Consider the following 70672-nt stretch of genomic DNA (forward strand, 5'->3'; position numbering starts at 1 on the left):
CACAGACGGCGCCAATTTGATCATGTTCGAGTGCTGAGTCGATGGACGCTGGGGACGTGACGCTCCTGTTGACTGGTCGAAGACTCTAAAGACGTAGATCCTTTGCCACCACGAACCTGCAAACACAATGCCGAGGCGGGGAGGGGTTCCCCGGCGATGGCCCTCCGACGCTTAAGTCAAATCTCCAACAGAAAGAAGTAGAGCGAAGAAGAAATGAGAACTATAGTTACAGTGAATAATAGTGCATACCTCCATCAACGTCTAGGGGTCCTTATATAGGGCTCCCCAGAGGCACGTGCATGCTTCCCGAGGAGTGCACGCTCCTCAAAGCATGCCTGGAATAGATGTGTCAGAAAAGCGTGCAGGACGCCATACTTTAATAGCACGAGCATATCTCTGACGCGACAGTGGAAGTTTCCCCATACGATTCTCTTTTTGACCATGCCGCCGACCATGCCTCTTGCTGGCGGCACTAGTTCGTAGGAAGATATCGCCAACTGCTCCCTTTGTCCTTTACCGGGCCGAGCGTAGGAACCGCTCGGCTAGCACCTTTCCCGGGCCTAGCGGAGGAACCGCTCGGCTAGTACCTTTCCCGGTCCGAGTGGAGGCCCGTCAGCTGACGGCCTCCAGGCGGATGCTCGCTCGGCCGAATGTCGTGTCTACTGTTAGCGTAGCGGGATGGCCGCTCGGCTTCCGTTTCTTCCTGTTTTGCCTTGTGAGCGTCAGAAACTCGGGGTCAGACCGAACTGTCGAAATGTCAGGTCGGTCATTCCTCCTGTTGCTCAGGAAGGTAATCCGCCCGGTCGAACGGTTGCCAGGTGTTGACCACTTTGACCTCCTGCCGAACGGATCCCCCCCCCTTTACCATCGGATCAGGTATGTTAGTTATTTATGGATTGTAGATTGTCTATATAAGCATCTTATTATAGTAATTTCATTCTATTAGAAATTTTGTTATGAACTTTTTTTTTTATAGGATTTTTTCCTTTTTTTTTTTACTATATAAGAATTGAGATCCATATATTATAATTTTTTTTTTTTCTTTTGAGTCTTAGAGTCAAGAGTCTATATGAATACATGTTTAGTTGTTTGAAAATTTATTCTCTATTCTAAATAATTTTTTATGGTAAAACCTAAAGAACTTATTCTAAATAATTTTTTCTTATAAAACCTAAAGAACAATGAGTTTCTCTTTATTTATTTTTTTATTTCTTTTTTTTTTACCTTCTTCTAAATTTGGTATTCTCATTAGCTAACAAGATAATTGCTGTCTTATTAGACATCATGAATGCACTTCATAATTAAAATTTTAGACGGATTGGTAAGATGACGACTTTATCTTTTGATCTAATAATTAATAATTAAAAGTTTAGATACTTGATTAAATAAGTTTGAATGCTTAGTGACTTAATCAAGGGGTTGTTATGGCATTACAATGGAAAGGGAGAGGAAAAACAAGCCCCAAAAACTTCAACTACGTGATACAACACATTCATACAAGTGATCAATCAGTTAATTAATCAATCAGTTAGTGATCATCTACGTGATACAATACATTCCAATACCTTTTCGATAGTTTTCTTTTTTTAGCTCAATATTTGATATGTTTTAAAATATATAGTTGGTTAAAATAGGGTTGCCAACTGATTTTTAAAATATATATTTTAAAACTAATAAATTAACTGAGAAAGGGAATATTTCTCTTTGATAATGCAGACAAATTAATTAAGTATAAGGGTGTAACGAGACGAATCGAACTTTGAATATTTGAGTTTGGCTCGTTTATAATCGAACCGATCTCGAGCTTTATTTAATGAGTATATTCATGACTCACGAACTTATTCAAATTTTTATCGAGTCTAAACGAACTTAATAAATATAAATTATAAATTTTAATATTCATTAAAAATTAAATTATATATTTAGAGAAAAAATTTATTAAAATTTATAATCTTAGTCTAATAAATAATTTTAATATATTTATCTATATATATTTTATTAGTAGAGTGTAAAATCTATAAATTCAATATCAAAATTATTATTATTTTTATTTAAAAGTTGATCGATGAACTTAACGAACATATTCACAAGATAACGAGTAAAATATTATTAAGTTTGAACTTTATTTGTTTATCTTAACGAAGTTTATTAAACAAACTCAAACAAATTCTGATTGAATCGAGATTCGAATAGCACATAAACAGTTTGATTTATTTACACCTCTAATTAAATACACTCCAAAGCATCAATCTGATTGGAATTGTAAAGTATTTTTTGTCCGTGGCACTTTATTCTTCTCCGACACCTGCATTATTCTTCTTCCCCCTTTTCTTCTTCTTCTTCCTCTAGGCGGAAGTAGCAGGAGATTGCGTGACGTTGGCGATCATCTGCAGCGCGACACAAGGCTGGTCAACTGGAACCTGCACAATTTAAGAAGAATTTTTGTTTACTTTTCTGAAGAAACTTCTGTTGCCTCGTTGTTGAGATCCTTACAAAGTGCCCAGCCCTCATGATCCAGTAGAACTGCAGGTTCTGATAGGACTTGAAGAAGCCCTTGGTCACCCCTGCTTCCTCGGAATTGCAATACAGAGGGCTACGCGGGGTGTTGGTGAATTTCTTCAATCCCTTCCATCTGAAGATTCACAGTTGAAAAGAGAAGGAGGTTATTGCATACAAGAAGTAGCATTGAAAGGTGAAGCGATGCTTTTCTTGCTCACTTCAGCTTTTGCACCCATGCATGTGTGCCTTTTGTCGAGCAAATCAGGTCGACCTGGGCACGGAAGGAATGATCTCTGTCACAGGGAGTGAAGGATTGGTTCGAATGTGGCTAAATTTGGTGCTGATTCATACCTGTCCGTTGTAGATGGCCACAGTGATTCCTAGGGAAAGAAGCCTGTCGACCTGTGAAGGAAGTGGTAGGTTTTGTAAAACTTAAGCAGCGTAGATTCTGAGAATCATATAAAATACATTGATCTACATTTCATCAATGAAATATGGTATAATAAAAATAAATATAATAGATAAGGAAAAAAAGTCATGCAGAAAGGAAGGTCTTCTAAGGGATTTAAGGGATGACGACATCGTAAAACTTCTCATCAATAGAAAACAAGAAACTATATCAAGATGATTCCCTAAGTCCTTGGGGACTAACCCTATATATAGTGGGCATCTATTATCAGCCCATAAATAATAATAGATACGGGACTATCAGTCCATATATATGCTGGGCATCTATTATCAGCATATAGATGATAATAGATGCGGGATTAAAGGTTCTACACATTTAAGGTCTACATCCAACAACCGAACTCAAAATATCAAAATCTGACATGTCAAGGGAATTGAGAATTTCATGTGACATTAACCTTTCTAGGCGTTGTTGGATATATATCCTAAACGCCTATGCCACAACATGAAAAAATTCTCGTCGGTTAATTTGTGTTTCGTACCTATACTATGGATTATTACGTTGTCAACCATAGGAGTAAAGATGTTCAATTTATAAAACTTATCAACCAGGGAATCATTGTCAACCAACACTGAATTAAAGAAAATACTGAAAATTCTATTTCTAAATGAACAAGAATAACCTGATTTGTCTAAACAATAAATTGAAATTAAATTCAGTCGAAAAGACGATACAATAAATATATGTTCTAAATCTAGAAAAACATTGGTTCTTAAACAAAGCCTAAAAATACCAATCGACTCGACTTTAACATTCTTTCTATTTCCTGTATAGATGTATCTTTCACCATCAAGCGGAAGTCGGCTCCTAAGACAACTCTGTATAGTGACACTTATGTGAGTAGTAGCACCGGTATCTATCCATCAAGTATCGGTGAGTACAATAGCTAAATTGACTTCCGAACTAATAAAGTTGAGAAGTTTACTTTTCTTTATACGCCAGTTGGCACTTGAGACAATCTTTCTTCATATGATCTTTCTTCTTGCAAAAGAAACAAGTAGATTCCTTATCCTGTTTCTTGTGCTCCTTATGACCATTGCCTCCAGAATCTACGATTTGTTTTCCTTTTCCTTTATTATTGAACCTCTTTCATTTTTTGCTCACACTTTGAGAACCAGATGCTAAGTGAGCACTCTCAGATGTCTCAATCTTTAATCTTCCTTCCTCGTGCACGCATTGAGTAATGAGCACATTCAATGTCTACTTTTCCTTTTGAGTATTATACAATATCTTAAAAGGAGTGAACCGTGCAGGTAGAGATATCAAGACGAAATGCCCTAACCTACCTTCAGACATATCGAGTTTTAGTGCTTTCAGACTTGTTATTATATTGGACATCTCCATAATGTACTCCCTTATGTTTCCTTTGGCATTATACCGCATGGTTACCAACTTTGTAAGAAGTGTGGTAATCTCGATCTTTTCATTTGAAGTGAATCGGTCTGCTAATTGGTCCAGAAAACTCCTAGCATCTCCTCCCTCTATTATTGAGTCATTTATTGGTGTCAGTACGGAAAGCTTCATGATACTCAAACATATGCGATTTGATTTCTCCCACAGTTGAAATTCAAGTCTCTGCCCTATAGTGCTAGCACTTGTGAGAGGTGTGGGGTGATCATTCCTTAATGCATAGTCTAAGTTTATGCAGCCTAAGACTATAATCGCGTATTCTTTTCATTCGGCAAAATTTGACCAGTTAGTGTTAGAATGTTATTAATGCTGGCAGTTACAAATTGTACTGAAATTAAAGAGAGAAATTTATTTAAGCTCACGATTTAACTAAGGCAAGAACATATAAGAAATATAAAATTATGCAAATAAAATAAAATTTTAAATGCATATAAATGGACTCTTTATAAGATACCAAATACAACATAATGTGTCTTTCTTTGGCCGACACATTATCTTTTAGCGATACTCTCTAATATAATTCATATTTTAATTGGTCACACAATGTGTCTTCCTTTGGATCGGCCCATTGTGCGTATAATATGATACTTTATATGAGTTATATTTTGGTTCATAGCTAGCAACAACCTTAATTGGCCATATAATATGTCTTCCTTTGGGCCGACATATTTTGTGCATGATCTGAACAAAATAATATTTTGTTCTATAGTTGTAAGCTACCTTATACATATATCTGGCATAAAAGTAACGTGTCTTTGGGTCGATTACTTTTAGTACGTCTATCAACATAAATTGCACTAAACATACCTAAGGTGTCTTCCTTTAGACCGAGAAAATTATTTAATCAATCTTAATAAAATAAAATTAAAATATTATTTAATGTCTTTATGAGATACCAAATACAACATAATGTGTCTTTCTTTGGCCGACACATTATCTTTTAGCGATACTCTCTAATATAATTCATATTTTAATTGGTCACACAATATGTCTTCCTTTAGATCGGCCTATTGTGCGTATAATATGATACTTTATATGAGTTATATTTTGGTTCATAGCTCGCAACAACCTTAATTGACCACATAATATGTCTTCCTTTAAGCCGACATATTTTGTGCATGATCTGAACAAAATAATATTTTGTTCTATAGTTGTAAGCTACCTTATACATATATCTGGTATAAAAGTAACGTTTCTTTGGGTCGATTACTTTTAGTACGTCTATCAACATAAATTGCACTAAACATACCTAAGGTGTCTTCCTTTAGACCGAGAAAATTATTTAATCAATCTTAATAAAATAAAATTAAAATATTATTTAATGTCTTTTAATTTTATTTTCACTGTTTCAATGATTTTAATCGATTCATTCAATGTATGAATCGATTCACATGCATGCATTGCACTTTATCGATTCATGAAATCCAATAATCGATTATCACATGCAGGCATTACACTGCTTCACGTATGAAACATAATCGATAAAAAAGTGAACTTAACCGATTAAGAAATAAACGCAATCGAAATTGATATATGAATTTTAATCGTTTCTATTTAAAATTGTAAACTCTGATAATCGATTGTTTGATTAAAGTAATTAATTGATCATTACAATTTTTTAAAAAATTAGGTTAAATAATAATAACGATTTTTGTCAATTTTCGTATTCTTAACATAAACATAAAAAATTTGAAAATTAAATCTATCCTAATTTTCTCTTATATATTTTTCGAGGATTACAAATTTATATTAACTAAGAAAAACTTGATCTAACATACAAACAATAAATCGACGAAAAATTTAAATTTTATTATCAATAAAAACGACGAAACAAAGTCATATGGCTTTGATATCAATTAATAGGTCTTGTAAAATCTAAGCAGCATGGATTCTAAGAACCGTATAAAAATTCATATATAAGAATTATAAAAACATATAAGCATAGATCTTCATTTCATTAATTAAACATGTCATAAGAAAACTAAATACATAAACATAATAGATAAATAACCTGAATGAAGAGTTATATCCTTGTCTTTAGCGTCGTCGGCATGATTTCTATGGAAGAAGATGCAGCAAAAAAAGAAAAGATGCAGCAAAAAAGGAAGATCTTCCAAAAAACTTAAGGAATGACACTTCTTGTCAATAGAGAACGAGAAACTATGTCAAGATGATCTCCTAAATTCTTAGGGATCAACCCTATATACAATGGATATGTATTATCGACCCATAGATAATAATAAATACGAGACTATAAATTTATATATATACTGAACATCATCTATTATATTTATAGATGATAATTAATGTAGAACTAAATATTCTACACATACGATATCTACATTCAATAATCGAACTATATATATATATATATATATATATATATATATATAAAGAAACGGTTAGTTGTTGTACCTCTTTGATTCTTGGTTGCAGGAAGCCATTTGAAAAGTAGTCGAAGACGAGATCAGACTGCTCCTGCCACCTGCAAGAGAAGGCATGCAGCAAGAAAGTTTATGTTGAAGAATTTCAGACTAAAGGCATTCAATGGAACATACTTTACATGCTCTGGAATGATCTTCAACTTCTTCCTGATCACACCGTTCATGAACCTTGGGAGGTCGACGGAGGTAGAGGATTGGGAGCTCAGGTATGATGAATATGTCTTCGTCGTCAGCATTTGAGTGATGGGTTCCATCCCGGCATCCAACAAGAAATTGTAGAAACTCTGCAAATGTTCATCGTAACTGCTGCATTTTTCAGTGAGTAGTAGGGTATTGAGTACATTCAGGTTAGAGGGTTGGCTCTCACGACACGGTTGCTTCTAGCAGAAATGAAATACTCGAGCACCCGCCAGGTGTTTGTGGCATTGACAAGCTCACCATTGTCGATCTCTTCTTTGATCTCTCGAGCCATACTGACAGAGATATTTAGCATGCAGATTAGACGAGGAGGCAGCGAGAGTCGAGCATAATCAAAGAAAGACTACTCTACCTGTTTGATTTTTCTGCATCCTTTGCGTCGAGCCTCGACATGTCTCGGAGCAGAGGCCCCCATGAGAGCTGCATCGTTTGCGATTTGAGGTTACTTTCGTTACTCAGTTGAAAGAAAATAGCTCGATCGAGAATTCGAGATACTCACCACGTAGTCCTCAGGTGACATCCAGCTATTCCCCAGTGCAACACCTGCTCGATCGTATGCAGGAAATCTGCTGAATCATTGCGATCTTTTTGTACAATGTGATAGGAAGCAACAGATGAAGAACAATTTTAATTTTACCTCCGAGCTTGAGCTTCAGTTTTCCAGCTCTGATGGCGTGGAGAACTGACAAGGCCGTCGTCACCGCAAACCGGCCGCCGTAAGACTCTGCCACGACGAAAAGGGGGCTGTTCTTCTGCTGCATGGCTGCATTCCCGTTGTAGAGTTTCTTCAGAAGCGCAGTCAAGTCTGCCGCCGCCTCCCAGTCGCTCTTCGCCAGCAGGCTCTCCTCCTCCACGAAGCTGAAACCTGTGCCCACTGGATTCTCCTGAGTAATTCCCATTTCATTAATGGAGGAGGAGCAAGTGGTCGACGACTCGACGGAGGAATGAGACCGGCATGGAAGCTTACCACGAAGAGGAGATCGGCCTTTTGCAGCCATGTCGAGTTGCGAGGCTTGAGGTTGGTGTTGAATTTTGTTTTAAAAATTCAAAGCATTTTTTGGAATATTTTTAGTCTCACATTGCTAAGTGGAAAAGCTTGGAAGGGCTTATATAGGAAGCCCTTCCATCCTTGCTTAGCAATAATAAGAGGACCTACACGCATACGCGGGCCAAGCCCAAATCGAGTGGATTTGGGGGGTTTGAGCCGGAAATCCATAAATCGGGCGTCACGTGCGCGATTAACGCGCGCAGGGGGGGTGCAAATCCCCAGCCCGTGGGCCTTGCGCTCACGGGCGGCCCGGTCTGTAGTCTGAACCAAACCAGTTTGGTTTCCGATTCGGACTTCGGTTTTGGTCCGCGTGAGGAAGCGAAGCAGCGCTTCGGTTCTGGTCGCGTGAGGATGCGAAACAACGCATCCGCGCGGGAGAAGAGGTAGCAGAAGCAAAGTGTGCGTCCCTCCTCTGCACTGCTTCAAGTGTATAAATACACTTCCTCACTTCCTTCTCAGTTCACTCCAGAAAGCATAGCATTCCTTCTCCCTTGCTTTCTACTTCTTCTTCTTCTTCTTTCTTTCTAAGTCCTGAGGCTTGGTTCGCGATCTGAGGTTGGCGGCCCGGTCTGTAGTCTGAACCAAACCAATTTGGTTTCCGATTCGGACTTCGGTTTTGGTCCGCGTGAGGAAGCGAAGCAGCGCTTCGGTTCTGGTCGCGTGAGGATGCGAAACAACGCATCCGCGCGGGAGAAGAGGTAGCAGAAGCAAAGTGTGTGTCCCTCCTCTGCACTGCTTCAAGTGTATAAATACACTTCCTCACTTCCTTCTCAGTTCACTCCAGAAAGCATAGCATTCCTTCTCCCTTGCTTTCTACTTCTTCTTCTTCTTCTTTCTTTCTAAGTTCTGAGGCTTGGTTCGCGATCTGAGGTTGAGTCCGAGTGCGGCGCTCGTTTTGGAGTGCACCTACGAGCGACGCGAGCGGTTGTCGGATCTTGGGAGGATTTTGCCGGAGAGCCTCTGCACCGTGGGCGGCAATCAATTCTCTAAAGACAATTGGCACGTCCGACGCTTCGACCGGAGATACACAATTTCTTAACCCTTACTGTTATTAACGTTTATTGCATGCTCGTCATTTATTGGTGCAATTATAGATTACTGTATTAGCATAATTAGTTCTATTACAGTTATTACAATTTTAGAGAATTGATTGTAGCATCAATAAACATGATGAACGATAGGGTAACGGGGTCCGATGAGGCTAGCGCCCGACCCGAAAGATTTTTCGGGCAAAACTTCAGACGTTGGCAACAACGAATGAAATTTTGGCTTACTACGCTAGGGCTATTCTCCGTTATAGAAACAGACCCCCCTTCACCCAATGAAGAGGAACCTGCCCGTAGTGCTACCTTAGAGAGGTTTAAGCAAAGGGATTATCTCTGTCATGGGAGAATCCTATCTGCCCTCTCAGACGCACTATTTGATGTGTACTGTTCAACCGCTTCAGCTTAAGAGCTGTGGAAATCTTTGGATAAAAAATACAACTCTGAAGATTCTGGTTTAGAAAAGTACACTGTGGCAAAATTCCTAAACTTCAAAATGGTTGAAGGCAAATCTGTGATAGAGCAGACACATGAATTCCAAGTCCAAATTCATGGTCTTGTTGAAGGAGATATGCCATTACCTGAAAAATTTCAGGTCTTGTCAATCATCGAAAAATTGCCTCCGAGTTGGGAAGATTTTGGCATGACTCTTAAACATCGGAGAGGTAAAATCTCTCTCGAAGATTTGATGATTGCCTTAAATATCGAAGAAGAACATCGGAAGCAACATAAAAATGATGATACAAGAATGTCTATGGATTTTATTCCAAAGGCGAATGTAGTAGTCTCATCTGACAAAAAGAAATTCAAAAATCAGAAAATGAAGAACAAGATGAAACCCAACCCAAAGGTTCAAAAGAAAACTGGAACTAAACCTAAGCCTTGTTGGGCATGTGGGCAGGTTGGACATTATGCCAAATTCTGCCCTAAGCGAAAGGACAAGAACCAAAGCAATACGTCCAACACCAAGGCACAAGTAAATGTCGTGACTGCTAGTGACGACACCAGCGATAGGTTTGTTACCTTCAAACCTGAACTAAATTTGATCTATCAACCGAATGAATGGTTAGTTGATACAGGTGCTAATGTACACTGTTGTGCTGATCGCTCTGTCTTCCTTACTTATCAGGTAATTGAAGGCACTTCCGTGACCATGGGGAATCATTCTGCAGCCAGGGTGTTTGGGATAGGACAAGTTGACCTGAGGTTCACCTCTGGAAAAGTCCTGTCACTGCATGAGGTGCATCATGTTCCAGCGGTCCGTCGGAATTTGATTAGCGGATCAAAGTTAGTTCGTGCTGGTTATGAGTTGAACTTCAAATGTAATAAAGTTGTAATATTACATTTAGGAACCTTTATTGGAAAAGGTTACCTTAATGAAAGTTTATTTAAACTCAATGTAGAAAATGCTACTTTAAATAAAACTTCTAATATTGGTTGTTCATATAACATTGAGTTTTATGATATGTGGCATGACAGATTAGGACATGTCAATTTTAATACCGTAAAAAGGATGATGAATCTTGACATGATCCCTAAGCATGCTATAAATGATAAGAAAAAATGTGAAATTTGTGTGCAATATAAACAACCCCGTAAACCCTTCAAATCAGTTGATAGAAATTCTGATATTTTAGAATTGATTCATACTGACTGTTGTGAGTTTAACGGTGTAATAACGAGAGACCATAAAAGGTATTTCATTACCTTCATTGATGACCACTCTCGTTATTGTTATGTTTATTTGCTAAAAACCAAGGATGAAGCTTTAGATATATTTATGATTTTTAAATCTGAAGCTGAGAATCAAACCGATAAAATGATTAAGAGGTTAAGGTCTGATAGGGGTGGAGAATTTACCTCGAACCTGTTTCAAAAATTTTGTCAAGATACAGGTATAATCCATGAGGTAACTGCTCCATATAGTCCTCAATCCAACGGTATAGCAGAACGAAAAAATCGAACCCTTGAAGATATGATTAATTCTATGTTAGGCAGTTCTGGGTTACCCAACTTTATGTGGGGGGAGGCTCTATACACTACATGTCATGTGCTAAATAGAGTCCCAATGAAGTCAAGGGATAAAACCTCATATGAGCTTTGGAAAGGTCGAAGGACAAGTTTGAAATACCTTAAAGTGTGGGGGTGCCTGGCAAAGGTACTAGTACCTGAACACAGAAGGAAAAAACTTGGTCCAAAGATCGTAGATGGTATTTTCTTGGGTTATGCTCAAAATAGTATTGCATATAGGTTCCTGATTATTAAATCAGAAATTCCTGGAATAGATGCAAATACTATTGTAAAACTTCGCGATGCTACATTTTTTGAGGATATATTTCCTATGAAGACGAGAACACCTCAATCTAGTATTTCTACTAGAAATGAGCCTTCTTCCGTAGAGGTCCCATTATCCGTAGTGGGTACACCTTCCTCAAGTCACTCTAGACTAGATGAATCTAGTGAGTATACAGAACCGAGAAGGAGCAAGAGGCAACGTGTGTCTACGGATTTAGGCCAGGACTTTATCACCTATAATATAGAAGGTGACCCTGTGACATATAGAGATGCTATGGCTTCTCCTGAAGCTAAGCACTGGAAAGAGGCCATTAAAAGTGAAATGGACTCTATTATCTCTAATGCCACTTGGGAGTTGGTAGATTTACCTCCTGGGTGTACCACTATAGGATATAAATGGGTGTTTAAGAGAAAACTAAAGTCTGATGGGTCAGTAGATAAATTCAAAGCCCGCCTAGTTGCTAAGGGATTCAAACAAAAAGAAGGGATTGACTATTTTGATACTTATTCTCCTGTTACTAGAATTACTACAATCCGAGTGTTAATCGCATTAGCATCCATATATCATCTTGAGGTCCATCAAATGGATGTCAAAACGGCATTCCTAAATGGAGATCTAGAAGAAGAGATATATATGGATCAGCCTGAGGGATATGTAGTCTCTGGAAATGAGAATAAAGTCTGTAGGTTAGTCAAATCTCTTTATGGTTTGAAGCAAGCCCCAAAGCAGTGGTACGAAAAATTTGATAGAGCTATGCTATCGTTTGGCTTTGAAGTAAATGACTCTGATAAATGTGTATATGCTAAAATGAAAGGTGATAATTGTATTATCCTATGTTTATATGTACATGATATTCTACTATTTGGAACTAATCTTTCAATTATTAATGAGACTAAGGCCCTCTTAAGTGGTAAGTTTGATATGAAGGATATGGGTTGTGCTGATATGATTTTAGGGCTGAAGTTGACTCGTTCAACTGATGGAATAACAATTTCTCAGTCACTCTATGTTGAGAGAGTATTAGAGAAATATGGTTATAGTCAAGTTAAATCTGTTGTCACACCATATGACCCTTCAAAAACTCTCCACAAGAATAATAGTGGTGTGGTAGTGTCTCAATTAAGATACTCACAAATAATAGGTAGTCTAATGTATTTAGCTAATTGTTCTAGACCTGATATTTCTTTTGCTATAACGAAATTGAGCAGGTTTACCAGCTGTCCGGACAGAACGCATTGGGATGCATTAGACAGAGTACTCAGATACCTAAAAGGTACTATATCCTTGGGCTTGTGGTATGGGAGATTCCCTACAGTCCTGGAGGGATATAGTGATGCTAGTTGGATAGCAGACACTGCTGAGTGTAAAGGCGTTACTGGTTATGTCTTTACACTTGGAGGCGGTGCAGTTGCTTGAAGGTCTGTTAAACAGACGATTATATCTCGTTCTACATCTGAGGCAGAATTGTGTGCTTTAGATACCACAGTAACTGAAGCTGATTGGCTTAAGGGTCTTCTTTCAGAAATTCCCTTGATGGTAAAGTCAATACCTTCTATTTCAGTATACTGTGATAATCAAACAACAATAACTCAGATTAGAAGCTCCAAGTATAACCAGAAACAGAAGAGACATGTACGAATAAGATTGAAGTCTATTCGTGAGCTAGTGTCTCTTGGAGTGGTGTCATTGGACTTCGTAAGTTCAAAAGACAATATTGCTGATCCACTCACAAAAGGACTTGATTCTGAGAAAATCAAGAGATCCAGTAAGGGAATGGGACTGAGGCATGTCCTGGTTTCATCTATAGCGGCAACCCAACCTATCTGATTGGAGATCCCAAAAAGTAGGTTCAATGTGGTACAAACAAGCTATAAGGGTGAAACGTAAGCATCAAATTAATTGAGATGTAATCTCATAGTCTCTTCCCTGGATAGATGCTTGACTGCTAGTAAGGATGAGCTTAGGAGCTCTTAATGAGTTCAAGGTCTTAATGACAGGATGCTTGCAGTACATCCTTGGAGAACTCACCTATGTAAGTGTAACTGTGAGGCCGCAGTGTGGGGGGTCTAGGCAACTCTCCTTAGCACTTATGAAACAAGATTCGGTGGCATGGCCATAATGCACCAATCCAGAAGGATTCAACCGTCGCCAGTGATGAGTTGTTACCAATTGATCTTCACATATAAAAGGTTTAAGATCAAGACTCTGTTCTCTTCAAACCTATGTGAATAAGATTGATGTACTTAGGTGAAAATTCAAACCGGAAGGTATTTTCACTGAAAGCTCATTGCAACCAAGCCTCAGAACATATCTTTGTTTTTGACTAAAATGATTTGAATTTGTGGGGGATTGTTGAATTTTGTTTTAAAAATTCAAAGCATTTTTTGGAGTATTTTTAGTCCCACATTGCTAAGTGGAGAAGCTTGGAAGGGCTTATATAGGAAGCCCTTCTATCCTTGCTTAGCAATAATAAGAGGACCTACACGCATGCGCGGGCCAAGCCCAAATCGAGTGGATTTGGGGGGTTCGAGCCGGAAATCCATAAATCGGGCGTCACGTGCGCGATTAACGCGCGCAGGGGGGGGGTGCAAATCCCCAGCCCGTGGGCCTTGCGCTCACGGGCGGCCCGGTCTGTTTTTGCTTGTTTGGTTCAGTCTGAACCAAACCAGTTTGGTTTCTGATTCGGACTTCGGTTTTGGTCCGCGTGAGGAAGCGAAGCAGCGCTTCGGTTCTGGTCGCGTGAGGATGCGAAACAACGCATCCGCGAGGGAGAAGAGGTAGCAGAAGCAAAGTGTGCGTCCCTCCTCTGCACTGCTTCAAGTGTATAAATACACTTCCTCACTTCCTTCTCAATTCACTCCAGAAAGCATAGCATTCCTTCTCCCTTGCTTTCTACTTCTTCTTCTTCTTCTTTCTTTCTAAGTTCTGAGGCTTGGTTCGCGATCTGAGGTTGAGTCCGAGTGCGGCGCTCGTTTTGGAGTGCACCTACGAGCGACGCGAGCGGTTGTCGGATCTTGGGAGGATTTTGCCGGAGAGCCTCTGCACCGTGGGCGGCAATCAATTCTCTAAAGACAGTTGGCACGTCCGACGCTTCGACCGGAGATACACAATTTCTTAACCCTTACTGTTATTAACGTTTATTGCATGCTCGTCATTTATTGGTGCAATTATAGATTACTGTATTAGCATAATTAGTTCTATTACAGTTATTACAGTTGGTGTCCAGCGGCCCAATCTCTTGGAAATTGCCAATCCCAACTCCGGACGCACTCTGTTTCGTTCAGAATTCTTACAACACATGGAACAGTTGATCGAAAGAGAAAGGGTACTTACAGGTCCACCCTGCAGCCACAGGATAGTTGGCCATGGAGTCGAGCCATTGTCCACTCTTCGAGGACTCCTGTAGAGCCACCAGAACATGTGTGCTCCTGCACCACCACAGCAGCACAGCTCCATCAAACAAAGCAATTAGGGTTGGAGAAACCAGAGAGAGATAGAAAGAAAGAAAATCCCTAAATTACCTGGCCTTACTTCGGCATAACCCCATTCCTCTGCTCCATCTGAAGTTCCAATGCTACTCACAACCTCAACATGAACAGAAGCGAAGCAGAGGCAAAAGAGAAGAGGGAGGAAGAACTGAAACGACTTCATTTCCCAAGTGTGAGAGTTGAGTGAATGATATCGCTTGGTAGGTCTAGTTATTGAAGTGAGGAAGAACAGGAGAGGAAAATGTAGCGCGCACAGAGATTGATTGCTTGGCGTGCATGCAGAGTCTTTTTGTCCTTTTTAATCATGAACAAATACTGACTATGATCAAATTCTTCGTGCTGGTGTTTAGAGTTTCTGATTGAAGATGACTGACAAATTGTTTTGGACAAACTGCTGGCAGTCCAGCTTTATGCATCAAATGATGCTAATTTTATAGACAAAGAGAATCATGGATAAAGTTTGGACCATGGCTTTGGGGGAGATGGGAAGAAGAGAGCAAGAAGAAAAGGTCAGATTGCTTAAAGTTGTAAGCAAAAACCATGATTAGTCTATCAACTTGCAGACTACTTTGTCAGTTTAGTGCGAAGGATAAAGAAGAATTAGATTTTAGGGAAGACTATCAATGTTCTTTACTAATCTTGATTTTCTTCATTAATTTGTCTATTTGATCCTATTAATGTTAATCATCTAAATCATCCTAATATAACAAAAATGATATTATAATCATCTTTAGATAAGCATTTTAACACTTGACAATATTATGCATAATTTTAGAATGTGTTTCCTTGTCAAAGTCTACTACTATGGATTGTTATAAATAGCCTTCAAGTGTTTATAATTTTAAATTTAGAATATTTTTAGAGATAAAAACAAGCAAAGTTGCTATGCCGTATTTTGTTTGAGTGCATCATTCACAAATAGAATTCTCCACTAGTCGTCACTGAAAGGAATTAGTGGCACGACTAAATTTATCCTCCACTTCAACAAACATTTGCTCAAATGAATTCCAATCAAGATTATAATATGACAAGAGTAAAAATTTTCATAATATATTTGTGTTTAATATTTTCATTTTGATTTAAAATTATTGATGTATTGGAAATATATATTAAGTATTAAAAGTTTTATTTTTATAATTATAAAATAATGCAATTCATGGTATGAGATTACACGAGCAATCTGGATCACTCATCCTTCATACCCTCAACTTCTTTGTTAAAGGTTATTATGGTTCTAATATCATTTGTTGTATTTAAAATGTTCATATATCTTCACAATATTATAATATTATCTATTTTAAGTTTAAATTCTCAGGACTTTAGCCTTAGATTTTATCCAAAAAAAAAAAAAAACCTCATTCCAATAATAATACCTGACATCCTTTTTAACTCATTATTTTTACTAAATCTTTCTAATCTCAGCAGCTTAGCTGCTGAAGCTCAGCAGTGCTGGCTCGCGGCATGTGGTTCCCTCCAGCCAGACCACCACGTCGCCCTCCGCCAGCAGCGCCGCGATGAGGGCCGCGTCGGCGGTGCGATCGCGTGACAGGACGACGGCACGGATGGGGCACAGCGAAACAGAGACGGAGCTCACGCTGTACGTGGCGCACGCCACGGGGTGGGCGAGCGCGATGCTGATGATGATGGGGTCGAGCGCGGTGCCGGTGCGGTGGTTGCAGACGAAGAGGCGCCAGCGGTGGGGCCGTGGATGGAAAGGCGGATGCCGGTGAGGCGATAGGTGTGGCGGACGAAGGGGGCGGGGACGGGGAGGTTGAGGAAGACGCGGAGGAGGGAGAGAGTGAAGCCGATGGATGGTGAGCCAGAGGAGGGTGAGGAGGGCGACGAGGGGATCCGGCCGCTGAACCAGCCTGCCATCGTGGAAGATGATCGGCGAGTCGAGTTCCGCCGCCGCCGCCACGCGGACCGCCTTTGGGTCGTAAGCCGTAAGGGACCATGTAAGCTTCCTGAAACCAACAAAAATGTAAGTATTTCATAATTAATCATGAAAAACTAGATTTTTTAAGATCTTTCTGAGAAAATTATCATAATTTATTTCGAATCAAACTTGAAAGCTGAAATTTTTGTAAGATCTTTCTGAGAAAATTATCCTGATTTATGACGATCGAAACCAAAAAGATTAAATCTTGAACAACTTTTTGAAAAGTAAGAAAACAGAGGAGCTGTAACAATACAGAGCAGGACCTTGCAGAGAGCCATGAAATAGTGGTCGGACTCCCGGTCTCCGAGTCCCAACTCCGGCAGTGGTTCTGCCGCGAACTCCTTCTTCCTCTCTCTTCCGACGGCCTACCATCACGCCATCGGCCGCTACCCTCCCCGTGGCTCTTCCCATCCTCTCGTCCACCTCCAGCTCCGTCCCCAGCACGGCGTCCGCCCCTAAGTACTCCCTTGCGATCAACCAATATCACCCGTGGGTTTGCCGTCACCACCACCCGCCGCCGCCCGCAGGCGCGGAACACGCGCCAGCTGTCTGCGAGCACGTCAGCGGCGTAGAACCGCGGCAGCACCGCACTCGCCGCCAGCTCCACGTCGCGCGTGAGCGCACCGGTGACCGCGATGTAGATGAGCATCTGGATGCCGGCGGCCTCGGAGAAGAGCTTGTAGACGAGGAGTATGGCTGGGGAGAGGAGAAGCAGCGCGGCGGCGCGGAGGAAGCCGCCGACCTCGACGGCGAGGAGGAAAAAGTAGGGGAAGGAGCTGCAGGAGACGAGGAGGGTGCCGTCGAGGTCGGCGGCGGCTGCGTGGCCCTCGCGGCCTGCGCCGGAGCAGTACGCCACCGAGGCGAAGGTCCGGTGCGCCGCGGGCATAGCGGAGTCCTTAACGTGAACCAACCTTCTTTGGGTTGGGAAAAATGCAATGCATAATGTGTGAAAATAAATCTATCTATTTATATGATTAAACAAGTAACTTTTTATTATATTTTCAAAAGTAGATTTAGTAGATAATGATTTGGTTTGATTCAGTAGTAGATGATGAGTGTATAAGGATTAACATCGAGTCTTTTTGGTTTTTTTAGGTAGTATGATGTATCCAAGTTACATCTATTAATTTTATGTATTTAATTTACATCTATTAATTTTAGAATGATTGATTGAATCCTATAAAAAAATTTCAGAAATCATCAGGATAAATTTAGAAGTATTCACTGTAAATAACGCATCTGTCCAATATTTTTAGATTAATCATTTATTAAGATAATTCATCCATGAATTTGTTAAAGTATAGACTTAAATCTTAGATATTTGGAAAATTATTCTGCCACTATATTATTATTGCAGTTCAAATCTCCTGTCTCCAATATCATTTGTCCCCGTGTCTCACTCGTCGTCCCAGCCTATCGGTGGCCTCCGGCTGCCGTTCCGATCAACACTATAACCTTTGAGGAAAGTGAACCCAGGAGGCTCGCCATCGGCACGATCAGCGCCAAAATCCGGTCGGATTTGAGCAAATTTTTCTCTGCCGTCGATCTGAGCCCCTACTCAGATCCGACCGAATTCCGACGCCGATCGTGCCGATGACGACTCCCTTGGATTCACCTTCCCTAAGGATTATATTATTGATCGGGACGATGGTCGAAGGCCTTTTTTAACGGTGGACTAGGGCGACGTATGAGACATGGGGACGGAGAGATTTAGGGCCAAGAAATTTGAACTCCTATTATTGGGGGCAGAAGGATAAACATTAATTGGTGCAAAAGATTAAGTCATCGTATTAACGACTATTCAGACGACCCCACACTCTCAGGAAACAAATCACAAGAGCATTCACACCAACACAGTAATCTTTTACATTAAACAAGATCAGGCACCTATTAAAACATTTTACACCAGTTAAAAATTAATTCTAATAACTATTAGAGGGACAATCCATGCAAATATCAGATCCACCAAAAGGATAAACGTTGATAAATTTAGTTAAAGTGGTTGAGTTGATGTTGGTTGATCCTTTCCACCAACTATATGAGCCTATCAAAGAATAATAGGAATCATCAAACTTGCATTAATTAAACAAACTCAATCAATTCAACATTCATTATGTAAAAAAAACGGTGAAATCCACACCAAACGATCCCTTGGAGAGAACAAATTAGAAAATCAAAACAAACCATCATATGAGAGGACATTTCCAGGCATCCCAAAAAAACCACCTCAACATTGATGAATTTAGTTGAAGTGGTTGAGTTGGTTTAATTAATACAAGTTTGATGAATCTTATTATTCTTGGATAGGCTCTCATAGTTGATGCGAAGGATCAACCAACATCAACTTGACTCAAACCATCACTTTTTTACTTACACACCCTTGTAGGTTATTGGTATACTATATTGTCCTCTAGTTTTCACAAATGTCAACTTTAGCTCATTAAAAGAGATGGCTAATGGAGGATACATCACATGAACACCTCCTATAATTTATTCAATCATATCTTGCCGAAGCTTGCAATACACATCACCATGGATGATCAAAGGACAGAGGAAAGATTAGGAGGGTTGTTACAACAACAAAAAGGCCAAGAGAGTTTTTCCTTTGGGGAAGAAGAAAACTCAAGGCCTGTTCTTGAATGGAATTGCCCTGATGACAACTTGGTGGTACAAGGCAGCAAGAGCAGCTCCAATGAAAGGGCCAACCCAGAAAATCCACTGACGAGAAGAAAATTAACAATTTAAGATTTGAAAAAAAAAATGGTTGAATCTTGATAAGTAAACAAAATCTTGTATCTGGACTTACATGGTCATCCCATGCGTGCTTCTTGTTGTAGATGATCGCAGCCCCAAGGCTCCTTGCAGGGTTGATGCCGGTGCCGGTGATGGGGATGGTGGCCAGATGAACAAGGAAGACAGCGAAACCAATTGGTAAGGGAGCAAGGATCTGCACAAATCAATAAAACATAGATGTTATTCAAGCTCAATCCTCCTCAGAATCATCTGATCAACTATGCGGGCAGTAAGTTCCGACTAATATCAAGAATCAGAGTAGCACACTTCAAACTGCTTCTCTTCTACTGATTGCATATCAGATCATAAAACACAGAAATTGGGGAGCTTTTCCAAACAAAACTTTAGCAAACTATAGATCATAAGACCACTTATTGATAGATTGAGGCTTGATTTAGCTCGACCATAAGGACAGTAGAACCTTAGCTTATTAGACCATAATGTTAGGATATCAGAATCTTCCATGAAAATTTCGATAAAGATAGACAAATAACAAAGCTTATTATGCCACAAACAAGATCTTTTTCTCATAGTTTAAGCTTTCAGAAATAGGTGACCGTTGAATTGAACTTTTAACAAACCTAGACAGAAAAAAAAAACAAGAAAAAAGAAAGATGGAATGGCAGTTCATAGATCAGTACTCACAGGCACATGAGAGTCCCTGGCATTTCTCTTGGCATCAGTGGCAGAGAAGACAGTGTAGACGAGGATGAAGGTGCCGACAATCTCAGCCCCTAGGCCATCCCCTTTGGTGTAGCCAACAGCCACCACATTTGCGCCCCCTCCATTGCTCTCATACACCCCCTTCTGAAATCCCTTCACAACCCCTGCCCCACAGATGGCCCCCAAGCACTGCATCACCATGTAGAACACTGCCCTAGTGAAGGACAACTTCCTTGCCAAGAACAACCCAAAGGTCACTGCTGGATTTATATGCCCACCTAAAAGCACACATCATGTTGATTCACATCTCAGTTTACCAAAAAAGAGCATTTCGAATTCATTTCTGAAATATTGATCTTTTAACATGAATCATAAATTTTCAAACAGGATGGTATCAAACTTTTCAAAGAAGATTGAACTGAGCTGAAACTAAGTTAATACTAATTCAAACTGAACTGAAACTAATTTTCTTTGTGCCAACATAAACATTGAATCAAACAGATAAGGGCAAAGATCATGTCCCCCAAAGAGATTTTTTTACTAAAAACACTGAACAAAATCTAAATTTTGAGTACAAATTTTCAAACTGGATTGAATGAAAATTTTCAACGGAGATTTGAACTGAACTGATACCCTTATTCGTGCCAGTATAAACATGGAATCAAACAGAAAGACCTTGTTTCGTCAAATTTAACTCCAAAAAAGAAGATTTTTCTAATTACCTGAAATTCCTGCAGTGCAGTAGACTAGGGCAAAGATCATGCCCCCGAAGGCCCAAGCGATGCCCTGGATGCCGACGGTGGAGCACCTGGAGCTGGACTTGACGACGCCCATGACGGTGAGCACGGTGATGTAGAGGAAGAGGAAGGTGGCCATGAACTCCGCGATCCCCGCCCGGTAGAAGGACCAGGAACTGAGCTCGCCAGGCTCGAACAACGGCGCGGGGGGTTGCTCCTTGTAGTCCTTGTCCTGCGCCGCGGTGCCGATCGGCTGCCTCTCCGAGAACCTGTTCGCCCCAACCCTCACATCCTCCTCCTTCCCCTCCATTTCCAACCTCTCTCTCCTATCTTTGAGCAGAGCAAAGTAAAGTTGGCTTGCCGAGTGAGTGAGGAAGAAGGCAAGGTGGTGCTCTTTTATCGTGTGAAAAAAAGGAAAACAAAAATATAATAATAATAATAATAATAATAATAATAACAAATTAATGAAATTGCTTTTTTCCCCAAAATTATACTTAAAACTTTTAAATACGTTTTTGCAATAGTACGATTTTATATTAATAAATACGTTTTTTCAAGAAAATAGAAAAATATTTAGTCAAGTTCATAATGAAATTATAAATTATAAATTAATTTGTATGATTAATAAAAAAATTTAAAAATTACAAATATTATCAAGTCATATATTAGATATCCTCAAGTCTAATATTAATAGAAGTTAAATGTGCATATTCCTAATCTTATCTTAAACGGTGGGAGTTAAAAGAATGAAGAATAAAATATATTTAAGGAAAAAAATAAGAGAACAAAAGAAATACATGATGACTTAAATACTATATTAAAATTAAAAATAATAGTTAAGAGTGTACTAGGTGAATTAACTAGTCATGTGCCACTAAGTTAACAATGTGAAATAAGAAAGTATAGAAGAAAGTGAAAGAAAAAATGAACGACCTATAAAATATTATACATTTATAAAAATGAGAAAAACTTTTAAAAAATATATAGTAGTCAAGAACGATGCCAAGAAAATAGTAAATGAAATAAAAAAATGAATCTATGAACGCTGATATTGAAAATTGAATATAAAAGAAGAAGAAAAAAATATTTTAATAGAATAGTTAAAAAAAAGAGAGAGAGGAATATAAGAAATTTTATCCAAATAAAATATATATAAAAAAATAACTTCGGTGCACGAAGTTCCCGCCATGCGTACCTACTTTTTGTAAAAAGTTATTATTTCTAAAATTCAAACTCATGACCTTTTGATCACACAACAACAATTTTACCATTGTACCAAGGTTCCTCTTCTTATCCAAATAAAATATAATAAATATAAATAAAATAGATTACTATTAATGATGAGAAAATAAAAGGGTGATGAAAAAAGTATTTTTATCAATTTTTTAATAAAAATTTAGATGAACAACTTCGACTTAAGATAGTTTAAGTATGTCAAATGAATATAGAAATTTAAATTTTTATCATAAAATTTAAATTATCAAAATAAAATAAATTTTAAATGGGATATAAAATGAAAATATATTTGGACCTGATGATATTCTAATAGATATATGAAAATATGTAAAAAAAAATAATATATTGAATAACCTATAAAGTTATTCAATTTGATATTGAAAATTAAAAAAAATATATATCTGATTAGTGGAAGGTAAGTATTATAATTATCTTATATGAAATTTTTAAAAAAAATTAAGGAAAGAGATTATTGAAAATCAATTTAAATTTATGCTTAAGGTAAAAGCTATACCCGAATTAAATCTTTTTCCCCTGATGAAAAGATACAAAAATGAATCATGTTAGAAGAAAAAGAGTCTATCAAAACGAGGACAAAAATGATGTATACTCAGTGTAATATATATATATATATATATATATATATATATATATATATATATATATATATTAAGGTATATAATTGAGAGATTAAAAAAATATGATATCATTTTAATTTCTAGGAAAGGATAGAATTCAAACTTAAGGTGTGATCTATTATTGGCTTAGTCAGATTCACCTAAAATGGATTACCTAGGCACCACATGAAGTTGAGATAAAGACAAGAAAAACAAAGGTGTAATTCGGTAAAATGATCATTTTTATTTGAAAAAAAAAGAGAAAATTATTCATGCGGATGATGTGAGAGATAAGACAAGAGTTTTAGATTCCCTCATGGCTCATGGGTAGATTTGGACATCTAACACTACAAACGTTGACTTGTTCAATTACATCCGACACCTAATTCAAACCGCCCCACTTAAAACTTGTCGGTTCTTTTACCAATAGAGAGAATGTAGATTTTTGTTTGTTTGGAAAAAATTCATTTCATATCTTTAAAATTTACATTTTTCAAAATGCTATGCTACGAAAATCTTAAGTTATTAGAATAGCATTTTAGGACGGAAAAATATCATGGGATTGAAACTTTAGAAAAAATATTTTAAGGTGTTTTTAAAATAAATGTAAAACTTTAGTGGAGCATGCGCGAAATGATGACTTGCATTGTTCTATCTTTGTCGTAAAGCAACCTAGTGATATGTTTCATAATTTATTTAAAAGTCCCCTTGTACCCGATCCTAAAAGATCTTCTCCATCAAACACAATAAATCCGTCGTTTTCCAATTTATATAAAAAAAATTCTACAATACGATCCTCTCATAATTAATTGGCGTAAATTAGATATATATAATACCAACTAAATAAATAAAAAATATATATATAAAAAATTAAAAAGATCAACAAACCCATTGTTCTTTCTCGTGCCGTCATCATCGTGCTCAATCACTTATTAACCTGGATTTTATTTATGTATTAAACTTTTAAACAAAAAGTCGGCAATTGAGGTGAACATTTTGCGAAATAAATAATATCGTTTTAGCTTTGTTTTATGCTTGTGGATTTTGTGAAGTAGTATAAAGGAAATAGGAAACTCACCGTCCAAAATAAGAATAGCAATTGACAATGGCATGCCCTTCATAAAATAAAATAAAAATAGTAAATACTAAATGGATCAAATTTAAAATCACCGTCTGGCCAATGGGCAGTTGACGGGTGTAAGGTTTGTAATTGTCATGGGAATAATAATTTGGAAGGAAGCCGTTGGATTTTTGTTTTCAGGGAATTACGAACTTGGAAGGCTGTTGTTTGGTCGTTTCGTTTGAAGAATATATAAATTCGGGGGCCGAGGTTTACTCTCTTATAATTTATTTTTTTAAAAAAAAAATATTAATCATCTTAAATAATTTACCCTTCAAAGAAAATTGATATAATTTACTCTTCTCTAATTATAGATTATTCCCTGAGAATTCGATCCCACTTCTCTTGTGATAATTTATCATCCACATACTACCTTAGTTATGCCCGTTGGCGGCGTATGATCTATTCAATCTAGCCAACCACATTATTGGATAGTTATGATAAGATGAAAGAGTGTGGTGCATAGTTAAAGCACTAAATAATAATAATAATAATAATAATAATAATAATAATAGGTCAAAAATCGAATTCTAAATTAACATGGATTAATCAAATGAAATGAACACCTAAATTATTAACATATATATATATATATGATAAGATGAAAGGGAAATGACAAAAAATACAAGTAAATAAGCAAATGTAAACCACAGTTAACATGGATTTGTAGGCTTCCTTTTATTCAATTCCAAACACCTTTGAACTGACAGAATTTGAGTCTGAATACTGGAAAAACAAAAAAAAACTTAGACACTGAGAAGAAAATTACAAGTGAGAAAGCCTTGTGAATGAAAACAACAGAAATTGACTTTAGAGGGAGCAAATTGCCTAACAAAACGGGCAGCCCAGTACTTACCACTCCCGCTAATCCAGAATAGCGAAAAAGGATAGGACCACATTGGCTCATGTTAAAGCCCAATGAATGAAGAAAAACTTGGGGTTTTTTGGGTTCTCCCCTTTTCTTTAGATTTACAATTGGGAAATCTCCCAATGAAAAACTATCATCTATACATTTGTTGAAAATTCTGCTCCTGTGAAATCTGTTGTATGATAACTATATTGCTAATGCTCCTTCGATAACTTCATTCTCGTCGGAATCAGAACTTGGAGGCTTCGGCTTGGACAAAGCCCGTGAAAATCCATATCCAAGAGAGTTTCCGTTTGCTTCAAGTAACTACAAGCAAAAACAAAAGAAAAGAAAGGGGTGAAGCTCACAACCTTCCTGAAGCATAAGAAATGAGGAAATGAGTCAGTTCTCACGTTTGAACATATTTTCTATTATAGCAACAATGATATCAAAGTATACCTTATCCCTTGATTTACTTGTTAAAACCTACAAATAGAAAAAGCTACAAGCAATTATGAAGATGGCGTTTGTTGGGTCTTATAAAGCGCCAGATGAGAATTTGAGGCCTTGATTGGATGACAAATTCTAATTTAGTGCCAAAAGGGAAATTATGAGATATAACAAGAGTTTATGAGGTTTAAATAAGTGGACTAAGATTAGCCAGCATTCTGAACTCCTACATTCAACTGGTTTGCTACTCAAGCAGAAATTTCTGAACAATATTTTTGCAGATTGTTAAATTTATATGGATATTAAGAGGTTGCAGGTATTTTCTGACCATATTGAGGGGTATGATTTTAATGTGAATCAAGCAATCTCACCAGGAATCTCTAGGAGGAATATAAAAATTTACTTCAGCACATAACTGAGTGATTAAAAAAAAAAAACTGACAGACCAGCTAACACAGTGCAAAAATTTCTTGCATCTTACCTCAGTAAGCTCTGCGAGATGACGAGATCTAAACTCATTGATTGTGGCTGCAATCTCTGATGTTGGCAATTTGGCCTGAGAGGAAACACAAGTTCACTGTTAATACTGCAGCCAGCCAGTTTTTTATTGAACCTAAGTACCAATTGTTTGGAGTTATGAATGTTAAATCATAATGCACCAATTCACCTGTTCAAGAACAGCAGCTGCTAATTGAAGACTAGGTTCCAAAGTCTCTGGTACAACCTTACAATTCATAACACAACACATGGTTAGAAAGGCAGGAGGATCTTCTTCCATGAAAAATATAATATATATCTATCAAAGAAATTGTTCAAGGAAAAACAATAATGGTCAACATGTTTTGTATATTTTACCATGACAAAAGGAAAGGTGTAAATTATATGATCACTTACCGCACTTGCACCAGCCTTCTCTAAGTTAATGCCATGATCAACATCATGGGCTCGAACAAATGTCTTAACATTTGGAAAATATTTGCTCAGAGCCCAAACTGTTCTATAATTTGCACCAGGAGTATCTAAAGCTATTGCAGCAGCACAAGCTCTCTCGGCCCCTACTTTATGAAGAACCTAATGTTTCATACTTCAAAAATGTCAATTTATTACGTACGACATAATCAAAAACACATGAAGGAAAAACTCTAACCTCTTTGCTTCCTGCATCACCAAAATATACAGGAAGGCCAAGTGCCCGACCAACAGCTACCCGATCACTGATAATACAAACTAGAAGGTTAAAACATCAAACATGGCAAAAAATACATGATGAAATGAAGTGCAAGGGAAATTTACCTTCTGACATCAAGAGCAACGAATGGTATTAACCGCTCAGAAAGAAGTTGGGCTATGATCTAAATGGTGAAAAAGGAAAAAAAGTGAGTTTAAACATTCTACATTTAGATCCAAACAAATACTTGATGATTCAAGAATCCATAAGCTTCATGGCAAATAAGTTAAATAGAGTGCAACGAGAATACCTGCCCAATACGTCCAAATCCACAAATGATTATATGGTCTTGCAAATCATCAGTCTATACAAGATAAAGATGACAACCGAGATTAAAGTTGGACTAGTACATAATAAATGCAACTAGAAAAGGAAATAGCAAGATTTTATAAACGATGGCATCTAGTTTACTTCAAGACCTCAAGTACAGGGGAGAGAAAGAGCTAATCAGTTTCTAACAGTAAGGTTCTAAGCTATAATCATTCTTAGTCAAGAATGACTACAGTTTTCCCTCTTAATAGAGTTGATACGGCATATATCAAGGGAAAGAATGACTGTAGTTTTCCCTCTTGAATACATGTCTTTTTCCAACCACATGATTCATTGTTCCAAATCCACGTAAGGCAACAGATTGAAAGAGGTTGAAGATAGATACCATAATGCCACTTCATGACTATTAATAAAATACAAGACATACAATATTTTAACTGTGGCCAGTATTTGGAGGAAAAAATGGAAATGCAATGGCCATGAAAAAGGAATAACCTGCAAATATCACAGATTAAAAACGTTTTACCTCAGATTCAACAGGCAACAAACTTCTGACATCATGCTGCTCAAATCTAGAAGCAAGCAACTGGCCTCCAGCAGCCAGCCACGGTGTAAGAGCCATTGAAATACCAACAACTAGAAACAGTAATGATGAAAGTTGAGAAGATAAGATGCCCTGAAAAAAAAAAGGAAAGATTAAGTTTCATCTAGCAGTCAAAATTGTGATATTGTGCAAGGGGATAACCTTTTTCTTCTGAAAAGGGCATAATTATCTTATTTGATGGAGTCAATGCAAAATGGCATGTATGAAACTACTGCAACATAAACAAAAACTCATTTAATGGAATGTGTCCATGTCAAGGTTACTAATGTTGGTTGGACTAGTTTCAGCCAACCCATCTTTACTAGGTTCAAGGACCAGTACTAGAATGCATTATTTGTTATTAATCCATAATCTACTTTATAGGTGGAACAGTTGACATACAATCTGCTATATAGATACAGATACCACAAGTGGCAAGTTCTCCTATAGGAATTTATGCAGTATTTAAAACCTAAATCCAGATTCCAGAAAGAGTAAAATAAGTCAGTAAATCTATTGAGAAAATAATGGAACAGGGAAGCTGTCAATAGATCACCTGGTTTACAGCTTCGCCAAAGGCAACAAATGCAAATTCTCCACCAGGAGCAAGTAAAAGAGCAACCCTTATTGCTGCTATTGTTGAAATGCCAAATAACCTACCTAATAGAGCAACCACCAGAGTCTTTCCAGCAATTAAAAGACCCAACGCCCCCATAATAACTGGAAAATTTGCAAGAAGAAGCTTCGGATCAATAGACATACCAACCTGAAAAGACGTAGATGGTAAGATAGGGCATGAAGATTGAAAGGATTATATTTTCAAGGATCACGAAGGATCTCTAGCAAACTATATCTATAATACAATCTAGAAACATCTTTGCAAAAATAGTTCAAAATACAATGCACCTATTTAAATTATTAGTTTCATCATCATCAAGAAATTTTTGACCCAACTTTTTGAGTTCAGCTGCATGAATTATATCCCTTGATTAGTCTTGTGAAAATTAAGATTAACATGATGCACGATTTGAGTAGAAATGATATGTACAACTTTTCATTGCATTTCTTGGTCATCCTTAGTGGCATAAAATGTATATAGAAACAATATCTCTACACACCATGACCACCATTCGTCTATTCACCAAATAGCCTAAATGCATACAGAAACGATATCTCCACATGCCATGACTGCCATTCATCCATCACCAATAGCCTTCTATGTGGTTCAGATTTTCAAAAAAGTAGTTGGCTTTGTTCAGTTTCAAGTCAAGAATACAACAAAAGATCAGCTAGACAGAGTTCAGAGACTTGATGTTAGAGAGTTTAAGTGACCCTTTCTAGATGTTAATCCATTTTGCTGAACTTCTTTCCCATTCTGTGCAATAGCATTTCTTCAAAGAAGTCAATAGCTTGAGATTAATTTGCAAAAGTTGTGCTTTCTTACTTGAGCTGTCAAATCTGAGCTGCCAACTTTCAAAGTGATTTACAGGCCTAGGAAAGGAGAAGTCTTACTCTTTCATCACTTATCAACCAAATTTTTAGGGTAGTTTTGAACTAGTTAAGGGGAGTAGTATTTTTTTTCCTCTTTCAGATCACTTATTGAACAAGGAAATTGACAATGTGCATCCTTCATTTAATCAACCTCTACTGGACAATTGTGCATGCTGCAGCATGCCATGCCAACTCTGTTTTTGATGTACCACAATATGCCCATGAATGCCTATCAAAGGCATGCTATAGCCCACTTTCTACATTGACCCTTAATTTCATTCACTTGCAAAATAAATTTTGAAAGATGAGAACTGATATACTTACTGTCATGAAAAAGAGGCCTAACAAAAGGCCACGATAAGGAGCAATATCTGACTCAACCTGTAAGGAAAACTCAGTCTCTGCTAGGAGGAGACCCGCTAGAAAAGCTCCCAACGCCATAGAAAGTCCAGCCTGTACAGGAAATTTCATTTGTCATCATTTCAAAATCCAAAGGTATGTTGGAAATCATGATAAACAGTTGTGCATACCCGTGCTGTAAGAAGACTTGTTCCTAGGATAACAAGTAGTGTATTTGCAGAAAATATCTCAGCATTTTGGTTTTCTGCAATTTGCTTATAAATTGGCCGAAGAAGCTGCCAGTTCATAGAAAAGACAATAAGTACCAACGCTGACACTAAAGAATATTTATTCTAGAAGTACAATCCCTATATCCAATGAAAATTTAAAAAAAAATGGTATGGACTTCCAGAATATGAGCATAGAAAAAATTGGTGATCCTATTCCATGGAATTGAATAAAAAATTGAGAGAGAAGACAAAAATTGATGGTTAAATCACTTAATTTATTGCAAATTTATTGTTTAGGCTCCATATACACTGATACCTTCTACTCCAATTGATTCCAGCTGTGCGACTACAGAATCTATTGATCTCTAAGAAGAATTTTAAACTGTTAACTTATTTTTTTCTCATTCTCATTTAATGGAGCTACATGTAATTACTCCCATATAATAGTACTTTTTATTTAATCCTTTTTAATGACACCATACATCTTAGCATAGTGCTAACAAAAGATACTATTAAATGCAAAAATAAGCAGGCTAGAGAATATGATAACTTTACTTGGCTTAGGAAGATGACACCCAAAAGAAAGGTCGTAATATGTTTGTTGGTCATCTATTATACAATACACTATCAATTTGATTATTATAAGATAAACTATACCAGGCGTCCTCCAGCAATTATGGCAGTAATAGCAACTATTGCTTTTACAGCAGCCAACCCAAGCGCCTCTGCTATTGCTTGTAATCCCATCTATGAAAAGAAACAATAATCACAAAGATTGTACAAAAACTGCAAACAAAACATATCAACAACAAACTGCCTTATGATATTTGAAGGGCGTAGAAGTCCCTCAAGTAATAATAAATACAAGGGGTTTGGAGCTAAGAATCACTTGTGATGCAATAATAACTCAAAACAGAAGTTGGATAAGCATATCATGTAAGGGCACAAACAATAATAAAGGAAATTCATGTCATTTGCTTGCAGATGACTAGCAAGATGGTCCAGAACAGGCAAAGAAAACCAAAGTTACACTGTCATAACAAACTTCACACTAAATGTATGTCCACAAGATTTGGCAAAACAACACAAAGAAGATTGGTAGTAATTTCTCTACAAAGTGATTGTACAAACTCTTGTTAGCCAATACTTGCAGATGATGTCGGTAACGAACAGAAGAAGGGCCTCACGATAATTTTCAACCCTTCAAATGCAAATATAATTAGTTTTAGACTAATGGACACCAGTATAAACAACTTCTTGTCAATGTTTTATTAGGATTGAAGAAAAAAAAAATGTTTGCCTTGGAAAAACTGAAATCAAGAGCAGAAAGAAAATTACGACAAGATGACAAAAGATATTGTAGTTTTATCAGCAGACAATAGGAAAGCTTGAGCTGTTAGGAAAGGGACTTTTCAACTATTTGATATATTTATATTCTTAACAGAAACAACTAAAGATCCAGATCTGCTTGTAAAAATCCCTATTTATACTATAGCTTAAAATGTTGACCATGCAATTAAAAGGTAAATTCTGATCACACTATTACTAAGATTTAAGAATACAAATTCTGCAACATGTAAGATATGTGAAAATATGTTATAGAAGATTACCCCTCCTTTTGACGAGTTTGGCGAAATGAGAGGTATCAAAATCAAAAGAACCACCACTGCTAGGTCCTGCAAATGAATAAATCATAAACTTACAGATCGAAGAATGCAGAAGCACTAATATAGACAATTACAAGCAGAATAAACAATTTTCAGTTGAGAATCTCCTATGTGAAACTGCCCTGCTAAATTTGAATGCAATAGCAGGGCAAGTGTATATACTACAGCATACCCGAAGAGCATGATATCTCACCTAGGTGGTACTATGACCAGGATAGTGTCATGTTCTTCAAGCCAAATATGAAAGTTAGAACTAAAGAGGAGAGGCATACCTGGAAGAGTAGCACAGAGAAAGTAGCACGTCCATGGCGTGATGTGCTCTCCCCTCGTTCTTGCAACACCTAGAAATATGTACATGATAAATCTAGTTGAATTGTACAAAATAAATATGGAAAAATATATAAAAATAAAAGAGAATGAGGTGAGGTAAAATAATGGCATTAAAATCACAAAACGTTTAAACAAAGAAGTAAAATAATGAGGTGAGGTGAGGTGAGGTGAGGCAAAATGGAAAAAAGAATACCTGCAACACAACTGCTGTAGATGAAAGAGCCAGGCCATTGCCAATAACAATTGCTGCAGGACCCAGTAGGCCGGAGAAAAAATAAGCTACCAACCCAACAACTACAGCAGTGACTAGAACCTTCAAAATTCCAAAAGAAATCACATCTGATAACAGAGTTCTTTGCAACATTCCACTACATTTCAACAGTACAATAGACTCACCTGAGAAGAACCTAACCCAAAGACATATTTCTTCATCGAGCTTAGTCTTTCAACAGACAGCTGCAATATAAATAAGAAAAAAATAATGTATGCCCCTTAAACATGGCAGATAATCAACCATTAGCATGTTCATAATTGATGACAAATACAATTGAGACACTACCTCGAGCCCAATATTGAACAGCAAAAAAACAACTCCAAATTCAGCAATGGCCTTTGTCCCATGAACATGATGAATGATAGACAACCCATAAGGGCCAATCAAGATGCCTGCTGCAAGATAACCTAGCACTGGACTCCCTAGTAGATGCAAGTGAAAATAAGTAAATCATGAAGGCACACAAAGAAAGCATTCCACTAATTAGAGGGACCAATTTGATACAAGGCATTAGGCAGAAAAGACTTTTCCTCGAAACAACCACCATTAGTAGGCTTTTATTTTTGAGAGAGAGAAAAAAAAAAAGAGAGCACGAGTAAAAGAGTAAATTAATCAAATACTGCAAACAGGATGGTGTAGAGCTTACCTCCAGGTATTTTCTGGAATGCTGGTACAAAGATAACACTAGCTAGCAATAACCACAGCATGTCAAAGAGGGATGCTTCTTCTTCATTTATCTAAAAAAATAAGTTAAAAATAAATTCTCACTCAAAAGCTTTATTTATCAGTGTTTAATGTTTTTAATGAACAACAACAACAACCAAGCCTTATCCTACTAAGTGGAGTTGGTTGATGTTTTTTAATGAACACCTAAAAATATAAATCAAATTTAATTAGATTATATCTGCAGTCAAAATGGCATACCTCTTGCTGAGGTAAGTGTTCAATAAGTTTCTTTAATTTTTTAGGGATCTTCCTTATTGCCCGAACCATAGGCTTGGAAGATGAGGCAACTTCCTCAATGGTGATTATATCTGGCTGCTGAAACAGTTGTGAGGTCCTTTCTGCTCGATTACTTATAAAGAACGCCCTGATGCAGTAATGAGAAGAAAATCACTTAACTCTTGACAAAATATTTGTTCATATGAAAAGAGTAGGAAGTAGTATTACAAGCCATATCACATTCTCCAGGATAAATAAGTCCTCAAGAAGAAAATCCAATCAGTTAAGAAGAAATAGTTATTAACCCTTCCATAAGCATAATAGCATAATAAATGGTTCAAATTTCACAGTCATTTAATGAAATGATGTGTCTGTAAACCCTTCCATAAGCATCATAGCATAGTAACTAGTTCAAGTTTAATAGTAATTTAATGAAATGATGTGTTTGTAAAGTTGCAGCATCCACACCAAACAATTCTACTTTCACGATCAAGAATGAAAACATAATGTTCTACATAATGCAACATTTTAACAAAGAAATGATAGAAACATAAATATGAAATAGTTGATTTATGATGATCACATGCAAACCTAGCTGTTCAATAGGCAACTTCCAAAATCATGCACTTCCTAGGCCTTAGGTGATGCTACAGAATAAAGATCAATGAGTGAATGTCTAACATAGAAGACTGTCACAACCATGACTGGTGTTAGTATAATATACACCATCCTATTTGTTTGTAATAACAATCATGTTCAAGTTTATAAGATAGATGATTATCTTGCAAGGAAATTAGTAGCTGTTATTGGTAGTACGATCAAATCACTCTTTCCATGAGTAGACTTCTCAAATATGTCCCACGTGATTCAAAAGCAATAGACAAAAAAATGTGTCATGTTGAAGCTCTATGTTCTTTATTTTGTTGATACAAGATTCCCATAGCAACAGGGTACTCTGGGTTGAAGAAATCAGAATTGAAGATACCTACAGATTAAATAGCATGTATTGACTGTCAATGTTAATACATATATTTAATAGGATGCAGTGTAGCAAAAGTTAATGGATTACCATGATAAAACTCACCCCAGCCCAGCAAATAATATCCCAATAACCAACTTGGGTGCTTGCTTCTTTGCAAAGTCAACAAGGCCATGGAAGACAGAGGCAGGTGTGAATTTTTCATCTTCTACATGAAAAGAAAAAAATGATGCAGAAAAAAATCTTGATGACTTCTTCAATAATGTCTTGGGGGAATAAAGAGATGGAGGGCTATCCTTAATCAAGTCCTTCTGTTCCTGCTTCTTTGCCTTTGACTTTTCCACCTCCATATCAGCATCTTTGACAGAATCCAAAATTAACTTTCCATTCTCTTTATCACTCATTTCATCATATGATTTAACCTCTTCAGTACTTTTAACAGTTACATCACCAAGAAAAACATCATCTCTTTCAGAAGTTCCATCATCAATAGTAGCTCCTGCTAACTCCACATAAATTGTCTCTTCCTTAACTAACTGGTCTTCAGAAGGTTGTGGTTGCTGTTCTGAAGCATCAGTAGACGTGCTGGCTTTCTCAGCTCTCTGTAATGCCAACTCTGCATCATTAACATGTTGAGTAGCCTCAACTTCAAATGCAACTGCTTTTTCAGCAAGAAGCATAATGTTCAACACATCCTCCTCAGCCTTTAATGATTCCAACTGAGCATTCTCAGCAATTTCACGTAACCTCTCTACTTCTTTCTGATGTTCCTGTTTCCTTATTTGGATATGTTTCAATGATTTGTCACAGCTTTCCAAGGTTTCCTTACAGCTCCTGATCTCTTCTTGAGCAGATAAAAGTGTTTGTTCATTGTTGTTATCAGCAGAAGGTTCTAGCAATATCTTCTGTTCCATTTTGGAATCAGTAGCTCCTTGTGCCAGCTGCAGCCTGGCCTCAGCCATCGAAAGTGCCATGGTAGCCTTATGAACTGCTTCTTTGGCAATATCTTCCTCAATAATAATCTCCTGAATGGTGGAAACAGCAGAATTGACATCATCCCAAGCATGTTCAGCTTTATCTTTCAAGGCAATTGCTGTTTCTGATATCTTCAATGCCTTCTCCTCAAACATGGCACTGTTAATTCTAGCAGCCTGCAATTCTTTGATAGCTTTCTGGAGCATCTCCCTCGGCTCATCCATCTGACAGGCATCTTTTTCCTCTGCCAACGGGCTAATCGACTTAGAATCATCAGCAGGCTCTACTTCTGATTCCTCCATATCAGATTTATGTTCATCTACAAATTCACCTTGAGTCAAATCAGTATCTTCTCTGCTAGCGTCAATATATGCCATCGAATCACTGGAATGACAACTCAATAGCATGGACCGGTTCAAAAGTTTCCGATGGCTAAGGAGATAAACCTTCCCCCTTTGCTCGGAAAAACTAAACAAGTCCGCCCAACCTCTCCCATGCGCTTCGCCAGGAATGCAACGAAGCCCGCAACGTTTCCTCCCCAAAGAGCCAGTCCCGATATGAACTCTAGACTCGTGAACTGAATAGCGACTCCGCCCTCTGTATCCCAACCTCAAATAACCCGAACCAATGCCGCGATCGAGCGCCATCGACGGCGTCCGAACGCCACAAGCTAAATCCATCATCGGCTATCAGAGCAAGCGAATCTGACACCTCCCTCCCCCGCCTGTGGAACAAAAAGAAACCCGAATCAAGAACACGACACTTGCAAGAAAATCATCCCTTCGCAAAAGAAAACGAACAAAGAAACCAATACCTAGGCTCCTAGCACAGACAGTTTTTCGCGAACACACTAAGGCCGAGGAGAAAGATCTTGGAATCGAGACGTACTCGGAAGAGTGACCGAGATCAGGAGGTACGGCGGATGGGGAGGCCGATGCCGGCGGCGAGAGGTCAGGCGAAGGCGGACACTGAGAGAGAAGAGACGATCATCGACGGCGGAGAGGCCGAGGGCATCGGTGGCAGCAGCTCATTCGCCGTGTTGGACTCGCGGGCGTCACGTGACGAGGCAGCGTCAGGAAGTAGTAGGGCGTCGCAGTCATCACGGCGTCATTTTATTGGTGCTCAGGTTTTTGGAACGCAACGGCACCTCTCTAATCGGAGTTCGGACTCGGATCCAGAACTCCAGCCCCAATTTGAATCCATGAAATTGGTAATGCCGCTAGTACAGAGCTAGCTGTTCGGGTATTTTTGGGTCATCCTCATCCATGTGCGTTCGAACCGTTTAACAGTCAAACACTCACTCAAGGGAGGTGATTAGAAGGTCGAGTAGTTAATCTCACGTGCTCGTATTATTAAGAAGTCACAATGTGAATGTGACCCCATGAAGTAGCACGTGTTGAGACACAAAATTATATGCATCGCAAAATAATTTATTTATAAAATATTTTTAAAATAATAATAGAAGAGATAAATTATTTTCTATTTATTCAATTACGTTATTTAAAAAAATTACATTTGCTCACGGATCAGAAATCTCATCGCACTGATGACAGTAAAAATTTATCTCATATCAAAGGGCGGTAAATTAGAAAAAAAAAAAACTTCAATCATAATTTTATAATTTTAATTTTATACGTGATCTTTAATCATAAAAAATTTTATTTCTATTTTCTATATGTAAAATTTTATTACTTCAACTCTCTGATATAAATATATTATCTAATTATTCCTCAAATATAAATATATTATCTAATTATTCCTCAAATATTTCAGGTACATATGATCAAAAAATACATATAATTCCTCTTAAAGTTAGTACTTTATATTAGAATCGGGTATATTTTCTATCAAAATTGATCCTCATATTTTTTTTAGGTACAAAAAGTCTAAAAACGAATATAATTCCTATTAAATTTAACACTTTACACTATAATCAAGTATATTTTCTATTAAATTAAACATGATTTTTTTCCTATTTAATATAATTCCTCCTAAATTCAACATCATTTTAAAAAAAATCTATTATATTTTTCATCCAATTGAGTACCATTTAAAAAAATCTAGTATATTTTCCATTCAACTAAGGTGGAAAAAGAAGCATACTCAATTTGATTGAAAATATATTAAAATGAGTATAATTTCTCTTAAAGTCAACACTTTATATTAGAATAGAGTATATTTTCTATCAAAATTGTCCTTTATATTTTTTAGATATAAATAGTCTAAAAACGAGTATAATTTCTATTAAAGTTAATACTTTAAACTAGAATCGAACATATTTTCTATTAAATTGAGTACGACTCTTTTCCTGCTTAATATAATTACTCATAAATTCAACATCATTTTAAAAAAATCTAGTATATTTTCTATCCAATTTAGGTGGAAAACGAATCGTGCTGAATTTGATAGAAAATATATTAGATTCTAGTTTAATGTACTGAATTTAAGAGGAAATATACTCTTTTTTGAACTTTTTATACCTAAAAATATCAAGGGCAATTAGGTAAATATATTTGACTAGCAAGTAGAAATAAAGATTTTTGTCAATACGGATTGCATGTAAAGTTTTGTTTGCCAATAGAAACTGCATTCAAATTTTCCCTATCAAAGAGTAATGACGTTAAAATTTTCTCCTTGTGACGTAGTTTTCTCTTTATGATGTCTCCTTATGAGGTAGTCAACTATGTAAGAAATAATACTTGTTAAAGAACTCATCAGGAATTACCCGGTGAGATTCTTGTGATGTCTAAATCATCATGGAGCCTCAAAAGAGTATAATAGAAAGAAATAAAGAAAACGATAAAGAATGGAGTAAAACATATTAAAATGATCTCCTTTTGAGTCCTCTTCTCATCTTATAGAGGGAGAGAAATTAAAGGGAACGTGCCTCCCTAAAGGATTTCAATGTAATTATCATGTCCCTTCGCGTATTATGGTAACTATCGTATCCCTTAGTATGTCGGAAGGTTGAATCGGCAATTAGTTAGGAAGTTGGATTGCTCAGTAGGTCAGCAAGTCGATAAGTCAGGAGGTCAAACTGCTCGACAAATCGGGAGGTCGAATTGCTTGGCAGGTTGACAAGCTGGGAGGATTACTTGGTAAGTCGGCAAGCCAAGAGGTTGAACCAAAGGCAAGTTGAGAGGTTGGACTGCTTGGCAGGTTAGAAAATTAGAGTTGGCCAACTCAGATGGGCTCGGTCACTCAAAATTGGACCACATAGGTGCATCCTACTAACTTGAAATCAACTAAATACCGATCGTATAAATTGTCTAATAGATTTTGATCCGAGGAGTGATCAATAAGCACCACGTGGATAAGAGACAATTGATGAACACTGCTAAGGTGGTTCCAACAAGAAAATTTAGGGTCTCTTGGCTCCTCAGCCTCCTGTCCTCTCATGTTTCTGGCCTCTTAGGCCTCTTGACTCTCGGCTCCTCATCCTCCTGGCCTCTCGGGTCTCTCAGCTCCTGGCCTCTTGACTCTCGGCTCCTAAGCCTCCTAACCTCTCGACTCTTGAACGATACAAGATAAAAGACTATTTCAAGAAAAAAAATAATCATTGCACAAAATTAGATTCTTATAGGAAAAAATAGTGATGTAAATAAATCTTACATTATTTAAAGAATTTAAATAATAACATCATGAGAATCAGAATAAAAGGAACAAATATGTTAATCTTGATTATTTTTTAAAAAAGGCAATAGCATGATTAAATCAGAGATTATTTAAGAAATTAAATAATGATAGCACGAAGATTTGAACGTAGCGAAAATGTTTGTTCTCTCTCTATAAAAAAAATAGTACTTTTCCGGCATCTAAGGTACATATACACACACCTATATACAACAAAACCCTAATGTCATCTTCCACCAGCCTCTTCCTCCTACAATGATTTCCAAACGATTTTGGGTGACTGGGGTGATTGCTGTTAGACCTTTGGTGGCCGACAAAAGAGGAGGGGTGAATTGCCCTGCAAAAACAAACTCAACCATTTCTCGACTTATAATTTAATAAAGAACATTTGTAATAAAAAACTAAGAGACTAATTACAGAGACAGAAACACAAGGAACTTACTTGGTTTACAATCAGAAGATTGCTAATCAAAGGAAAATGAAGCGCACTTTATGACGATCTCCTTCGGGCAGAGTAGCCTCTTACAACGTTAACAACTCACAAATGAAAATAGAACCGAAAGAAATGAATTACAAATTGTTATCTGAACTATTGAAATCAGAACTATATTTATAGCACTATTCCGGGCGCTTAGAAGGGTTTTGAGTGCCTGGAGTGGGATAGAATTCTATCCCCAATGGGTTGATCAAGTTACACGTCAATTCTGATAAGAGTTGAGTTTCGGGCGCTTGGAAGGGTTCCGGGCACCCGGACTTCGGGAGCCCGGACCCACAAAAGTCAACACAGTTGATTTTTTCGGGCCAGCCCCTCTTCTCCGGTTCTGCTCACTTCGGTCCGGGTCTTTCACTCTAGTTTCGCTCGCTTGGGTGATTTCGGCCATCCGGAATATGACTCACCCGAATCCAATTTCCGGCCTTCTCCTCGAGCAGCCTTCCTCCCCGATTTCTCGTCCCTCGAACGTCGTGTACGTTCTTCTCGCCCACCGATGTACTATTCCGTAGCACCTCGCCCCTCGAACACACCGAGCCCGTCGACTCTCTCCCGTGCCGTCCTTCTTGCTAGCTGCGTCTTCCGCTCGACTTCTTGTGCTCCTAAGTTCTTACACACTTAGACACAGGGATTACATCAAACAGAACCTAACTTAACTTGTTTGATCATATCAAAATAACCTTGGGGTTCCAACAATCTCCCCCTTTTTGATATGAGCAACTCAAGTTAAACTAGGGTAAACAAATATAATGTAAAAACAAATAATTTTACAAATAAGTGCAAAAAAGATTTTACAATTTGAAATTTGGATAATACCTCCTCCTAGACTTAATAGTCCCTTCTCCCCCTTTGAAATTTGGATTTTGACACATAGCTTAAGCAGTCGAACCAAATGAGATCATTCCGGTTACACTACAGTCTAGTCAGTCAACCTTTTACCTTCTTTGACTAGATTTGAAAGGGAGATTTGTAATCCAGAAAGTGATTAGGAGGCGTCACGTGGATAAGAGAGGATTGGTGAACATTGCTGAGATAATTCCAACAAGAAAATTTACCGTCTCCTAGCTCCTCAGCCTCTTAGCCTCTCGGACCTCCTGGTTCCTCAACCTCCTGACTTCTCGGGTCTCTCGACTCCTCAGCCTCTTGGTCTCTCTGGCCTCCCAACTCTTGGCTCCTCAGCCTCCTCGCTTTTCTAACTTCTCAACTCCTGGCCTCTCAACTCTCGACTCCTTAGCTTCCTCGTTTCTCGGATCTCCCGACTCTTGAACAATGCAGGATGAAGGATCATTTCAAGGAAAAAACATCGTGCAAATCTTGGATTATTATAGGAAAAGGCATCGACGTGAATAAATTTTATATTATTTAAGAAATTAAATAATAGCAGTAATGTGAGAATCAGAATAGAAGAAAAAAATTATTAATCCTAGTTATTTTAGGAAAAATATATCGGCATGAATAAATCAAAGATTATTTAAAGAATTAAATAATGAGAACATGAAGATTGAAACGGATAGAAAATATTTATTCTCTCTATAAAAAGTAGTTCTTCCTGACATCCAAGATACGACACGCACATCTACGTACATCAATCCAAATAGTCATCTTCTTTACCTTCTAACTTGAGTGTCAGAGTGATTGCGCGGGGAACCCTTAATCGTTGTTCTAATCCTCTTCTTCTTATTTATCTTTGTCCATGCTCCCAACCACATGATTATCTTCATTGTTACTCGATGATTAACAATTAAATTGGTAATATAGCTAACGTATCAATAAATCATATGTTACAGGAAGAACAGATTCCCTCTATACATTATACAATAAGAAAAATCACAATTTATTTTCTTCGTTTAAAACACATCTCACCATGTTTTTTTTTCAAGTTCTACATTTTGGGCGTAAAGAAATCGAAAGGATATCTCAGAATTGGAGAAGTCACAAGCCTTAAGACATTTTCAAATGAACGACACAATCATAACATGACACGGCAGCTATATAGATTACATGAAGATTCTAAGCGTTCCACGTGGAGGCCCAGTTGGCGGCACTTCCGACACGCGGCATGGCGTTGAACTTGTCCGAGGAATCAACCTTGAAGCCGGCGCCGCACACGACGCCCTCGCTGTCGACTCGCGGCATCGCCTTCACCTTGTTCATCGGATGCTCGAAGCTCCTCAGCCCTCCCTCGCTATGGAACATGCACCCCGCGGGGAACGGAGCGTACGACTTCCCGCAGCCGCCCTTCACGATCTCCACCTCGTCGCCGATCACCACCGACCCATCCGCCGCCACGCCCCAGTACAACGGCACGCCGCCGTCGGAGCTCTGCAGCCACACAAGTGACGCCCGAGTTGAAAATTAAACACGGCGTTTCTAGTTAGGAAATACGTCGAACAGGGGAGGGATGCAATTACCAAGGCGGCGAAGACGGCGCCGGTGGCGTCGTCGTAGACGACGAAGGCGAAGCTGCCGGCGAGGTCCTTGAGGACCTGGTCGGCCGGGTAGGGCCCGCGGTCGCGCAGCGTGCGGTAGGCCTCGATCACGAGCAGCGCCTCGTCGGCGGACTTGCCGGAGAGGCCGTACTGGCGCACCAGGGAACTCAAGTTGTGGATGCTCCCGACGAACACGCAGTAAACGTCGTCGTAGCTACAGAACAATCTGCAAAATAGAGGAAAAGAAGTTTTAATTTCAGTTTATTTCGGATGATTCGCGACGGAAACATTGCGGATTCCGCTTCAAAATTCGACCTTTGGTGGAGGAAGGAAGGGCGGGGGGAGCGGGGGCCGAGGGAGGCGAGGGCGGCGCCGCCGGAGAAGGTGGCGCCGAATGAGTGGCCGGGGTGCGCTGCGTGGAAGTCGCGGAGGATCTCGTCGGAGTTCTTAGGGTGGCGCTGGCATCCAGCGTGCTCCGGCGAGATGAGCTCCGGCGGAGGGCGGGCAAAGTTCTTCTGGAAAATTGCCAACATCTTCGATTTCCTCTCTTGCAATCAAAAGGGAATGAGAATGGTAATGGAGTTGAGGAATGGAAGAGTGCGTTTACTTATAGTAGTTTACGGATTTAGATTTCTTAATTATCTTTTAATATAATTAGGTAAATTGGATTGATGGGGATAAGGATTCTCACGAGGATCCAGCGGTGCAACTGAACCGTCAAGTCAAATTTAGCAAATCGAGGTATAGATTTGAGAGATCCGATAACATTAGCCGAGAAAAAACAAAAAAAAAGTGATGGGCCCACTACCGGAATCTTGTTGTTTTGGATAAGATTACTATAATTGCTGCGTCGTATACACGTAAGCAACCGCTGTCAGTTCTCCACGTCTGTCCTTTGTTGGCTTTATCCACGTGTCGGATAATCTCATTTCTTTTTCTCGTTTATGTATCCGAGGAGTAGCCACGCGTGCTTGTGGGTGACGTGGATCACCGAGATTTTTGGGCATTGAAAACAAACTGGGCTTGGTCTTTGGGCCGCTATCATGAGCCCATTAAACATATCCTTGCTTTTATAAATATAAAAAATATTTAACGCAAGGAATATTTGAAAAATACAATACTGGGCCCACTCTGTTTTGATTATGATGACGCAAACATTACCTCACATCACCTAAACCGAAAGCATGACATAAAGCGCACGGCAAACAGTTGTAGGCCGTTTCCAGCCTCTTCCTCGTGCCCACCTAAAAATAAAAATAAAAATAAAAATAAAAAAACAAATTAATGAAAAATAAAAATATCTAAAACTACTCAAAATTGATATATTTTTTTTCTCGCTCAATTTATTTTATTTGAATCATTATCATTTACCTAAAATATTTTTCTCACAGTTTATTTATTTTTGTGAGTTCAAATCTATTATCCCTAAATTTCTCTGTCCCCCATATCTCATGCCGATCGGATGGACCAGATTACATCTCAAGACATCATGACATCCTTAAGATGTGTATAATATCCTCGTGATGTGCAAGATATCTTTGAGATATAATCCGATCTGTCTGATCGACAAAGAGACACGAGGACAGAAAAATTTAGGGACAAAGATTTGAACTCTGTAGAGCATATTTTGTTTTAAAAAAAATATGTGTTACTGCATCATTAAATAATTTTTTTCCAACTTATCAAAATTATAACACAAGAAGCCCTCTTACATTAAAATATACTTTTATCAATTTTATTTAAAAAATTAAAATTTTAAAAAAAAATTTATTCAGTTAAAATAGCTTTACTATTATAGTCGCTACAATAATATTAAATTGAGTTTAATCAAATTAGAATAATTTTAATGAAATTTAAGTTTTTTTAATAAGTTGATAAAAGAGTATTTGAATATAGTGCTGGTAATTTTGATAAATCAAGATGATTTTAATTAAATTTAAATAATTTCAATTCTTTTAATATATTTTTTATTTTAAACAATATTTATTTATTTTTATTTCATTAAAAAAATCAAAAGGACTCTATTTTTAATTGGATGAACATCTCATTTCATCATTGTATATTTTATTTTTAAAATTACCTTTATTTTTTTGAGTTTGTAACTACTATACAATTATGATGGTTAAATGTAGTAGCTGATATATTCTTATAGTAATTACGATTTGATAACTATTATTAGCAGGGACGAATCTAGGATTTTAAATTTGAGAGGATCGTTTACTAAGTGATAAAAATCATTATTAAAAATGTATTATATAATAATGACCTTTCCAAACTTTCAAAATGTATAATGTATATTTAGTTGAAATGTGAAAAATAAAGAAAAAAAAAATTTAAATTCAGTCCTACAAAGATTCGAACTTAAGAGGTGTGTTAAAATAAAAATAAAACTTACCATTACACCAACTATACATAAATTTAAATTAGGGTAAAATAATATATATACTAATAAAATTTTAAAAACTTATTTATAAAATTATGTTATTAAAAAATTTAGAGGAGGTCGTGCCCCCTCATGTCTTAATATAGATCCGCCCCTGATTATAAGTACACATATTTAATTTTAATTCATACTTATAGTGCATAGTTATTACAATATGAACACTGATCTCTAGTCAACATTGATAATATTTTATTGTAGCAACACTTTAATTTTTTTTAATATTAATAACAACATTGATAATTTTTTATTATAGCAATATTTTAATTTTTTTTAATGTTAATAATAAAATGATATAGTAATTATATAGCTATCAAAATATCAGTATATTGATGAAACATTATATTATAACAGCTATAGATCATAATTTTATTTTTAATTAATATAAATCACGTTAGGCTTAGAAATTGTAATAAATCGTAACGGTTATAATAATAGCCGTTATTATCTCTGCTACAGTGGTTATGCTTTTGGACAATTTTTTTATTAAAAAAAACCTAATTTTTCTTCACGGCGGGCCATTTGTGCGTGGCTTGTAGTGTAGATCTGAGGCTGTGCGGGTCCACACCTCGAATGGGGACGTGTGCAAAGAATAATAAATAAATAATATAGAATGAATTTATAGTAGGATAAAAAGTAATAATAATAATAAAATTGTCCAGCAACTGATCGAGTTAACGTCATCATTGATGGCGGTCGCTGATTGCGACTTCAAATTTGGCAGGTTCCAAGGCCAATTGGCTCGTTTCACTGTCTACCTTCTTTAATTTGTGTCTCGGGTGTCCCATTAATTAGGGAATGATAGGTTTACTATAATAAAGTAAGGGTTAAATTTTTACAGGCGTCTATTCTCGGAAAGAAATTTTTTCCCTGATGCTGTTACGCTTATAAATTGATATTATAATTTTTTATTCATATTTAATGGTCTAAAAGATATAATTTTATTCTTAGAATTTATCTATCTAGAAAGATGTTATACCAATAAAAATATTTTATATTATTTTAAATCTATAATCATTTCCATATTTTTTTAATATGTAATTTTGATTATATTCTAATAATCTTCACTTCAAACGAAATATTATAATTATTCTAATAGTTAGGATCTCTTTGTAAATATTCTATCACTCTTGATTTATTTCGAACTTCTCTGCTACCATCCGATCATCCTAACATGCTCCTAGTCTCATCACAAGTATATATATTCGGTCGGTCACTCCTGACCTACTTTGATTCTTTCCGTAAGCATTTGATTGTCTTGATCTACTATGTCTTTCCCCATGAGCATTCAATCATCTTGACATACTTTGAGTCTATCCGTGAGCATTATGTCATCCTGATATTCTCCGGATCTCATTACGAGCATTCGGTCACCCTAATCTATTCCCTGTTGACATACTTCCGTTATACTATTTATCTATTCACTATGCCATGTTGTCAGCGACGCTAACTTCCAGAAGGATATGACGAGATATGGAAGGGGTCCCACTGTTTGGCCGAGCGAGGGAGCCACTCAGCCGGAATTTTCCTCTCGGTTGCTCAAGGCTGTTCTTCTCCGTAGTCCCTTGGTTCAGTATTGTTAGGGTCAATTGATGTTAGAGGGGGTGAATAGTTCATCACGCTTCGTTTGCTTGCTTCATTGCTGTTGATATGCAGCGGAAAGACTCGAAACAAGACTCACAACGCTAACACGAGGATTTACTTGGTATCCACCTCAAGAAGAGGTGACTAATCCAAGGATCTGACCCTCACTCACTCATCCACTATGAAAACACTCCTTCTCGGTAGTTACCGAAGGCGGAGAAGCCTTGTTCAAACTCACACACAAAGATATACAAGAAGAACAAAATACAAGCTAATACAAGATCAAATCTTACAAAATTTACAATGATGAAACCCTAGCTTGCTCTTCTTCTTGCTTGAATACACTTATTGACTTGCTTGGAAGTATACCAATACTCTTCTCTAAGCCTTCAAGATTTAGTGTGTGTCGCTGAGCTCGGTGGAGAAGATCGTGTGAGGTTCAGGATGAAGCTCGCAAAGAACTAACGAAGAAATCGCTTGTCAACGACTTTAACCTACGCAACGGTCACATCCCAATCAATTGACCAATCGATTGAGGAGGCTTGAATCGATCGGTCGATCGATTCAGATCGCCTCTGTGCTCTACTAGAAAAGGCCTGAATCGATCGCCCGATCGATTTAGCCTTTATCATGTCGCACGCGATTTCCAGCTACCAATTGATCGGGCGATCGATTGACGGTGCCTAATCGATCGACCAATCGATTGGGAAGGCTTTTATACGCGCGATATAAGGTCCCAATCGATCAACCAATCGATTGGGCTAATGTTTATCGCACCACTCTCCCAATCGATCAACTGATCGATTGAACTTCGGTTCAATCGATTGGCTGATCGATTGACTACCCTTGACTTGCTTAACTCAAGCTCAAGGGCCCCCAATTCCAACATCCGGTCAACCATGATATGTTGGAACTTCTTATGCCTAGCATCTGGTCAACCTTGACCTATCGGAACTTCTTCACCAAGTGGTCGGTCAATCCTTTGACCCACTTGGACTTTTATCCTCGTGCCAAGTGTCCGGTCAATCTTAACCCACTTGGACTTACCGTCTCATGCCAAGTATCTGGTCCTCCATAACCACTTGGGCTTCCTTCTACCAGATGTCCGGTCACTCTTGACCCATCTGGATTTCCTTGTGCCAAATATCCGGTCACTCCTTTAACCTACATGGACTTCCGAACACCAGCTATCCGGTCAACCTTGACCCACCTGAATTTCCACGTGCCTGGCTTTATTTACTAGGTCTTTACATCTGACTAGCTTCATTCACTAGGACTTTCCATCTGCTTGGCTTCACTCACTAGGACTTTCTATCTGTCTGGCTTCACTCACCAAATCTTTCCATGTGTCTGGCTTCACTCACTAGGACTTTCACCTAGCTTCACTCGCTAGGTCTTTCACCTAGTTCACTCACCGAGATTTTCCAACTGTCTGGCTTCACTCACTAGGTCTTTCACCTAGCTTCACTCACCAGGATTTTCAACTACCTAGCTTCACTCACCAGGACTTCCCCTTGCCTAACCTCCAGTTAGGACTTTCCGAGTCAAGTATCCGATCAACCCTTTGACCTACTTGACTCTTCTTCACATTTAACTGGTCAGTCCTTGACTAGATGAGAATTGTATCAACAAATCTTCCCAATCGGATGATTGCATCTGCAATCTCCATGTATTATCAAACATCGAAACCTAAACATCAAGACTCAAGCTTGAGTCAACTCAAGCTTAGTCAACCAGGTCAACCTTGACCTAAGGACATTGCACCAACAATCTCCCCCTTTTTGATGTTTGACAATACTTTTAAGTTAGGCTAATCCTATAGCCTCAACTTTCCTTTATGCCAATGCATGAATGAGGGTTTGCTTCATTCTCTGCCTTTCCTAGAGAGCATTCTCTCCTAAACTTTCTTAGAGAGGCAATGAAGGTCTAACTTAAATCCCACATTCTCCCCTATTGGCACACATCAGAAACTCTCCTCCTGAAGAGTTATCCAACGTTGTTCACAACCTTACATGTTGTTCACAACACCACAATGAAGGTCCCACACCCTTCATTGTCTTCAATGCTCACCCTTGAGCATTAACCACTTCACAATGCTCATCATAAAGCATTCATCATTCCAACAATGAAGGTCCTATACCCTTCATTGTAGCCAATGCTCATCCTTGAGTATTAATTCTAACGAAGGTTAAACCACCTTCCATGGTATTTGAAAAATAATTTTTATGTCCTTAAAGAGTAACTCTCCCTAAAGACATGCTCCAAACTTCTGCCATTGCACCAACAATGACTTGGAGTTCCTAAATTTTTAGGAAACTCAAAAACTTGAAGTTTTGAGGTTTAAGTATCAATATTTGAATACAAACCTCAACCTAACTTCAATTTAGTGATCCTTAACCATTTATCCTTATTTTCATCATAAAAACTACCCTTAAATGTATATAAATATATTCCAAGGGGTTAGAAGTGGTTAAAGGGACTGAAAATGACTTAAAGTGCTGAAATCAGGCTTTCCTAGTCAAAATCAACCTTTTCAATTGATTGGGTTGGGACTCAATCGATTGACACTTGCTCAATCGATTCACTGATTGATTCAGCGAGGTTCTGTTCACAGAAAAACTGCGTGAATCGATCCACTGATCGATCCAGCCAAGGTTGAATCGATCGGCTGATCGATTCAAAGAGCTTCTGCTCGCGATAATACCTTTCTCAATCGATCGCTTGATCAATTGAGATACTTCAATCGATCGGGTGATCGATTGAAGCTCTGATTTCCTGAAAGTGAATTTCAATGAAATTCGGAAATACCCCAAAAGATTCTACAAAATTCTAAAAATCATGAAAACTCTTGTAGACATTATTTAGGGTATATACTATCAAGGAAATAGTTTTATAAGAAAATACTTCCTATTTTCAAATATTAACACAAACTTGAAATCTTGTAAAAACTTCAATGTTTCTTCCAAGTTTATGTCCAACTTTTCAATGATGATTACTATCAAAAGATAGTCTTCACCAAGGTTTTCCAAAGTATATTTAAAATATTTTTCAAAACCAATTTCCAACCATGTTCTTTGGGCTCAATGCATATGGCTTGTACATTAACTTTCCCAATGATTGGAGTACACATTAACTATGTGTTTTGATGAAATCAAAACTTAAATAGATGCACTAAATCATCATCTTGAGTCTTGTCCATCATCCTAGCATCTCACATATATCTAATGTATAATAAAACACATTCAAGTCACCTTATAGTCTTTGTAAGATGTAGATTTTGGTTTTGCCCTAAACTAGGGATCATGCATATCTATCTAGGCATTTTAGGAATTATGAACATCCACCTAGGATGCCACTTGTTAGTAAATGTCATTGTCTTTAATTACAAGGAAACTAAAACGATGCATGATGAGTTATGATGTACATCAAAAAGAAATAAATTTTCAAAAGAAAATATATTAATACTACATGATGTATGTATGACATGACATGATATTTTTATTTATTTTTCATAATAAACATGAATGTAAAATATGATGTCATGACATATGATGGACAAACAATCATGGCAAATTAGCATAAATAAAATATACCTAGATAATCTATCTAAGTATCCTTAATTCCTTAGCTAAATCTAAAACTAATCTTAGATTTGCCTTCATTTTCTCAAGAAAATGCCAAAATCTAACTTGACATTCCTTTTACTTTTGATTTGTTATGCCAAATAAAATTAAGTCCAATTCCTCAAACTTTGACACATTTTACTCTTCTAAAGAGTAATCAATATATCATTTTTATTTTCAAAGGTTAACAAAAAACTTGAAAATGTCTCAAAGTGTCAACTTTATCAAGGTTGGGTTAACCACCCTTCCCATTTGGAGTTGGTACTTTCTAAATCCATCTAGGGTGTAGAGAATATACTCCTCGGAACCCAAAATCTATTGGTGCTCCTTGGATGCTCTAGGTACTCACTAGGGATAACTTCCCTAGATACCTTCCTAATGACCTTTCTAGGCTTCTTAGAAGCCTTGGTCACTTTCTCTAGGTCAACTCTAGGGATAACTTCTCTTGTGACCTTCTTGGTGACTTTTTTTAACTTCTTAGAAGTCTTAGTCACATTTGTTGTTGCAAAGATACTCCTAGGGATAACTTCCCTTGTATCCTTGACTTGACTCATAGACCTAAGATTAGTTTCATAGGTATGTGGAACCCTATGATATGAAGCTACATCCTTCTTAGCCTTAGGTTTATATCCCAAACATCTATGGTTATTGGATGACCCTTGTTGTCCTAAACCTAGGTTATGCTCTTTTTGCCCCTTAAGGATACTTTTCATCCCTTTTTGGGTCTTTTCAATTTTGTCAAGCTTTGACCTCAAGACTTGATTTTTTTTTCCATAAATACCTAGATTTTGATTTATCATTAAATCCTTGAGCATTTCTATTGCTAGGTTTATAACTAAGGTCCTTAGTGTTCTTGCCTAATTTATCTACCTTCCTAACATTAGGTGAGATAGTCTTGGCATAAAGATCTACATATTTTTCTTTAATCCTATTATGCCTTATATTTTTATGATAAATAGAATTAAAATGATATAAATTTGAACTAGCATGCTTTTTACCATGATTTAAAGAAATTGGCTCAATAAATGATACCTTGGGTTTGCTCTTACAAGCTCTCCCTTGACTCTTGCTTCCTTCTTTGAGCTTGATTGGTTTCTTCCCCTTTGGCCATTGGCTTCGATAATGTCCATTTTGCTTGCACAAGAAACACACAATGTGTTCCTTGCTCTTCCTTATCACGGGGCCAACCTTCTTAGGTTTCTCCTTAGCCATGGGTGCCACTTGACCCTTCTTCTTGGTCAATTTGGGACATTTACTCTTGTAGTGTCCATGTTCCCTACACTCAAAGCAAATAATATGATTTTTATTATTAATTGAACTACTTATACCTTCACGTGTAGGGATGACACTTGATCCTCCATTTAATGTCTCTTGATTTTTTGAGGATGCCCCATCTTCTTCTTCTTCACTTGACCCGGAAGTAGAAGCTTCTCCTTCTTCTTAATCTGGAGTCATCGAATGTCGCTCCCCCTTAATCCTAGAGGTGGAGACTTCTTCATCTTCATCTTGTACATGGAACAAATAATATGCTCTCTCTTTTCCCTTTTCATTGCATTCCGTTGAGGATGAAGCCTTTTCTTGTTCCTTCGATGTTGAGCATCTCTCAACTTCGGGCTCCTCTCCTTCTTGATCCAATAAATTGCCCTCTTTGAATTTTTCTCAGTTTGGTGTAGTGGTGGGGACCTCATGGATTTTAGCCAATTTGCTGCATAGCTCCTTGACATCCTCAAAATTTTCCACTTGCTCCAAGATGTTGCTTGGCAATAGATTAACCAATAGCTTGGTCACTTTATCGTTAGCCTCACATCTTTATATTTTCTCTTGGCTCCACTTGCTCTTCTTGAGAATTTTGCCTTTGTTATTTGTTGGAGCTTGAAAACCTTCTATTAGAGTAAACCATTGCTCTAGGTCCATTATAAGAAAATTTTTTATCCTTGATTTTCAAAAATTGAAGCTCATTGATATGAATGGTGGAGGCACCTTTGTGTCAAATTCGAGTCCACATTGGAATTCCATCTTGAAGTTGAGCCTTTGATGAAGTCTTTAAATTGTATGAACTTGCTTCAACTTCTTCTCCCTCTAGCTTGGTGTCCTTTCCGACGATGATTCTGGTGAAGAGCGACCTCGCTCTAATATCACTTGTTAGGGTCGATTGATGCTAAAAGGGGGGGGGTGGATAGCTCGTCGTGCTTCGTTTGCTTGCTTCATTGTTGTTGATATGCAGCGGAAAGACTCGAAACAAGACTCACAACGCTAACACGAGGATTTACTTTGTATCTACCTCAAGAAGAGGTGACTAATCCAAGGATCTGACCCTCACTCACTCATCCACTATGAAAACACTCCTTCTCTATAACTACCGAAGGCGGAGAAGCCTTGTTCAAACTCACACACAGAGATATACAAGAAGAACAAAATACAAGCTAATACAAGATCAAATCTTACAAGATTTACAATGACGAAACTCTAGCTTGCTCTTCTTCTTGCTTGAATACACCTCTTGACTTGCTTGGAAATGTACCAACACTCCTCTCTAAACATTCAAGATCTGGTGTGTGTCGGTGAGCTCGGTGGAGAAGATCGCGTGAGGATTAGGATGAAGCTCGTAAAGAACTAACGAAGAAATCGCTCGCCAACGGCTTTAACCTGCGCAACGGTCACATCCCAATCAATTGACCAATCGATTGGGGAGGTTTGAATTATTAGTTAGAGCCCTAGAGCCAATCATATGATGATTGTTGTATGGACTCATTATATCATATTCTTATGTATATAAAGACATTTGTTTTGGTTATTATACTTACTTGTATTGGTGCCAAATAACTAAATATAATAGCGTCCTTGAGTAGAAGGTTCTTATCTATATCAATCAATTGGTTGGATCGATAGTGAGATGATATAGAGAACACTACTCTTAATCATTCCTAGTCAAGTATTAACATTCAGGGACAATGTTAATGCGATGAGACTAGCATGTAGGTCAACTCGATGACTTGATCTCACAAGTCTTGGATATAGGAATATCAAGTTGACACATGGGTATGCATTAGAGAATGTATACTGAATGACCCGCTATGAGAAAGTATCATGGATCGTTATATGAGTGTCATATACTTTCTCATGTGGCTATTAGTATGACTATTAGTCCTTAGACCTGAAGTCACCATGGTTCCCTACATAAGGAGTTACACACTTTGCCTTCGTCAAACGCCACCCGTAAATGGGTGTACTATAAAGGCGATTACTGGGTATGTAACAAATTATGCGGAGGGATGTGAGTGATGTAGATGGGATCTATCCCTCCTATATGACGGGAGTGACATCATTATTCTTGATAGAGTGAGACCACTAAGTGCATGACCATGCCCAAATGAGTCAATATGAGATATTGAGCTCATTTGATTAGAGTGAGTCTACTTGGAGTTTAAGATTTAGATTGATTAGAGGATGACATGGTCTATGCCTCACATTGATCAATCTAGATGTTATGGATAGAAGGACATTGTCATATATCGTGAAGGGTCACAATTAGTAGTCACAAGGTGATGTTGGATCTCAACATTCTTGTAACTTGGATAGTAATAATGTGTTGCTAGATATCGCTCATTACTTATGCTTCTAAATGAGTTTAGGAGCATTGCCAACGTTACAAGAACCTATAGGGTCACACACAAAGGACAATTAGATGGAGATTCGGTTCATATGATGAACCAAGAGGATTAGGTTCATGTGATGAACCAAATTGGATTAAGAGTAATCTAAATTAGATTAATTGAGTAAGACTCAATTGAGTTATACTTGAGTTAGACTCAAGTGAGGCTAGACTTGAGTTAGACTCAAGTGAGGCTTAATGATGACATTCATTGTGATTCTGTCCGAGCGCTGAGTCGATAGATGCTGGGGGCGTGGCACTCTCCGATGTCTTCGACTGGTGATGTGGATCTTCGACGAACCTGTAAAAAAGCCGAGCCGGGAAGGGGTTCCCGGCAACGACCCTCCAACGCTTAAGTCAGGCGAAGAAGAAAAGAGGCAGAGTAACTGTGGCTACAGTGATGAGAATTCTGTATACCTCCGTCGAAGTTTGGGATCCTTATATAGGACCCCGGGGAGGCGCGAGCACGCTTCTCGATGCGTGCACGTTTCCCCAAACATACCTCCAAATGAGTGTGTCAGAAAAACATGTCTGACACCCTTCCGTAATCGTCCGAGCATATCCCTGACGTGATAGTGGAAACTTCCACCGTACGATACTCTATCCGGTCCGGCCGCCGACCATGTTGCTTGTCGGCGGCAGGCGTCTTGAAGATGATGTTTACCAGCTGTCCCTTTCGTCCTTTTGCGTCCCTTGTCTGTTCTAGGGCCAAGCGGTCTTGTCGCTCGGCGCTCCTATCCCTCGAGTACGTGTATGTATTAGACTGAGCGGGAAGATCCTCGGTCCTGTGCTCGGCTGGGATCGCACCTCAGTGATTTGTGCTTCAACCGAGCGGCCTGTCTGCTCGGCCCATAAGCTCCTTTACCTTAAGCGTCGGAAGCTCGACCTGTGGTCGAGCTATATTCCGATCGGCCCGGAGGACATCCTGCCGACCGGTCAGATGTTCTGTTTGCTCGGTAGGACCTTGGGGCTGCCTCTATTGACTTTTGACCTCCACGTGTCGTTGACCGCCGCCGACGTGGATGTCCCGTCCTTACTACCGGATCACATGCCTTCCCCTCAAGTCTAGTCGAAGGAGGCGCTAAGTCCGACTGACTGGACTATGAGTCTATCTGAGTGACAACCGATCTGCCACTTCCGATGATGCCCTTCCACCCGGCCTAAATGGAGTGAGCAAGATGTCGTTCGACCGACTACTGATGATTATCCTGCCGACCTGCTGGTGGTCAACCCTGACACCTCTCGGATCTCCTTGGAATGCGTGTAAATCCTTGCCATTAAGGCGGAGCACGCTGCCCCTGCTCCGTAATGGGGCTGATTAAATGCGCTCCTATGACCAGATGCCACGTGGTGCTGCTGCCGTCATCGTATGGCGGTGGCGTCTCGTCTAATGGGATCTTCTGCAGTTTGAAACGAACGGTCAGATATGGGCCTTGGGTCCTGTGATCTGAATTTGACGGATCGGCGGGACCGGGCTCAACCTTATAAAGCTCTCGTCGTTCTTCTCCGCCGCACTTTCGCCTTCGCGTGTCCAGAAGCCTTCTCTTGTGCTCAGTGCTCTGGCGACCTTGTTCCTCGGCATTCCGGCGACCCCTCGCCCTCTTCTTTCGACCGCCTTCTTTTCTGTAAGGATTTCTTGCCTCTTGCTCCTCTGTTCTCGTGTTTTTTCCCGCATTCTTCGTTGTGTTTGTGCTCCGTGGTTACTGTTCTTATCGTCATTCCGTCGAGCTTCCTGCTCTTCCTTCTTCCTTTGGCCTTTCCACTATTCCGGCAATGGCCAGCTCTTCCCAGCCCGCAGACCTCACTCCTGGCCCATGGTATACTATCATGGAGTCACGGTTCGATCGGCGTGACGCAGAGAGCTTAATTAACGCCTTCGATCTCCCTTCTGATTTCGAACTTATTTTTCCCTCGCCTTCCGCTCAGCCGTACAAACCGCCGCGCGACACTGTTTGTTTTTTTCACGATCAGTTTACAGCCAGTCTGCGGTTTTCTCTTCATCCCTTCATCGTCGAAGTCTGTAATTTCTTCGATATTCCGCTCGGCCAGCTGGTGCCAAATTCCTTCCGCCTTTTGTGTGGGGTTGTTGTGTTGTTCAAAATTCACGACATTCCCCTCTGTCCGGAGGTTTTCTACTACTTCTATTACCCCAAGCAATCCGAGCTGGGCACTTATCTGTTCCAGTCTCGGATCGGCTTGGTCTTCTTCTATAAAATGCCTACCTCCAATAAACATTGGAAGGAATACTTCTTCTTCCTCCGTTTTCCCGGACGGCTCCCCTTCTTGACCAAGTGGCAGGTCGGACCGCCCACCTCTCTCGAACTGAAGAGGTATAAGACCCGACCGAACTACCTTCAAGTGGCGAATATGCTAGCCGGTCTGAAGCTCGACATCAACAAGCTCCTCCCTGAAGGAGTGATGTACATGTTTGGCTTGAGCCCGAGCCGAACCAAACTCTCGAGCAGCTTTGGTAAGAAATTTACTTGAGCCTTTGCCTTGAGTTCTAATTGATTTCCTTCTCTTTTCTTTGCAGCGAACATCGTAATGGAATCTGTACTGTTTGGGATTCTGAAGAAAAAGGCGGAGGCGATCGAAGCGACAGCGGCCAAGGAAATAGAGTAGATGGGTCTTGCTCTGGTTGGCTCTCACGAGGGTGAGAGTGAGACCAATGCGGGGGAGTCGGCCGCTCAGACTTCTCCTGTGGAGGTGACGGGTGGCGCAACCTCCAGCAGGGAACCGACCGTTTGGGAGGAAGACTCCGATCCGGAGGACGAGCTCCCACTCAACAGGAAAAGGCGGCGCGTTGAGATGCCACTTCGCTCGGCTACCTCCGCGGTGCAAGTGTCCGAGCGGACGGGCCCTCTGTCTCCCCGAGGCAAGGCTCCTTTCGTCGAAGCCCTCTCCTCCGACCGGACTGTTGGAGTGTATACTGAAAGCCTAAGCTTTGTAAACATTCATTATAAATAAAGAATCACATTTGGTCAAATTTTCTACATTTAGTTGTAGTTGTTCAATTAATTTATACTGTAGATAATATAGTATGTGGTGTCACATACAGAAGATGATATTATCAGTACCTTATAAATTATAAACAGTAGCTCACGACCAAAATGGAAAGGAACAAACCATTAGGAGGTCGTAGTGTAATTAGGTATCAGTTTATCTTGACTGTATAATTACACTAGTACACTCAGAGTGTATTGAGTAGGACCATTTGAGGTCGTTTCTTTTATACTGACTTTATAAAGAAACAAAGACCTCGGTTATTATGGAAGTGTGTGCTCTTAATCCTAATATAATAATAAGCACATATATTTGATATTTATTTCTTTAATTTATCAATGGGTGAGGTTTAGTTCGATGAATCAATAAGCCCGATAAGTTGAGAAATGGTATCACTTATAGTGTGTGTTGTTGATTATAGAAGGAAACTGTGTCCTAGAGATACTAGGTTGATAATGTCCCCAAGAGGAGCTCATAAGGATTGTCATGTTAAACCCTGCAGGTGGACTTAGTCCGACATGACAATAAGGTTGAGTGGTACTACTCTTGGACTTAGATATTAATTAAATGAGTTGTCAGTAACTCACTTAATTAGTGGACATTCGATATCTTAAACACAGGGAGACTAACACACTCATAATAAGAAGGAGCCCAAAAATGTAATTTGGGATTGGTGCGGTAGTTCAATGATAGTTCTCTAGTGGAATGAATTATCATTGATAATATTAAGTTGTGTGTTCGGGGCGAACACGGGATGCTTAATTTTATCGGGAGACCAAAACCAATTCCTCCTCTCGGTCCCTATCGTAGCCTCTTATTTATAGAGTTCTATACCCACCTATACCCACCTTCTATACCCACCCAATAGGGGCCGGCCAAGCTAGCTTGGGAACCAAGCTAGGGCCGGCCTAGGTATAATATTGGGTGGCCGACCCTAGCTTGAACCCAAGCTAGTAGGGCCGGCCAAATTAAATTTAAAAAGAAATTTAATTATTATTATTATTATTATGTGGAAGATATAATTTAAAGAGAATTAAAATTAAAATATCTCTCTTGTAAAAGATCTACAAAAGATTAAAGAAAGAGATTAGATCTCTTTCCTTATTTGTAGATTAGAGAGATGTTTTATTTTCTCTTTAAAAATTATTCACATGTTGATAAAATTAAAATTATAGAAATTTCCTTTTATCAACCATGAAGAGATTTTAAAGAGAAATTTTATTTTTTTAAAATTTCCGGAAACAAATTAGGAAGTTTTAATTGTTGATTAAAACTTGTCCAATTTGCTCTCCAATGATGTGGCCGGCCATTGAAGTTTGATTTGGAAAATTTATTTTATTTTTCTAAATTAAATCATGTCAAGGAAATTGAGGAAATTTTATTGTAATTAAATTTCCTAATTTGCCTAGGCCAAGGAATATAAAAGAAGGGGTGAGGGTGCCTTCATGAGACACAACATCTATTATTTCTCTCCCTCTTTTGTTCCTTGGTGTGGCCGGCCAACCTCTCCCTCTCTTCCTCTTGTGGTGGCCGAACCCTACTCTTCCATTGGAGCTCTTGTGGTGGCCGGATACTACTCGGAGAAGAAGAAGGAGAAGGAGAGAAAGCTAGCATCTCTTGGAGCTTGGTTAGTATTTTGATTTTCTTCCTTGGTGAAGCTTTCTTTTTGTTGGCCGAACCTTGCTTGGAGGAGAAGAAGGTGGTTGGTGGTTTCTCATCTCGGTAGATCGTTGCCCACACAACGTCCGAGGTTAGAAGAGGAATACAGTAGAAGATCAAGAGGTTTTTCTACAAGGTATAACTAGTAATTTTTATTTCCGCATCATGCTAGTTATTTATGGAAATAATACCAAATACAAGAGGCTTACGTTCTAGAATTTCGAATATGTTTTTTTGAAGTTGTGTTCTTTTGTTTCTTTCTTTTCCTTGTGATTTGATTGTTCTCTTTGGTTAACCTAAAGTTATTTTAGGAAATTAAATATTAGCTTTCTATAAAATGTTTTGTCTAGTCGGTGGTGGTTGCTCCCATATCCAAGAAGGTCATGTGCCTCGCCACGTCAGTACTGGGAACCAATTATGGAAATTAATATTTAATGGAATTAATAACTTAAGGAGACTTGGATCGAACGTGTTAAGTTCCGCAGGAGATCCAAGTCAAAACCTAAAAGAACAAATAGATTAAGTTTTGGATCAAACGTGTTAAGTTCCGCAGGCGATCCAAAATTTAATTTAAAAGAACACATGGTAGCTAGGAAAAGGTTCAGACCTTTGTACAAAATTTTTGTACAGTGGAACCTATAGGTTTTCCGAGTAGCAACCAACACGGACCCCCTCCCAGCTGGAATCGCCGGCAGGTCCCATTGCGGCTCAGCCGGTCTACTCCCTGCCTCCGGTGTCTCAGAGGCCTCGCCGCTCGGTCATACTTTCAAAGCCATCCACCCCCGCATCTGATCCCTCCGCGTCCGCTCACACGATGTCGGGCGGGCGCCACACCATTAAGGCCACTCTGCATCTTCCTACTGAGGATTACCTCGCGGAGTCAGATCGGCCCAAGGCCCCTGAGCACATGATCGCCATTCGGGGACCTCTTGCCGAGGTATGGGCGGATGCCCGAGCCCGCGTCGCCACAATGCCTCCCGGCCTGCTAGCTAACATTCACATGAGGCATGCCACCGGCGTAAGTCTTCTGTCCGCTCAATCAACATTCAAAAGCTCCTTTTTTGTTAGCGATGGGTGAAAGACGTAGCGATTGTCACTCGTCTGGCGTTGATGGAAGATGAGCTGAAGCGTCTCAAGATTTCTGGTGGGTCGTCCTCTTCTCAAGGCCCTTCATATGTCGAGCTGCAAAAGGAGCTGGCCAAGACCAAGGAGCAGCTAGAGGCCGAACGGAAGAAGACGACCGACCAGCATACATGCTAGGCCAGCTCGAAAAGCAGGTCAAAACTTTTGACCGCAAGATAGAACTCGCAACCACTCGGAAGAATACCGCTATCGCCGATTTGGAAGTGAAGAATGTCGAGGCCCGCGCCCTGGAACAGCGCGTGAAGGAGTTCGTCGACCTGCTCGACGCTGAGAAAAAGGGTCGCTCGGCTGAAGTGGTGGCCCTTAAGGACGAGATGAAGAACCTTCAGGAGGCCCTTGAGGCCTCGCACACTGTCTTCAAGGAGTACCAGGAGGCTGAGCCGAGCCGGTTCCTCGCGCTGAGGCAAAAATACATTCGCTCAAACGAGTTCGCTGAGAAGGTCTGCAGCTGGCTGGCTGAGGCCTTTGAGCTGGCCATCAATGCCACGGTGGATTATCTGAAGGCCAAGGGCCACCTTCCAACATCTGTGGGCATTCCCGTCCGGGAGCACGCGACGCTTCTTACTACCGTCCCCAAGCATATCTTTAATTATCTTGAATGAAGTTGATGTTTTGTAATCTTATCACTTGGTTGAAAAAACCAGTTGCTATTTAATGAAACTTTGTTTCCAGCATGGTTAGCTCGTTTTCTTTAGCCTAACTCAAATAAGTGTGCCTCCCGAGCATGTTTTGTCTCGGCAGGTCGGTCTCCTCATCCTTTGTTTTCCCTGCTACCATTCTTCTGTCTTCGGAAGTCGATTTATAGTGTCGCCGTTCGATGGTATTTAGCCTGGTGTGTTTGTAGTCTCCGAATCATCCGAGTTTAACGTCGCCGCTCGACGGTCTTCCGGCCGGGGGGTTTATAGTCGCCGGTCCGACTCTAGAGTTTAATGTCGCCACTGGATGGTCTTTAAGCCAGGGGGTTTATAGTCGCCGGCCCGACTCTAGAGTTTAACGTTGCCGCTCGACGGTCTTCCGGCCGGGGGGTTTATAGTCGCCGGTCCGACTCTAGAGTTTAACGTCGCTGCTTGACGGTCTTCAAGCCGGGGGGTTTATAGTCGCCGGTTCGACTCTAGAGTTTAACGTCGCCGCTTGACGGTCTTCAAGCCGGGGGGTTTATAGTCGCCTGTCCCACTCTAGAGTTTAACATCGCCGCTCGACGATCTTCAAGCCGGGGGGTTTATAGTCGCCGGTCCGACTCTAGAGTTTAACGTCGCCGCTCGACGGTCTTCCGGTCTTCCGGTCGGGGGGTTTATAGTCGCCGGTCTGACTCTAGAGTTTAACGTCGCCGCTCGACGGTCTTCCGGTCGGGGGGTTTATAGTCGCCGGTCTGACTCTAGAGTTTAACGTCGCCGCTCGACGGTCTTCAAGCCGGGGGGTTTATAGTCGCCGGTCCGACTTTAGAGTTTAACGTCGCCGCTCGACGGTCTTCAAGCCGGGGGGTTTATAGTCGCCGGTCCGACTCTAAAGTTTAACGTCGCCGCTCGACGGTCTTCCGGCCGGGGGATTTATAGTCGCCGGTCTGACTCTAGAGTTTAACGTCGCCGCTCGATGGTCTTCTGGGAGTTTTGCCATTCGGTACCAAATGCTCATATCCTTTGTCTTTTTTAATTTTTACTCCTGCAGCCAAAGGATACAGACGAATGGAGCATACATGAAATATTACACTGACGCACCTTTTACCCCGCTCGGTACGGTTGGAGGTGGTTTTCGCTCTATGGTCGTTCTAACCACCGTCCATCCTCATCTTCCAGGTAGTATGCTCCTGATCGGAGTTTTTCTACGACTCTGAAGGGCCCCGCCCAAGGAGCTTCCATCTTGCTCACATCGCCGACCGGCTTCACCTACTTCCATACTAGGTCACCGACCTGGAATGCTCTGGGAATTACACGTCTGTTGTAATTCTGCTTCATTCTTTGCCAGTACGCCATCAGCCGGGCAACTGCTTTAGCTCGCGCCTCGTCCATTAGGTCCAGCTCTAGCTGTCTCCGCTCGGCATTGTCCCCATCGTAGTTCTGGATCCGATCAGACTCGACTCCGACTTCGACTGGGACGACCGCCTCGCCCCCGTACACCAAGTGGAATGGTGTCACCCCCGTTCCCTCCTTTGGGGTTGTGCGAATGGCCCATAGCACGCCGGGTAACTCGTCCACCCAGCTTCCCCCCATGTGATCGAGCCGAACCCGAAGCATTCGCAGGATCTCCCGATTGGCTACTTCGGCTTGACCATTCCTCTGAGGATACGCCACGGAAGTGAAGTGTTGTTTGATGTCGTATCCCTTGCACCATTCTCTGAGCTGCTGACCAACAAACTGCCGCCCGTTATCTGAAATGAGCCGACGAGGAATGCCAAACCGACAAATTATATGCTGCCAGATGAACTTCTTGACCATCTGCTCGGTTATTTTGGCCAGTGGTTCGGCTTCGACCCACTTGGAGAAATAGTCGACCGCCACTAATAAAAACCTCCGCTGCCCGGTCGCCATAGGGAAATGTCCGACTATATCCATACCCCACTAGTCGAACGGGCAGGACACAGTAGACGCCTTCATCATCTCCGTTGGCCTATGGGAGAAGCTGTGGAACTTCTGACAGGAAAGGCAGGTGGCGACGGTCCGAGCTGCGTCTTCCTGTAGAGTTGGCTAGAAGTATCCGGCCAACAGGATCTTCTTAGCCAGCGATCGCCCGCCCGGATGACCTCCGCAAGATCCTTGATGTACTTCCTGGAGAATATATTCTGCGTCTTCCGAGCCGACACACTTCAGTAGCGGGCGGGAGAACGCCTTTTTGTAAAGTTAGTCCCCAATGAGTGTGAACCGACCGGCTCTTCTCCTCAATAGCTGGGCTTCCTCCCGATCGGACGGCATGACCTCCAAACGTAGAAATTCTATTATGGCTGTTCTCCAATCGCTCGAGAATGTGAGACCTTCCATCCGGTCGATGTGCGCCACCAAGGACACCTGTTCAATTAGCTATTCGATGACGATCGACGATATTGAGCTAGCGAGCTTGGCTAATTCGTCCGCAGACTGGTTCTCGGCTCGGGGGATCTTCTGTATGATAACCTCGATGAAGTTAGTCCTGATCTTTTCAAAGGCCTCCGTGTAGAGCCGGAGCCTTGCGTTGTTTATCTCGAAGGACCCCGAGAGTTGCTAAGCGGCCAATTGGGAGTCAGAATATAGTATCACCCAGCTGGCTCCCACATGCCGCGCGGCCTATAGGCCGACTATGAGGGCTTCATATCCTGCCTCATTATTTGTTGCCCGGTAATCCAGACGGATGGATAGATGCATCCGCTCTTCTTGAGGAAATAATAGCAAAATACCAATTTCGCTACCGAGCCAAGTGGATGACCCATCCACAAATACTTTCCACGAAGCTTCGGGCTCAGGATTGTGTACCTCAGTTACAAAATCTGCCAAGGACTGCGCCTTAATCGCCGAGCGGGCTTGATACTGGATGTCAAACTCACTGAGCTCCGTCGTCCATTTGATGAGCTACACGGACGCCTATGGATTCAGGAGCACTCTTCCCAATGGGCTATTTGTCATAACGATGATCGTATGTGCCAAGAAATAAGGGCGAAGTCTCCGAGCGGCTAGGACTAAAGCGAACGTAAGCTTCTCGAGGCTAGTGTAGCGAGACTCAACATCTTTTAAAATATGGCTCAGGAAATACATGGGCTGCTCTTCTCTGCTTCCTTTCACCAACACCGAGCCGACAGCATGCTCGGTGGAGGACAGGTATATACGGAGTGGCTCGCCTACGTTCAGCTTAGCCAGCACAGGTAAAGAATTTAGGTACATCTTCAGCTCCTCGAATGCCTGATCGCACTTCTCATTCCATTGGAACTTTGTGGCTCGACGCAAGGTGGAGACGACCGCTCGGAACTCGTTGAGAGCCGGTCACCCCAAGATCACATTGTACGCGGAGGGAGCGTTGACTACGATGAAGTTAGCAGTCCGCGTTCTTCTGAGCGGCTCCTCTCCCAGCAAGATAGCCAGCCGGACCTGTTCGACCGGTAAAACTTCATTACCGGTGAACCCGTAGAGGGGAGTTGTCATCAGCAGCAACTCGGCTCGGTCGATTTGCAATTGGTCGAAGGCCTTCTAGAAGATTATGTTGACCGAGCTGCCTGTATCAATAAAAATGCGGTGAATAGTATAGTTAGCTATTACCGCTCGGATGATGAGGGCGTTATCATGCGGGACTTCGACTCCCTCGAGGTCCCTAGGCCCAAAGTTGATCTCGGGCCCGTTCGCCCGTTCCTGACTGCAGCCAACCGCATAGATCGTGAGCTGCCTCGCATGTGCCTTCCTTGCTCTGTTGGAGTCACCTCTGATTGGCCCACCAGAGATGATGTTGATTTCTCCCCGGGACGCGTTGCTTCTATTCTCTTCCTCCTGAGCGGATTGCCTGGGATGCTCGTACGATGTCCGAGGTTGAGTCCTGGGCTGTTGATGACGTTGCCGCTCGGGGGATTCCCTCTGACACGCCGACCGGGGCTCTGGTGTCGGTGTCGCCGGTCCGGCGAAGGTGATCGGCGACGATAACTCCTCGACGTACGATGAGCGATTGGGGGGAGGCTCCGACAATCGCGTGTGTTGTGGGTTGCTGATTGATGGAGCGAACAAAACATGGGAGTTTATATCTTCCCTTTTGGTTTAGGTCGATCGGCCGCTACTTGTTGAACGACGGGCGGCCTTGCTTGCTGATGAGGTGGGGCTGCTTCCACCTGAGGTCCTCTAGGTGGATGGTAGCTAGTGGGAGGCTTCCGCTCAGCTGAGGCCGGTGGTTCAGATGGTGCTTCCTTCCTTCTGGCCGCCTGGGCTTCCTCTACGTTGATGTATTCATTGGCCTTATGCAGCATATGGTCATAGTCGCGAGGAGGCTTTCTGATGAGCGAGCGGAAGAAATCACCGTCTACAAACCCCTGTGTGAACGCGTTCATCATAGTTTCTGAAGTGACCATTGGGATGTCCATGGTCACTTGGTTGAAGCGCTGGATGTAGGCTCGGAGTGGCTCCTTCGAGCCTTGTTTGATGGCGAACAGATTGACGCTAGTCTTCTGGTAGCGCTTGCTGCTTGTGAAATGGTGGAGGAAGGCCGTTCGGAAATTTCTAAAGCTCTTAATTGATCTGTCCGGCAACCTCCGGAACCAGCGTTGCGCCGAACCGAACAACGTAGTAAGGAAAACCCTGCATTTAACTCCGTCGGTATATTGGTGAAGAGTGGCAGCGTTATCGAACTTACTGAGATGGTCGTCCGGGTCAGTCACGCCATTATATTCCCTGATCGATATTGGAGCGTAATGCTTCGGGAGCGGGTCTTGTAAAATCACCTCAGAGAACTGGCGATTGACCCGCTCGGGAGATGACTATGTACGCGGTGCTTTCCCCTTTCTGGCGTCTCGCACGGGCGCTTCATCGGACGATCCCTGGTTGGCTAGGGCCAGCTCCGACGGGGTATGGAACAGTGCCCGATGAAACGGAATGGGGGCGGCCGACACATCTCCTGGTGTGCCGGTCTGCCCTTTGTTCTGAGCCCACGTAGAATATTGCTCCGGTCGGTCCTCCATGGTCGTTCGGCCTCCAGAAACCGAGGCGGCTTGTTGCGCTATCCTTTCTGCTTGGGCCTTCTGCTGTTGCTCAACCATCTTTGTGGCTCGCGCTTGAATGAGTGCTTCGAGCTCCTCGGGAGAGAGCGTTACCATGAGTTGGCGTCCAGCTTCTTCCATCTTCTCAGCTCGGATTCAGGTACGTTCCCACACACGACGCCAATTTGATCCTGTCCGAGCGCTGAGTCGATAGACGCTGGGGGCGTGGCGCTCTCCGATGTCTCCGACTGGTGATGTGGATCTCTGGCAAACCTGCAAAGAAGCCGAGCCGGGAAGGGGTTCCCGGCAACGACCCTCCGACGCTCAAGTCAGGCGAAGAAGAAAAGAGGCAGAGTAACTGTGGCTACAAGGATGAGAATTCTGCATACCTCCGTCGAAGTTTGGGGTCCTTATGTAGGACCCCGGGGAGGAGCGAGAATGCTTCTCGATGCGTGCACGTTTTCCCAAACATACCTCCAAATGAGTGTGTCAGAAAAGCATGTCTGACACCCTTCCACAATCGTCCGAGCATATCCCTGACGTGACAGTGGAAACTTCCATCGTACGATACTCTGTCCGGTCCGGCCGCCGACCATGCTGCTTGTCGGCGGCAGGCGTCTCGAGGATGATGTTTACCAGCTGTCCCTTTCATCCTTTTGTGTCCCTTGTCTGTTCCAGGGCCAGGCGGTCTTGTCGCTCGGCGCTCCTATCCCTCGAGTACGTGTATGTATTGGACCGAGCGAGAAGATCCTCGGTCCTGTGCTCGGTTGGGATCGCACCTCAGTGATCTATCTCGGTTGGGATCGCACCTCAGTGATCTGTGCTTCGACCGAGCGGCCTGTCCGCTCGGCCCATAAGCTCCTTTACCTTAAGCGTCGGAAGCTCGACTTGTGGTAGAGCTATATTCCGATCGGCCCGAAGGACATCCTGCCGACCGATCAGTTGTTCTGTCTGCTCGGTAGGACCTTGGGGTCCACCTATTGACTTTTGACCACCATGTGTTGTTGATCGCCGCCGACGTAGATGTCCCGTCCTTACCACCGGATCACATTGAATTTTGAATTCAATGATAAATGGGATTCAATTTGAATTTAGATTCAAATTTCGAATGAGTTTCAAAATGGCTATTTAATGAAGAATATTAAATACTCATTAAGGCTCATTAATGAAGCTCATTAATGGTGTTAATGAGCATTAAGTATTTTCATTAGATAAAAATACTTAAGCCATTTTTTTAGTCTTATTTTCATTATCGATCATGATTATTCCTCCTTTCTTCTTCTTTTCTCCCTCTCCTCCTCCTTGGACGAAATCCTCAAAGAGTACTAGCACACTCTAAGGTTTCTTCTCCACCTAATTGTTCATGTGGATACACATAGAGGGGTGTTTACTTGACACCCTTGAGATCCAACATCTTTTTGGACGAGCGGTGATCCTGTCCGAATGCTGAGTCGATGGATGCTGGGCACGTGGCGCTCTCCGAACTGATGATGTGGATCTCTGACCGGTCGTATAGATCTCCGGCGAACCTGCAAGGAAGTCGAGCCAGGAAGGGGTTCCCGGCAACGACCCTCCGACGGTCAAGTCAGGCAAGAGGAAAACGATGAAGTGGCTCCAAAGATGCGAGATCGCGTACCTCTGGCAAAGTCTGAGGGCTCTTATATAGAGCTGTGGGGAGGCTTATGCACACCTACCGAGGCGTACACGTGTCCTTTACCATACCTTAGTATGGGCTTACCAGAGGAGCATGCCTGACACCATACTGCTACAGTCCGAGCACCTCTCTGATGGGACGGCAGAACCTTCCGTCGTAGGATTCTGTGTATGGCCTGGTCGTTGAACATGTCTGTTGTCAGAAGATATTCCCCAATGTCCTCTTGTCATGTTGTCTCTTCTCTCTCCGCGCCGAGCGTCCAGCCGCTCGGCAGACACCTCACTTCCGACTGGACATAGGTATTGGTCCGACCGGGAAGATTCCCGATCGCATGCTCGGCTGAGACTGTTCCTTCACAGCATTGCTGCTTTATGCCTCGGCCGAGCGGGCTACCCGCTCGGCCCGGCGACCCTGTTCACCATGAGCTTCGGAAACCCGACTCCTCATCGGGTTATCTTTGATTCCGCTTGGACCCGTTCGGCCGGTTGACCCGACCCTTCTCCGATTGGCTGACCCTCAGGTTGACCCTTCTGACTTTTGACCTCTACGTGTCATTGACTCCCCTCAAAGGGGGTCCCCCGTCCTTACTGCCGGATCACTTGCCTCCCCTTCAAGTCTAGTCGAAGGAGGCGATTAGTTCGACTGATTGGACCGCCAGTTACGCCGAGCGGCGTCTTTGTGAAACTATCCTCCGCTCGACCCCCACGGGGGTATCTATGACGTCAGTCCACACCAACATTCCTCGGATCTCTCCGAAATTTACGCCAATCTTCGACATTAAGGCCGGGCATGCGCTCTGTGCCTTGTAAGGGCGCTCATTAAATGCACTCCAGTGGCCGAATGCCACATGGCTCTGCTGCCGTCATCGTACGGCGGCGGCGTCACGGGCGATGAGATCGAGGCGGTTTGAAATGGACAACCCGATATAGTCCTGGGTTTTTGCGACCTGCATCCGACGGCTGAGGCCGCTCGGGCCCAATCCTATAAAGCTTTCTCCTTCTTCCTCCGCCGCATTCCTGCTTTCGCGTGCCAAGAAGTTTTCCCTGCCGTTCCTGCTCCGGTGATCCTGCTGCTGCTTCTTCCGGCGACCTCTCGCATTCTTCTTTCGATCTTCGTCTGCTTCCGTAAGGTCCTTCTGCCATCTTCTTTTCATTTCTTGTTTTTCCTCGTGCTTTCTTCTTCTTTTCGCATTCTCGTCTCCTGGTTACGATTCTGTCTCCTCTCTTAAACTTTTTGCCCTTTCGTCCATCTCTTGCTTCTTTTCCCGCTCGGCTTATGGCCAGCTCTTCTCAACCTCAAGACCCAGCCCTCGGCCCATGGTATACCACCATGGAGTCGCGCTTCGATCGGCGTGACGCCGAGATTCTGATGGAAAATTTTGACATCCCCTCTGACTGTGAACTTATCTTACCCTCCCCCTCCGCTCGGCCACACAGACCGCCGCACGGAGCTATCTATTTTTTCCGCGACCAGTTCATAGCCGGTCTGCGCTTTCCACTCCATCCCTTTATCGTAGAAGTCTGTAATTTTTTCGGCATTCCGCTCGGAAGCTTAGTCCCTAACACCTTCCGCCTTCTATGTGGCGTTGTTGTCTTGTTCAAAATCCACAACATTCCCCTCCGACCGGAGGTCTTCTACTATTTTTATTATCCTAAACAGTCCGAGCTGGGTACTTACATGTTCCAGGCTCGGTCCGGTTTAGTCTTCTTTAATAAACTGGCCTCTTCCAATAAACATTGGAAAGAATACTACTTCTATCTTCGTCTTCCCGAACGGGCCCCTTTCCGAACCTAGTGGCAGGTCGGACCGCCAACCTCCCCTGAGCTAAAGAGGTTCAAGACCTGACCGGACTATCTTCACGCTGTCAATATGCTAGCCGGTTTGAAGTTCAACATCAACAAGTTCTTACCTGAAGGGGTGATGTACATATTTGGCCTGAGTCTGATCCGGACTCCCCTCCCGAGCGGCTTCGGTAAGAATTTTACTTGTGCGTTCGCCTTGATTGCTAACTGATTTTCTCCTTTTTCCTTTGCAGCGGACATTGTCATGGAGTAGTCCGTGATGGCCGGGATTTTGAAAAGGAAAGCGGCGACGCTCGAGGCCGCAGCTGCCAAGGAGATGGAGTCGCTCGGCATTGAGCCGGTCGGCTGCAGTCGGCCGCTCAAGCCTCTCCCCGGGATGTGGCAAGAGGCGCCACCCCTAGCAGGGGTCCAACCGTCTAGGAGGAAGGCTCCGCTCAGGAGGAAGAGCGCCCTCTCTGACAAAAGAGGCACCCAACGGAGACTCCACTTCGATCGGCCACTTCCGCGGTCCAGCCGTCCGAACGGACCACCGCCGATTCTCGCGGCAAAGCCCCAGCGGTTGAGGCGATCTCGTCCGATCGGACCCCATCCCAACTGGACGCGTCCGCGGACCCCCTCGAGGCCATACCTGTCATTGCCCTTCCACCCTCTCCCTGCCGAGTCCAACGCTCGGCCATTTTGTCCCAATTTTCTGCACCGGCCTCTGATCCTTCCCCAGCTTCCGCTCAGACGACTCCCGGTCGGCGCCGTACCATCAGGGTCGCCCTGCATCTCCCCACCGAAGAGTTGATGCCCGAGTTCGATCGGCCCACCGCACCTGAGCACATGATCACCATGAAGGGGCCCCTAGCCGAGATGTGGGCCGACGCTCGGGCACGTGTCGCGATGATTCCACTCGGCAATCTAGCCAACAACCATATGCAGCAGGCCACTGGGGTAACTATATTTTCTTTGGTGTCTTCTACGCGCTTTCTCCGATCGGCTATTAATGACTTTATTTATGTCAGAGATGGGTAGAGGAGATCGCTGTCTCCAATCGTCTGGCCATGGTGGATGAAGAGTTAAAGAGGCTAAGGAGTTCGGGTGGCGCGCCCTCCCAAGGTCCTTCATACGCCGAGCTGCAGAAAGAGCTCAAGGAGACCCAAGATCTGCTTGAGGCCGAACGGAAAAAGAATGCCGATCAGACATACAATCTGACTCGCCTCGATAAGCAGGTCAAAAGTCTCAACCAGAAGCTGGAACTGGTGACCACCCAGAAGCAACACGCGATTGATGATTTGGAGGTCAAGAATACAGAAGCCCGGGCTTTGGAGCAACGGGTGAAGGAGCTGATCGAACATCTAGGCGATGAGAAGAAGGGCCGCTCGGAGGAGGCGACTAAGCTGAAAGACGAATTGAAGATTTTGCAGGAGTCTCTCGAAGCCTCCCGGGCCACCTTCAAGGAATATTAAGAGGCGGAACCCGGCCGAGTCGCAGCCCTGAGGCTGGAGCACATCCGCTCGATCGAATTTTCAGAAAAAGTGTGCGAGCGGATGTATACTGCCTTTGAGCTTGCCATCACCGCCACAGCGAACTATCTGAAGTCCAAGGGCCAGCTCCCTGACTCCGCCAGTATCCCGGCCCAAGACTATGCGGCGCTTCTTAGCACCATCCCTAAGGACCTTTATGATTTTCTGGAATAGAAGTCTTTATGTAATTCGGCCGTTCGGCCAAAAAACTTCCCTTTTTGTAATTCGGCCGCTCGGCCTTGCTTCCTCTAATTTCAATGAAACATTTATCTGTGTCGTGCAACTTCGATTTTACTTTGCATGCTTGTGGGTAATTGGTCGGGGCCTATGACACACAACTCGGCCAACTAGGCCTCCCGAGCGGGCGTAGGTGGCGTACGACTTGTCACTACTTTCCGTTGCCGCTTATCTTCAAGCGTCTTTCGTTCCGGCCGGGGGGTTTATAGTTGCCGGTTTGACTCTCGATATTTAACGTCAGAGCTCGACGGTCTTTCGACCGAAGGGTTTATAGTCACCGGTGCGACTCTCGATATTTAACGTCGGAGCTCAACGGTCTTCCGGCCGGAGGGTTTATAGTCGCCGGTGCGACTCTCGATATTTAACGTCGGAGCTCGACGGTCTTCCGGCCGGAGGGTTTATAGTCGCCGGTCCGACTCTCGATATTTAACGTCGGAGCTCGACGGTCTTCCGGCCGGAGGGTTTATAGTCGCCGGTGCGACTCTCGATATTTAACGTCGGGGCTTAACGGTCTTCCGGCCGGAGGGTTTATAGTCGTCGGTGCGACTCTCGATATTTAACGTCGGAGCTCAACGGTCTTCCGGCCGGAGGGTTTATAGTCGCCGGTGCGACTCTCGATATTTAACGTCGGAGCTCGACGGTCTTCCGGCCGGAGGGTTTATAGTCGCCGGTCCGACTCTCGATATTTAACGTCGGAGCTCGACGGTCTTCCGGCCGGAGGGTTTATAGTCGCCGGTGCGACTCTCGATATTTAACGTCGGGGCTTAACGGTCTTCCGGCCGGAGGGTTTATAGTCGTCGGTGCGACTCTCGATATTTAACGTCGGAGCTCAACGGTCTTCCGGCCGGAGGGTTTATAGTATTCGGTGCGACTCTCGATATTTAACGTCGGAGCTCGACGGTCTTCCGGCCGGAGGGTTTATAGTTGCCGGTGCGACTCTCGATATTTAACATCGGAGCTCGACGGTCTTCCAGCCGGAGGGTTTATAGTCGCCGGTGCGACTCTCGATATTTAACGTCGGAGCTCGACGGTCTTCCGGTCGGAGGGTTTATAGTCGTCGGTCCGACTCTCGATATTTAACGTCGGAGCTCGACGGTCTTCCGGCCGGAAGGTTTATAGTCGCCGGTGCGACTCTCGATATTTAACGTCGGAGCTCGACGACCTTCAAGGCTAATTTCAACATGGATGATATACACCCTGCCGAGCGGCACGGGGTCTTCGTGTAGTCGGTCGTTCGACGAATAATGCCAAATGTGTTTTATCACTTTACTTCCTGCATTAAAAGGACACAGGCGACCAAGACATTCATAAAATGAATTACATCGGCGCACCTCTCACCCAGCTCGGTACAGCTGGAGATGATTTGCGCTCCAGGGTCGATCCAGCTGCCGTCCGTCTTCATCTTCCAAATAATAGGCTCCCGAGCGGAGCTTTTCGATTACTTTGAAGGGGCCCGCCCAAGGAGCCTCCAGCTTGCCAACGTCCCCGCCCGACTTTACTTTCTTCCACACTAGGTCGCCGACCTGGAATGCTCTAGGGATCACGCGTCGGTTGTAGTTCTTCTTCATTCTTTGT

At 41.1% G+C, this 70672-nt stretch overlaps 5 protein-coding genes across 6 annotated transcripts; all 5 read right to left on the reverse strand.

The window, feature by feature from the left end:
- Window positions 1-2215: 2215 nt before the first annotated feature.
- LOC122042746 (serine carboxypeptidase-like 51) lies at window positions 2216-15058 on the reverse strand. The gene is made up of 15 exons (XM_042603045.1): window positions 14929-15058; window positions 14741-14835; window positions 14621-14678; window positions 14527-14531; window positions 7988-8032; window positions 7658-7904; window positions 7520-7563; window positions 7373-7440; window positions 7190-7295; window positions 6937-7106; window positions 6794-6863; window positions 2851-2901; window positions 2718-2770; window positions 2494-2632; window positions 2216-2420 (listed from the first exon to the last, which is right to left on the reverse strand). Exons 1-15 carry the CDS (start codon window positions 15056-15058, stop codon window positions 2346-2348), a joined length of 1356 nt encoding a protein of 451 aa, XP_042458979.1. The 3' UTR covers window positions 2216-2345.
- Window positions 15059-16229: 1171 nt separating this feature from the next.
- On the reverse strand, window positions 16230-17769 carry LOC122042748 (glycerol-3-phosphate 2-O-acyltransferase 6-like). Its single transcript, XM_042603046.1, has 2 exons — window positions 17098-17769; window positions 16230-16859 (listed from the first exon to the last, which is right to left on the reverse strand). Exons 1-2 carry the CDS (start codon window positions 17718-17720, stop codon window positions 16322-16324), a joined length of 1161 nt encoding a protein of 386 aa, XP_042458980.1. The 5' UTR covers window positions 17721-17769; the 3' UTR covers window positions 16230-16321.
- Window positions 17770-19284: 1515 nt separating this feature from the next.
- On the reverse strand, window positions 19285-21402 carry LOC122042749 (probable aquaporin PIP1-2). The gene is made up of 4 exons (XM_042603047.1): window positions 21013-21402; window positions 20273-20568; window positions 19641-19781; window positions 19285-19552 (listed from the first exon to the last, which is right to left on the reverse strand). The coding sequence occupies exons 1-4, from the start codon at window positions 21335-21337 to the stop codon at window positions 19457-19459; spliced, it is 858 nt and encodes a 285-aa protein (XP_042458981.1). The 5' UTR covers window positions 21338-21402; the 3' UTR covers window positions 19285-19456.
- Window positions 21403-24643: 3241 nt separating this feature from the next.
- LOC122042750 (K(+) efflux antiporter 2, chloroplastic-like) lies at window positions 24644-35685 on the reverse strand. Of its 2 annotated transcripts, none has more exons than XM_042603050.1 (21): window positions 35494-35685; window positions 33736-35329; window positions 32634-32799; window positions 32356-32446; window positions 31995-32131; window positions 31832-31891; window positions 31629-31748; window positions 31378-31446; window positions 31049-31114; window positions 30096-30185; window positions 29400-29504; window positions 29194-29322; window positions 27935-28144; window positions 27322-27471; window positions 26776-26829; window positions 26591-26649; window positions 26445-26511; window positions 26192-26368; window positions 25965-26021; window positions 25779-25853; window positions 24644-25174 (listed from the first exon to the last, which is right to left on the reverse strand). In XM_042603050.1, exons 2-21 carry the CDS (start codon window positions 35286-35288, stop codon window positions 25055-25057), a joined length of 3555 nt encoding a protein of 1184 aa, XP_042458984.1. In that variant the 5' UTR covers window positions 35289-35329; window positions 35494-35685; the 3' UTR covers window positions 24644-25054. The 2 variants fall into 2 exon arrangements, with proteins under 2 accessions (XP_042458984.1, XP_042458982.1); XM_042603048.1 differs by having other exon boundaries at window positions 35420-35685.
- A 4853-nt stretch (window positions 35686-40538) lies between these two features.
- Window positions 40539-41733, reverse strand: LOC122040160 (stem-specific protein TSJT1-like). Its single transcript, XM_042599503.1, has 3 exons — window positions 41473-41733; window positions 41140-41383; window positions 40539-41050 (listed from the first exon to the last, which is right to left on the reverse strand). The coding sequence occupies exons 1-3, from the start codon at window positions 41688-41690 to the stop codon at window positions 40739-40741; spliced, it is 774 nt and encodes a 257-aa protein (XP_042455437.1). The 5' UTR covers window positions 41691-41733; the 3' UTR covers window positions 40539-40738.
- Window positions 41734-70672: the final 28939 nt, after the last annotated feature.

The sequence above is a fragment of the Zingiber officinale genome, chromosome 2A (assembly GCF_018446385.1).
Source record: "Zingiber officinale cultivar Zhangliang chromosome 2A, Zo_v1.1, whole genome shotgun sequence".
Lineage (NCBI taxonomy): Eukaryota > Viridiplantae > Streptophyta > Magnoliopsida > Zingiberales > Zingiberaceae > Zingiber > Zingiber officinale.

Excerpts from the sequence above, each read along its gene's own strand:
- LOC122042748 (XM_042603046.1), bottom strand. The coding sequence starts at position 17,720 with ATGCCCGCGGCGCACCGGACCTTCGCCTCGGTGGCGTACTGCTCCGGC. Across the intron at positions 16,860-17,097 it reads ATTTCATGGCTCTCTGCAAG|GAAGCTTACATGGTCCCTTA; the intron begins GTCCTGCTCTGT and ends TGTTGGTTTCAG.
- LOC122040160 (XM_042599503.1), bottom strand. The coding sequence starts at position 41,690 with ATGTTGGCAATTTTCCAGAAGAACTTTGCCCGCCCTCCGCCGGAGCTC. Across the intron at positions 41,384-41,472 it reads CCTTCCTTCCTCCACCAAAG|ATTGTTCTGTAGCTACGACG; the intron begins GTCGAATTTTGA and ends TCTATTTTGCAG. Across the intron at positions 41,051-41,139 it reads GCGCCGTCTTCGCCGCCTTG|AGCTCCGACGGCGGCGTGCC; the intron begins GTAATTGCATCC and ends GTGTGGCTGCAG.
- LOC122042746 (XM_042603045.1), bottom strand. The coding sequence starts at position 15,058 with ATGAAGTCGTTTCAGTTCTTCCTCCCTCTTCTCTTTTGCCTCTGCTTC. Across the intron at positions 7,564-7,657 it reads ACTGAAGCTCAAGCTCGGAG|GTGTTGCACTGGGGAATAGC; the intron begins GTAAAATTAAAA and ends ACGATCGAGCAG. Across the intron at positions 7,107-7,189 it reads CTGCTAGAAGCAACCGTGTC|AGTTTCTACAATTTCTTGTT; the intron begins GTGAGAGCCAAC and ends GAACATTTGCAG.
- LOC122042749 (XM_042603047.1), bottom strand. The coding sequence starts at position 21,337 with ATGGAGGGGAAGGAGGAGGATGTGAGGGTTGGGGCGAACAGGTTCTCG. Across the intron at positions 19,782-20,272 it reads CCAGGGACTCTCATGTGCCT|ATCCTTGCTCCCTTACCAAT; the intron begins GTGAGTACTGAT and ends TGATTTGTGCAG. Across the intron at positions 19,553-19,640 it reads AGCACGCATGGGATGACCAT|TGGATTTTCTGGGTTGGCCC; the intron begins GTAAGTCCAGAT and ends TCTTCTCGTCAG.
- LOC122042750 (XM_042603050.1), bottom strand. The coding sequence starts at position 35,288 with ATGATGGATTTAGCTTGTGGCGTTCGGACGCCGTCGATGGCGCTCGAT. Across the intron at positions 30,186-31,048 it reads CAAACTCGTCAAAAGGAGGG|ATGGGATTACAAGCAATAGC; the intron begins GTAATCTTCTAT and ends TTCTTTTCATAG. Across the intron at positions 29,323-29,399 it reads CAAGTCTTCTTACAGCACGG|GCTGGACTTTCTATGGCGTT; the intron begins GTATGCACAACT and ends TTTCCTGTACAG.